The 71,884-nt window shown below is 47.5% G+C and overlaps 2 pseudogenes; one reads left to right on the top strand and one right to left on the bottom strand.

Annotated features, from left to right (window-relative positions):
* Positions 1-3,883: 3,883 nt before the first annotated feature.
* On the bottom strand, positions 3,884-5,707 carry LOC124974765 (CCR4-NOT transcription complex subunit 4-like; annotated as a pseudogene).
* A 14,356-nt stretch (positions 5,708-20,063) lies between these two features.
* On the top strand, positions 20,064-48,157 carry LOC124974764 (probable RNA-binding protein 19; annotated as a pseudogene).
* Positions 48,158-71,884: the final 23,727 nt, after the last annotated feature.

Genomic DNA, 71,884 nt, shown 5'->3' with positions numbered 1-71,884 from the left:
ATTTATCCTTTTTAAAAAAATATTTAAACTTTTTGAAAGGTTAGAAGAGAATCTTAGGCAAAGGAAACCATGGGAAGAATAGTGTAGACCTATCATGGATAAGGTTTCTTTGTATCAGGTATTGGACTCAGGGGCACTCAACCACTATGACACATCCCTGGTCTTTAATTCCTTTATTTTGAGACAGCAGAGTCTAGCTAAGTTGCTTAGGGCTTTGTTAAGATGCCTAAGCCAACTGTTAACTTGCCATCCTTTTCCCTCCCAAGCTCCTGGGTTTGCAGGCCACCCTACCCCACAGAGCTTTATTTTTTTATGTCTTTGCAATACTGGGTATTTAGAACAGGGATGCTCTCCTACATAACAAACCCTTTCTAGTTTTTCTTTTGAGATGGAGTCTCATGAGATGTTTGGATTGGCTTTGAACTTGTGATCCTCTTGCCTCAGCTATTGGAATTGCTGGTATCAAGGCATGTGCCACTGACTCATCTTTTTCTTATCATTTATGTATAAATAATTCTCTACAGTAGAAATTGCTCAAACATTATGTAAAGCATGCATAGGCTTAAATCACATTTGGCTTAATGATTGATGCTAACCAAATGCAAAGATAAATTTCAAGGATTTTGCTTTTCCTTCTAATTGTTGTTGCCATTTAATAGTCTTCTTTGAATATATCTGAATGGATGCTTACTTTCATGAAGATTTGCTAAGTTTTTTTTCCAGTGCTGAGCAGTGAATCTGGGGCCAGGTTTATGCTGAGCAAGTACTGAGCTATATCCCCACACCATCAGTTTTGTTTATTTTAAAGATTTTTTTAAAGCTTACAGTTTTATTGATGTAGCCTAGTTGTAGAGAGCATGCTTAGGATGTGTAAGGCCTTAGATTTCATTCCTAGCGCATATGCATGCTCTCTATCTCACACACACAAACAAGGCTTACAAATTTATTATGTCAGAGTTGCAACAAAAACTCTTATTTCTATTTATTTTTTGAGGTGCATGGGTGGTACATGGTAGTAATTTAAAATAACTTTTTTAAAAATGTTACAATATCTTAATGAATATTCTGTTTTGTCTGTTGGGAAATTTCTTTTGAGAAGGCTTTGGATTTAATTATTTTTAATGAATTGTTTGTTTATTTTCTGAAATTCTTGTTTCACTTTATTATGTATTTTAAAGTTATGTTTCTGTGGCATGTAAGTAATTTATCGTATTTTGCAACTCTTGCCACCATTCATTTTCAGAACTTTTTTACCCAAAACTCTGTATTCATTAAACTCTAATTTCCCATTCTTCACCCCCCACTAGTTCCTGGCAACCACTGTTCACATGTTCTATGAACTTTGCTACTGTAAGTACTTGAATATAAGTACAAACAATAGAGTATCTGTTTTGTGATTCGTTTATTTCATTTGGCTTAAAATCCTCAAGCTTCATCTATATTGTGACATGAATCAGAATTGCCTTCCTTTTAAAGACTGAATAGCAACCATTATATATTTGTACCACATTTTGTTGATTTATTCATCCATTGATTGATAGTTGAAACCATTTAGCCATTGGGAATAATGCTGATGTGAACATCAGTGTACATATATCTATTCGTGTTCCTGATTTTATGACTTTTGGGTATATATCCTGAAGTGAAATTGCTGAATCATATGGTTATTATGTATTTAAATTGTTTTAAAGTTGGCCATTTATTTTTAGCATCTCTGAAAAATAAGTTTTTAGTGTTCTATGCTTGAGTGTACAGTGAAAGGAAAAAAACACAGAGACAGAACTATTACTAATGCCACATTTTAACGTTAAAGTATCTAATTCAGATGAAGATTTCAAAAAACTAACATTGGCCAACTATACTCACTCATCAGTGGTTTCTCATTACCAGTGTGGCATTCCAAAATATCTTCTTACTTGAAATATTTGGATTAAATTTGATCTTAGATACTAATGGGCAATTTGATAACTAAGAAATTGGAAGACTATAATTTATTGAAGATGGACATGTAGAAAGTCAAATGAAAGTACATCACAAAAGCAGCTAAGACTAGGGTCCCCTGTCAAGTCCACACTATTGTGCCTTGCTGTCAGAGAGTCTCATCTTCTCAACCATTGTATTATATTACTATGGTTTAAGAAGCACTTCTGTTATAAAAGGCAATTCAAATGCTTCTTAATATAATGACACACTAATGCCTGCCTCTGTGCCTTTACTCTGGAGTTTTCCATCAACATGAAAGGTCTTTTCCCCTGCCACTAACCCAAGTTCAAGACAGTGCAGTACAGATCAATTCCTACATCTTCAATGAAGTCTCCTCAATGAGCATAGGCTACCTTGATGTCTCTCAGATTCCTGTACCATACATATGGTTTCCATTTTTATACATAACTTTATCTCTTCAAGTATACACTACACTACTTGGAAATAGTATTTGTATTTTTATACTTCTTTTGTATCCCCACTTGAAATAGTAATTGTAATTGGGCTAATACTTTATTTTAAAATATTTATGGGCACTTTAGTTTTTAAAGTTACAAACAATTACACTATTCACTAATAATTAAAATGCAGCCTTTCTAAATGATTAAAACAAAGCAAAAGAAAACATAATTTCATTTTAATAGGCTGTCTTGAATGGAAGAAAAGTACAGAAATTGAACACTTACTATTTCAAAAACAAATATCACATAAAAGAGGACTGAAAAATTTTGCTCTGGATTGCCTACTATCTACCATAATTAAATAAGCTAATATCAGAAATCTCATCAATGTGTAAATCATGACATCAGGTGCTCTTAACTTATGTAAATTAACTTCCTTTATCTATAGCCACAACCTATGACTTAGCTATTTGTCTAGATCATGAGATGTTATTGGTCTGAAGGGAATACAACCAAAGAATTAGAGGGAGCTCTGTAAATTTATCTATCAATCTTGCTAAAGTTAAGAGAATGAATGTCTTAATGTCAAAGTATTCTAATATGAAAACACTTGTGTTGTCCCACACCTTAAAAGGTCAAGAGATAAAAAATAATTATATAACTTATGTATCAGGTATGGAATTAATTTATTGTACTTGAGAGAATCAGGAGAGGAACAAACTCTCTTTTACACATCATCACAAAAGCCCAAATTAAATGAGAACACTAATAAAAAGAATGATTTCCTTTGAACATGCCACCTCTAATAAATGTTTCAAAGAATCTTAGACACAAAAGTTCTGAAACCTTCAAGAGTAGAAGAACAAAACCATAAATATTTTGGTATTAAACTTGTGTTCTTACATATACCTAACATTTTCCCCTGTAACTAAAACCAAGACTAAAAAGGTAAATGTCTCTCCTTGAATAATTTCTTTTCCACACAAAGTATGTCTTTAACATGTTACAAAACATTAATAATCAGATCTCACAAATATTCTCAGACTTTATTTAGAGCATCATGTTGGTGAACATATCAGTCAAAATAAGTAAATTCCCTACAAGTTAGAGTAACTTTAATCCCTCATGTTCTCATTATCACTTTAAACATTTTAACCACTTTACTTTTATAATGTAAAATAAAATTTTTTGACTATGGTGTTGGATTTTATGGAATCATAGATTCAGAGGTCCATATAGTTATTTTTCTTTATACACATATGTACCACATTAAAGCTTGGTAATTACCCTATTAAGCAAAATGCTTCCAAACAATGACTTGGTATAATACTCCACCATCCTTACAATGCACAATATTACAAGGCACCTAAGTAAAAATATTTTAATTATGATAAAGACTTTTTACATAAATTTCCATGAGTAATAAATGCCTTCTGTTATTCAACAGTCCTCTCCCTCAAAAAAGAGAAGCATAAGTTAGCCAAGAGTCTTCAAAGGCTTTAAGTGAACCTATATGCTATTGGGATCCCTCCCAGACATGTGTTGTGTTGTGGTGGGAGATTCAAGTCCAAGGAAGTACTATTTGACATGGGGTTTACGTGTGTTTCAAGTGCATGATGCTGTTGTATGGAAAGGCCATCCAAGAATAGTAGGCTGCCTGGCCTGGAAAACTGAAGGAATTGTAAATTGCCCAGTGCTGCTGCAATTGAGGAAACCTTTGTGGCATGACAGGAAAGGTACAATTAAGAGTTTGTCTATGCAGCAGATTTAGGAATCCAGAGCCTAGACCTTTGGCAATTGTTGTATGTGAAGAGGAGTTCTGAAGAGATGTGGGTGAAAGGGAAAGTTTGACTTGGATGAACAATTCCTGCTCACTCAGGTCTGCTAAGGCTTTTTGAGTAACATCAAAAGGATCAAACCCCAAGTCATCCTCTAGTTGTTTATTAGAACCAAAGCCAAATGCTGCTTGCCAGTCTGTAGAGGATGATACTGGGATTTTTTCTGACGTGAAGAGTCTCTGTGACTCTGGTGCCATAGGTCAATCACTATATGTCCATGGGGAACTGGGTAAAGGAGGAAGCCTACTTGGGATAGGGTTGGAATGGCAAAAATTGTCAAGAGAATAATGACTGACTCTGTTACTGCCTCTTCAAATGGGGACCTTGTACTGTGATTGCATGAAGTTGTGGGGATACCTGGATTGGGTTTTGTTAAACCAGGTGGTGTTGAAGGTGTATCACTGTTAGGTTCTGCTGTGAATTACCACAATTTCCTATACTGAGAGAATCTGAAGGTTTATCAATGGGGCTCTGCAGTGGTGTCACTTGGTCCTTATTTTTATCAACTGAACCCATAGATAATTGAATAAAATTGAGATTAACTTATACAATTCTTGAAATAATTTCTGCTCATATTATTGTTGTTTAACATGAGAATTTCCTCTTTTGTGAACTTTCCTGCCTCATATCCCAATTCATGTGGATACATGCAGTCAGGTTTTGGACACTGTATATTCTGTGAGAAGTAACTGCAGTAGTTTTTGTACCTAGAGATGTCTTAAGAGTTCTGCCATCTACCACCACATTGTTGACACACTGTAAAGCTCTTAGAGCATTTTATGACCAGATATAGGTCATATATAAGCATTGGCACTAGGACCCTGTGAGCCTGCATATGATGTGCTATTATTGATGACAAAATTTTGTGTGCTTTACCAAACTTCCCAAATTATTCTAGTTGTTTTAAAACCTCTAGGTCAGCTAGGCACTGGAACAGACTTACAAAAAAGTTGAGGTTTTCTTGCAGGGCACATAAAAAAAAAAACCCACAGTGGAAAGTAATTTTTCTGTATTCTTTCATTTTGTTCTCATTTTTTATCCTTTTCAGTTCTTCCTGTGAGAGTGGTTTATAAACTTCTGAATCTTCTGGATGTGGCTTTCTATGTGCAGGACAAAGACCATTTTCATCAGTGCAACTTCTAGGCCTACAAAATCGACAAATCTGGTAGCCACAGGTAGGTGCAAGGGAAAAAGTTCATATCCTATATCTCAGTGGCTCCATGCAAAGACAGCATTCCACGGGGTCTTCCTTAGCATCAGGATTTTGAGACTCTTCATGTTTATTAAATAAACAGTGACAAAAGTTTATACTAATTTAAGGGACTGAGAGCTAAACTTCAGAAGTTTGAAGACCCACCTGCCTTCCCTCACTTTTTCCTTAGTCAACTCCACTTGCTGCCACGTCCTCACAAGAGACCACTGAACTAGTGTTCAGGAAAACTCTTCAGAACCAGACCGGATTGCTTCAGCAAATCCAACATCCATGGCTGAGAAAGTTTCTGATTTTGGTCGATTCCATAGCCAGACAGATCACCATCTTTCATTAGGGTAAGACTTCCCGTTTTTAATTTTATGAGAAATCTTGTTATTTCCTTAGTGTCTGTATTATAGATTCTAGATTTTCACCACAATATTCAAGGGTTTTGTTTTCTTTATATCCTGACCAATATTTCAAAAAATTCTTTAAAAATTTTTTAAATAGTAGCAATGCTAATGGAGGTGAAATAGTATTCCATTGTGTTTGATTTGCATGACTCTAGTGACTAGTGATGTTGATCATCATTTGTGGTACATATTGGCCTTTGTTATAATGTCTGCTCAAGTGTATGCTAGTTTTTCCAGGCTACCATAACAAAATACTGCAGGCTGTGTGACTTAAGCAATCACTTAATTTTCTTATAGTTCTGGAGTTTGAAAAGTCCAAAATCAACATTGAGACGGTGTTCAGTTTTTGGTGAGGGCTCTCTTCTTGGAGAGTGAGCTTCTGGTGTCTCTGAAAAACTCAGTAATCCTGTTGAATCATGACAACCAAAGATCTTATTTAATCTTCATTGCAACTTTAAAGATCTTACTTCCAAATATATTGTCACATTAGGGAATAGGGCTTGAAGATTTGAAATTTGAGGGGACACAAAGTCCATAAAAAAGTACTCTACCCACATTTGAGTTCTATTTGTTGTTTTGTGGAGGTATAAAAATTTTAAAATATATTCTGGATATTAATCATTTATCAGGTATATGCTTTAATGCACATTTTCTCTTGTGGATTGCCTTCGTATTCTTTGATAGTGCTCTTTGAGACACTAAAGGTTTTCACTTTGATGTAGAATAGTGTATTTCTCTTTGTCCTTTAGTCACTTAACATCCATGTCAACCAGCAAATCAGTGTTGAAGTATCATAGTACTTATAATCTAAGTAACCCCTAACCGCCTAACATTACATCACAAAGGCTATCATTTACCTCTCTTCTTCTCATCACATACGAATTGTGTCGACTCATATCATGAGAGGAAAGATAAGTACAGTACAAGAAGATATTTTGAGATCACATTCACATACCTCTTGTTACAGAATTTTACTTTTATTACAATATTTTGTGTCTTTGGTTTTCATACTCAAGAAATAATTGCTAACTGTATTGTCATGAAGCATTCCCTTGTTTCCTTATAAGAATTTTATAATTTTAGCTCTTATGCTTTTATCCATTTTAAGAATTATATTTAGTATAAGGGAAGGGTCCAACTTTATTCTTTTATTTAGGCACATACAATTTTCCCAGACTATCATAAAGAATGTCCTTCCCCTACTGAATATACTTGGTATCTTTGTTTAAAATAGTATGATCATAGAGTAGTCACTTTTATTCATGAATAGGATGTTCCAAGACCCGTGGATGCCTGGAACTGTGGATAGTAATAAACATTGTAGATACACTGTTTTACCTATTTTTTGCAAAATTTCTATGATAATTTATAAAATAGCCACAGTAAGAGATTACTGATAAAAATAAAAAGTAACAATGATATGGTAAAATAGAACAGTTAGTAACAATATACTATATAAATGTTATGTGAATGTGATTTTCTCTTTCTTGAAATGTCCTCTTAAATCCTTCCTTTCATACAATACTTGTGATGAGATGAATTGAGGTTAGTGACAGTCTTTATTTTAGGCTATGAATAAGTGTGACTTGAACACAAGCACTGTGATGCTGCAATAGTTGATTGGATGGTTGATATGGCTACTAAGTAACTAGGGGACAGAAAATTTATATTATGAACAAAGGGATTCATATCCTTGCATAGATGATATTTTATTATAATACTCACAAGGGCATGCAGTTTAAACCTTGTAAATTGTTGCTGTAATTTTAATACTGATATTCAATATTTTTGTGCCATGTTTGACCTTCGGTAACTGAACCACAGAAAGTGAACCTGGGCAGGGAGGACTACTGTATAAGTGATTATTTCTCAACTTTATATTTAATTCCATTAATTTATATGTCTCCACTGCCCTCTGTGGCTTTTTTTCTTTGGTTTGGTTTTACTTTTTTGTGCTGCTGGGGAGGGAACCTAGAGTCCTTCCTCAAGCTATTCAGCTGGTCTACCAATGAAATTCAATATTGCTCCAATGACTATAACTTTGTATATTTTGAAATCAAGAAACATGAGTTCTCTAAAATTCTTCTTGATCTTCAAGGTTGTTCTCATCATAGGATCCTTTGAAAGTGTGAAATTTAGGAGGAAATGATCTATTTCTGCAAAAAAGAGAAGTGATTGAAATTTTGATAGTTATTATATTGAATCTGTAGATCAGTTTGGGTAGTATCAACATCTTCCATTAATATCTCTCGATTTATATATTTGTATATTCACTTTTGGTTAGCATTTCATCGTAAGAAATGTATTAGTCTTTTGCTGCTTCAGTTAACTTCATACTTAAATGTTTGTTCTTTTTTGATGCCATTGTACTTGAAATTGTTCTTCATACTTAAATGTTTGTTCTTTTTTGATGCCATTGTACTTGAAATTGTTTTCTTAATTTCCATTGTGTGTGCTGCTATATTCCCAGCTCTCCCTTTTATATTTTGGATCATGAAGAGAATTGCTAGTTTTTATGGATTTTAAATAACTTGTTTGTCCATACTGATGTTTATCATTAATTTGATTGTCTTAGTTAAAAGACTAAACATTTTTCCCTCTTCCTTTTTTTTTTTTTTTTTTTTTTGCCATGCTAGGAGTCAGGCCCAGAGTTTTCAGCCTGCTATACTGCAACTATATCCCTAGTCCCCCTTTAGTTTGTTGTTTTTGAAAGCTGATGTTACTTTGTGTCTCCTCTGTTTGGTCCATATATGGAGGTGGCAGGTGTTGTGATCCTTGATAATTGCAAATATACTTCAAAGTGATAAGTTAGATTTTTAAGAAAGGGAACAAAAGAGTAAGAATATAAAAATACTTTTTGTTTTTAATATAAGAAAGAATTTTTAGTATATTCAGATTTGTGCATTTATCACCACTAATTTTAGAACACTGCAAATACCCTATGCTTGTTACTTGAGTGTACCACTTCTCTATCTTCTAATTGAACTTTAGATTCTATAGAATTGTTTGTATGGATTTGTCTGTTTGAATAGTTCATGTGAATGGAATTATATGGTTTGTGACCTTTTATGTCTGTTTTTTCACTTAATATAATAGTGGTTTTTTAGATTATTTTCTTTTTATTCTTACAGACTTCATTTTGATTTATTGTTCACAAATGGAGTACAACTTTTTGTTTCTATGGTTGTAAATAATGTAGATTCATACCATTCTTGTAATCATATGTGTACAAAGCATAGTGACGTCTCTCATTCCACACTTTCATACCTCAACCCCCTCCCCCCCGCATTTCCCTCTACGTAATCCAAAGTTACTTCATTCTTCTCTTCCTCCCAACCCCCCACCAACATTATGTATCAGCATCCACTTAAGTGAAAACTTTTGACCTTTGGTTTTTTGGATTGGTTTATATCACTTAGCATGATAGTCTCCAGTTCCATCCATTTACCTGCAAATACCATAATTTTATTCTTCTTTACAACTGACCAGTATTCCATTATGTATATTTACCACAGTTTATTTATTCATTCACCTACTAAAGGGCATCTAGGTTTGTTCCACAATCTAGCTATTGTGAATTGAGCTGCTTTAAACATTGATATGACTGTGTTACTGTAGTATGCTGATTTTAATTCTTTTGGGTATTAAATGAGGAGTGCACTTATTCTTCCTTTTCACTCAGAAAATTATCTACAGAACATTGGTATTTTTCTTGTATATACTTTGCCTTTCACTTATTTCCAAGGCTCTTACCTTCTTTTTTCTGGATTTCGCTTAAAAGCATTATGCTTCTTCAGGCATACTTGCCCCCCTTGTCAGTTACATAATTTGATGGGTGGATTACTTTTCCATCCTCTCTTCCATGAGAAACACTGAAAAATTCCCTTCTGACCACTCTAGTAGCTACTTTATTATTTCAAATCATTATCTCATCCATATTTGTCACATTTCTGACAAATTTCATTTTTTAAACTATAGTTCATTCTTAAAAGCCCAGATTGTCATCCAGCTGGACTTCCAGGCTGGGAGGCATATTGAAGTTTTGCCAAGTTTGATTTTAAACATTTCATTAACATTTTTGTCAAAATGTCCTAATGCAAGTTGTCTATTGTTTTCTTGGTATAGTTAGAATTCATTCTTTTAACCAATCTTTATCTATACAACAGATCTACAGGGCTGGGGAGATAGCTCAGTTGGTACAGTGCTTGCCTTGCAAGCACAATGCCCTGGGTTCGATCCCCAGCACCACAAAAAAAAAAAAAAATACAGATCTACTAATAACATTTTTTTAAAATTTGTGAATATTCTCTTGAGTGAGGCTGGCTGTGAAATAGCTGTACAGTGATTTGGAAAACTTCATTCCAGGTAACTAAGATCTTTTATAAAATTGCATATGTTCATGGATCGAATCCCTAACACTGGAAAAAAAATCTACCCTCAATATCTATGTGACCAACTGTTTCATATTCCTCATGTGAATGAGATCATACAATAGGTATCTTCCTCTGCCTGGATTATTTCACTTCCCATAATGCTCTAAACAAAATTCCTCAAAGAGTCAAAGCACAGGAAAGAAGTTTAACAGACTGAAAGATAACAAATAATATAGCAAAAAAATTTATAAATTATACATTTAATTAGGAATTAATATATTAAAACATCAAAAAACCCAATAGCAAAAAACAAAAGAAGGGGGGGAAGGGAACCATATATCTAAGTAGACATTTCTTGAAAGAAGGCTTACATATAAGTGGGGCACAGAGTCACATACCTGTAATCCCAGTGGCTCAGGAGGGTGAGGCAGAAGGATTGCAAATTCAAAGCCAGCCTCAGCAACTTGTCAAGGCCTTAAGTAACTTAGGAGTCCCTGACTCTAAATAAAATATAAAAGGTGGGGGATGTGACCCAAGAGTTCAATCCCCAGACCCAGAAGCAAAAGAATAAAGATGTGCAAATAACCAAAAGATGAAATAATGTTCAACATCAGAATCATCATGGAACTGCAAATAAAAACCACAATTTAGAACCACCATCATGAAAACATGTAAATTCCTTAAAAAATTAAATATAGATCTATCACATGATCCAGAAATTCCACTACTGGATATATATCTAAATCAGTATGTCAGAGATATAGTCCATGGTGGAAGGAGTGACTATATAGAGGGAAAAGAGAGATGGGAGGGGTGAGAGGAAGGAAAAATTAACAGAATGAATCAAACACCATTATCCTATATAAGTGTATGATTACACAAATGGTACACCTCTTTCATGTACAGAGAAACAAGCTGTACCCCATTTGTTTACAATAAAAAAATAAAAGAGGTAGTCCATGTTCATCACAGCATATTCAAAATATCCAAGAAGTAGAAACGCCTGTCTATCACCCAATGAATGGATAAAAAAAGTGTGATATATGTAAACAATGGAATACTATTCAGGAATAAAAAGAATGAAGTTCTGTCATTTGTAACAACATGGATAATTTTACTGAGTATCCTTGAATGTTATCTTCAGGATCACTTTTATCTTGCTGCTTTCAAGGGTATCTCTTTGTCTTGTCTTTCAACAACTGGGTTATAATGTGTTTTGTTGTTCTTTGTGCTTTGCTACCCACAGTTTGTTGAGATTCTTGGATTTGTAGATTCAAACATCTCATCACTGGCCTGGGGCTATAGCTCAGTGGTAGAGTGCTTGCCTTGTATGTGTAAGGCACTGGGTTCATTCCTCAGCACCACCTAAAAATAAATAAATAAATTTATTATGTACATCTACAACTAAAATATTTTTTTAAATTTCATCACATTTGAGATGTTTTCAGTCATTTTTCTTCAAATAATAAAACTGACACTTTTTTATTCTTCTGGCACTTTGATCACGTGTGTATTTTCCTTCTTAACAGTGAGTTACAAGTTCATTCAATTTTCTTTATTCTTTTTATTCTTTAGATATGATATCTGCAAATGTTTTTTATTCAAGTTTTGTGGTTCTTTTGTTTTTCTATTCAAATCTTCTGTGAGTGACTTCTTCAGTTCAGTAATTAAGTTTTTTTCATTTTCAGAAATTCTATTTTTTTATAATTGTTACATTTTGTTTATTTTCTCATTTTATTTTTATGATTTCCTGATTAAATGTTATTCTGTCTATATTTGTTTTAACGTTTTCTTTTTAATATTTTCACTTATGAAAAGATAGTTAAGATAGTTGCTTTAACTTTTATGTTAAAAAATTATGATATTTGCTTTTCTCCAGGAACAGTTTCTAAGAATTTTCTTCCTTAGAATCACCCATATTTCCTATTTCATTTTTATCTTGTGATTTTGTGTGTGTGAGTTGTGTTACTGAAAATTAGGCTATTGAAAAAAACAGGAATTTCTCTCAGTCTTTGCAGACTTGATCTGTGCTGTAATAGGCTTTGACTCATTAACTCAGAATCAGCCTGTGTAATGGCATTCTGTTTTCTAAGCAAACATCATGGTACAGTTAGTGTGTGACTTTTTTCTCAATAAACAATGCTTTTTAATATTGTAATTTCATTACATCTTTCCTGTTATGATTTAAATATGAGGTGTACCCCCAAAGCTCACATGTGAGACCATGAAAGAAAGTTTAGAGTTGACGTGATTGAGTTATGAGAATCTTAACCTAATCGGTGTTTTAATCCAGTGATATGGATTAACTGGGCTGTAACTCTAGGGAGGTAGGATTTGGCTGGAAGACGTAGGTTTCTGAGGGATGTGCCTTTGGTTTATGTTTTGTTTCTGTTGAGCAGAGTGCTCTCTCTCTCTCTTTCTCTCCCTCCCCCTAGCCCCTTGGTGCATGTGTTCTGACCTGTGTTCCTCCATCATACTTTTCCACCATGATACTCTGCCTCACCTCAGGCCCAGAGCAATGGAGTTGGCAATCTATGGACTGAGACCTCTGAAACCATGAGCCAAATAAACTTTTGCTCCTGTAAAATTATTCTAATAGGGTCTTCTGGTCAGAGAAGCAAAAAAAAAAAAAAAAAAAAAAAACTGAGTAAAACATTACCCAAGTTTCTCTTCAGACTTCCATTGTACATTTTCAAGTATAAAAGTTTGCTTCAGGTAATTACAAGTCTTTACTCCTCCTGTAGTTTTCAATAGCAGTTACCTTTGCTTCTCTCATCTGAGACATGAGACAGCAACCTGTGCTTTGGGCAACTCCTAGACATGTTAAAATGTTGCAAACCAACTATGATACGCTGCCTCTCATTTGCACAAAGGAACTGGTCTCTGCACTGCTGTCTCCTATCCAAGACTATGCAATGCCTGGGAATGGATGAACAAAAATACACATAAAGACATGACATTTATTATTATATTTAATGTGGTATTTTTAAAATTTGATGTTTATTTGGTTGCTACTGACCTTTGAGTATATTTCACAGCTTCTGTGAGGTTATTGTAGCCAGTTTATGGTTGTTTAAAAAGAATGTTTTCATAGAGGAACAGACTTGGATCTTTCTACTGTGTTGTTTTGCTGAAACCACTGAAGATCTTTTCTTTTTAATTCTGTATAATATTCCCTTTTATAAATGTACCACAGTTTGTACATACACCTGTTAAGGGAAATCTTGATTGCTTCCAAGTTTTGACAATTATGAATAACACTGTTATAATTTTTAATCTTTGCCCAGGTTGTGTGAACATAAATTTTCAATTCATTTTGGTAACTATCCAGGAGCAAGATTGCTGGGTTATATGGTGATTGCATTCTAGTTTTATATGTGCTTACCAATCCTCCAGATTACATCATTTTGTAGTTTTACCAGTGATGAAGTAAATTCCTTTTGATCCACATCCTCACCAGGATTTGTTGTTGTCAATGTTTTGTATTCTTGTCATCCTAGTAGGTATGTACTGTATGGTCATTTTAAATTGTCATTCCATAATGGCATGTGATATTGAACATCTCTTGATATGCTTAGTTGCCATCTGTGCAGCTTTGGTGATGCATGTGTTCAGATCCTTAGAACATTTTTAAATTGTCTTAGTGTTGAATTTTAAGACTGATTTGTATGTTTTGGATATCAGACCTTCATATTATATATGTTCTCCACATAGATATTCAGCTGTTCCAGCACTATTTGTTGAAAGGTCTGCTTTTGCTCCTTTGCATTGCCATTGGTCTTTGACAAAACTCATTTGCTGTATGTATGTAAGATGGCAAAAGAGAGGAAGAATTCCCACAATTATGGAGGCTGGCAAGTACATTCATAGGTCCCTAGTGGATCTGTGTCACTAATATCCTGCCTGGATTGAGTCATTACAGGGTTTCATTGACTTTAAGCACGAGGCCTGGTAATAACAAAAGGTACCCTAAGAGGCTCTGTATTCCACACATATGTTTTTTCACCTCTATTGTGGAATAACACTCACTTTATCCTTAGTGTCATAATTAATCACCCCTACTAGCATAGTAACTTCCTTTTTTGTCTTGATTGAGAGCCATGAGAAACCTAAAGACACTAAATGGCACTTTTAACTTCCATTTCATTAGAATCACTGCTTTGTCTCCTGGTGCAAGCATTCCTTTTTTTACGAATAGGTCTTGTAGGCCAGTAAAGCACAAGAACATAGTGAGGGGAAGCAAATATTTTGCTAGTGGATAACCAGGAGTAATAGGAATTGGTACCTCTATCATTTGCTATTCTCAATTTCTGGAATCATGAATTTTGACTACAGAGTGCTGATTCATAGAAAATACAGCCTCATGTGGAATACTACACCCCAAAAATGCAAGGTGTAGCCATTTGGCTGCCAGTTTAACTGAGCCTTCTTAACACCATTACACATTTTGTTAAATCAGATGCACTAGGATGATTGGGAACATGATAAGAACAAAGAATATTAATGATCATGAGCCCAATGCTGCACTTTTAATTTGAATGACTTCCTGGATTGAAAGCAATGCATTGAGAAATAATCATCATAGAGGTTAAGTCAATTTCTAAGTTCATAAGTGGTAGTTTTGGAAACCAACTTGTTTTTCTTCAGAGATTTTTATTTATGCCCATATGTTACTCTATTTATACATCCCATATGGCTATTTTAAGAATACATTTGAAGATATTATTCTTTGGCTAAAAAATAGCACATAATTGCATTTCTAACAAAAAGTAATATTTTATTTAAGACAAATTATTTCAAAATACAATGAAACATAAAATTATTTTGTGCTGAAATGTACAAGTTTGTCAAAAAGGGGAAAAAGATCATTTAGTCATGAGGCCAGAATGTTAAATACCAAGGTGTTCAGTTCATTATACTGGGTGGTGATTTTATTGCATAATCACCATGTTTCTTCAAGTAGTTGTCAATTCTCAAGTAGCAATGTCTTTGGCCAGCTGGGCAGCTTCTGTGGCAATTTACTTAACATTTAAAAATACGTAGTGTCTTGTTTCTAATGCTTAGAACCTGAGTTATATTCAGAATCTCTTTTTACTTGGGAGATGTATATATCTATTCACTTAAACAGGTGCATGTGTCTGAACAGCTGCTGATTTCAAAGTTATTTCCTTCACTTATTTATAAAAATTCTGAACACATTCCCTGATGCTACCCTGGCATCATTATAAAAATAAAAATAAAAAAAGAAACATCTCCCAGATGCCGCTGACTCTGAAGAGATTCACCACAGAAAGTAGGCACATAATTCTGGTACTGTGCACATAATTCAGTGAACCTTGTACAGCATACTACCTATCTTAAAATTAATTGAAATTAAACAATTTTTAAAAATCTGCCATGAGGATTATCACAAATTAAAATGTGAGCTTTGATTTTTTTTAATAAACAAAAATCCGAGTTAGTATTCAATGATAAAATTAATTCAGATTTCTCCAGATTCCTTTTGTCTTTGTGCAGTGTCTCTATTTCACCTGCAACTACTCAAAGTATAGGAGCTGAACTGTGTAGGGTTTATGATTGTTGCTAGAAATAGCCTGATGGATCAGACACAGGGTTCACTTTAGTGTAATCTAAACTTTCTTATTCTAGCTAAATGATGACAATATAGCTGATAAAACATAGTTTTGATTTAAGTAAATAATGAAGATTTTGCAGCAAAGATTTAAGTAATGAACATTTATTTTTTTATATCAACATAAAGCTTATGGCAAAGGAAATTTTGCTGTTCTTTTATACATTAGAGATTGATGTATGATGTGTAGCTCCATTCAAAAATGTGAACTGCATTATAAAAAGCTAAAAAAATTAAATCAGAATGATCACAAAATAGTTCTATACTTATATACACAGATCTTTTAAATCCTATAAAATTTATATTCTTCATAATTGGAAGGAAGTTTATTTATGGTTTTTCTTCAATCAGAAGAAAAAAGGAAATTATTTAATCCTCCCTGTCTGTATAAAAAGTGGGCTGCTCAGGTAATCAGAAAAGGCAAACCCTGCCTTTGTGTAATTACTGGAAGAATAGAAGGCAGAATAAATCATTTTTAATGTTATCTGTGTAAAAGACACAGATGAGCTATTTATATGAACACTTCTACTACTGCCCCTAAATAAGAACTTAGATTATTATGTAAAGTTCAACCTATTGTTAGGCTAAAATGAACTATTACAACGTATCATACTGCAAGTAGTCATTACCTCTGGAAATTCTTTCCTTTTTGATAAAATTAATTATAGCATTATTACATTTATTTAAAAGGACTACATTTTATGTGTCTGACAAAATTCAGGTAACTCACGAGGAACCAGTTATTCTTTTCATTTAATAACAATATTGAAAAATAATTTCACTCTACTATTTTTATTTCTTAAATTTTATAAAAAAATCATTGAGCCATTTAATATATAACTCACCCTGAAGGTCCTGTATTTCATAAATTAGTAAATTTTGCATTTATAGGCTTCACTCACCCCTCTTATTTCTCTAAAATCTTCTTACCATTTTTACAATTATGGTTTTGAAATGGTCTTCAAGTGTTACACATAATGAGAGCTAACATATATTGAGCAATATTCCTACCAGAGACTGTGCTAACAATGTAAAGTGATATTTATAGTGGTTATTTGCATTTTCCTGAAAATTAGTGACACAGATCCCCTTTTCATGTATCCATTGGACATGTTTATGTCTTCTTTTGGCAAATGTCTGTTCAGCTCCTTATCCCATTTTTAAGTCAGGTATTTGTTTTTCTACTATTGAGTTGTTAAATCTAGAGGGTGCGATCTCATTGTTACCCCCAAATTTTATTTCTAGTGCCAATTTGAGGAGCATTGTCGCCCTGTTTCCTTCTATGGGTTTTACAGTCTGGGCTCTTATATTTAGGAGGACTTTTATCCTTTTCAAATTGATTTTTGTGTATAATATGACACATAGGTCCAATTTCTTTCTTTTGAATGTAGATATCCAGTTTTCCCCAAAATCTTTGATGGAATAGACAGTCCTTTTTCTGTTGTGTCCTGGCTGAATATTAGTTGGCATTATGTGTTTTGGTTTGATTCTGGGGTATTTATTCTGTTCTACTAGTCTATGTGTCTTATGTTGGTGACAGTACATATAATATTTTTTAGACTCTTATAATCCATAGTGTAATTTTTAAATCAGGAAGTATAGTGCATTCATCTTGTTTTTCTTTCTCAGAATGTTTTGGTCATTCAGGGTCTTAAGTGGTTTCATAGACATTTTAGGATCTTTTGTTCTATATCTGTGAAAAATTTCACTGATATTTTTATACATATTACATTGCGTCTGTATATTGCTTTGTGTGGGATGAATATTTCAACAATGAACTGTTTAGATCAGAAGAATAGAGGTTTATAATGTTTTAATACACAATGCATAAAATACAGGTTAGATATAAAATATGCCATAGAAACAAAACAATATGCACACCTATTTGGAGACACTCCTGCATGTTTTGCCATGTAGCACAGGTTTGGAATGCAGTTTTCAGTTGTATCTGTATTTCATGTTTTCCCTTACTCATATTTAAAGAGAAAGATTTTGCTTTAAAACCAAGGGGTTTTTCTGTTCCTTGGTAACCCATTTTTCCTAATATAAATTGTTAAACTCATTAATTAATTGTGCTGAGCCTTTGAGTCACAAATATTAGTTAACTTATTAATTTCTGTCAGATATACTGCTATATTAGCAGAACTGACAAGTATTTATAAAGAATTCCCTGAGAAGATAATCAGGTACTCTAAGCTACATTGGACACTAAGATTTTGGAATTACGTTCATGTAAGAAAGTTTTTTTTTTAACTTTGGAGTAGTTTAGACAGATTTTTTGCAAATATAGTGCAAAAAATTCCACATAACCCACACTATGTTCTCTATTTTAAACAATTTATGCTAGTATGACACTTTTGGCTCCACAAATAAATCAGTAGTGACAAAGTAGAAGCTTCATTAAAATTTTCTTAGTTCTTAATTAAATATTCTTTTGATGTTCCAGTATCCTATTCAGGATACCATTTGGTATGACTTAGTCTATTTCTTAATGCTATAACAGGACATCTGAGACTGAGTGATTTATAAAGAAAAGTGATTTATTCAGCTCACAGTCCTGGAGGCTGACAGTTTAAGAACAGGGGACAATATCTGCTCAGCTTCAAAGATATCATGGTGGAAGGGGAATCAAGAGAAAGTCAGGGAAGTCAAACTTACTTTAAAACAACTCACTCCATGGTAAAAAACTTTAATCCTAAAAGAGAAACAATCCTTTCTCTATCCCCATGATCAATACCTGGCTCCACCTCCCAATACCACCACATGCTGGAATTACATTTTGATGGTGATAAATCATCTCCCAACAATGTCAACATATTTTATTATTGTATCTCCTTAGGTATCTCTTTTCTTTGATAGTTCCTCGGATTTTTTTTTCTTGTTTTTGAAGACTGAATATTTTAGAAATACTGGTCAGGAATTCCATAGAATGGTCCTTTGTCTGGAGGTTTTCTGCAACTAGATTGGGATGATGACTTTTGAGAAAACCACACACTTAAAATGTTGTTTTCACTGTAGCATGTTGAGGGTACATGCTGTGACTGCTGAGTTTTAATTGCTGTCATAACCTTAGTTGTATGCCTGGAGTAGTGTTTATTAGAGTCCCACACTAGAAATTTAAATTGCATTCCTTTGTTCTCTGTGGTAACTCGTTAGAAGTGTGTAGCTATGATGAGGTCACAATTAAGTAAGAACAAAATATTTACTATTGTGAAGCAAATTAATATGTCCTCTCTTACATTATCACACATTTTGTGTTTGTGTGACAAGAGCAACTAAAATGTGTTAATTTAGCAGGAATTACAAACACAGTACAGTTTTATTGCCTACAGTTCTCACGTTGTATGTCTTTAGAGGACTGAGACCTCTGAAACTGCTATTGCCAAATATACATTTCTTTCTCTTCCTCCTTGATGTTTTTCTGTCAGGTCTTTTGATCACAGCGATGGAAATATGACTAAACACACACACACACACACACACACACACATATTTATGCAATAGGTTATATAGGATAATAACTCAAAAATAATGATCATAATAATGAAAAATTTTAAATGGCAATAACATGAACAATTTACAAAGAAATTATATGAATCACAGATACAAAAAATGTACTCAATATTATTATTCTGTGCAAAAATGCAAATCAAAACTACAATAAATGTCATCACTTGCCAAGTTCATGGAGACGGTAGAGCTCTCAAATACTAGTAGTGTGAATGAGAAGGGATACAACCATTTTGGAAATGTTGGCAGTTTTCTCACAGATTACAAAGAAATCTATATCATTTAGCTGAGATATTTTCCCTGTAAGGAAAAAAAAATCAAATCTTACGTGTATGCAAAGCTTTGTACAGGAATATTCACAGCAATTTTATTTGTAATTTTAATAAAAAGCTAGAATCTATCCAAATATTTCCAAAAGTGAATTATATATAACAGATTGTCAATCAATAAGAACAGAAAAGCAAAGCTCCATTTCTAGGAAAGGCGTGTATCCATGATTCTCAGAAGGGAATGATCCACTCCCGTGGGACACCTGGCGATGTCCAGAGGAACACTTGGTTGTCACCTCTGAAGGGGCTGCTGCTGGCGTCTAGTGGGCAGAGACCCTGCTTGTTGCCAGATGCCCTGCCACACACGGGACAGCCCCCACAACAAAGAATCATCAAGCTCAAAATGTCACCAGTGCCTGGGTTAACTCATAGGGCACATTAAAACGGGGAACATGAGGTTTCACATGAAGAACACAGTGACAGGGACCCCAGGGTGCTGTGGCAAGTGGAAAAAGCCAGGTGTGGAACAGCAGGTAGATGCATCCCCAGAGACACCTGACCACATGTGGTGCAGTTGCTGGCTGTCCCACCAGGCACCAGAAACGAGGCCTGGCTTCTAGAGAGAATATGATAATCAGGAAATTGGCAGCAGCAGTGTGAAAACCCTACTTTGCTGGACTTCTTCATTTGTTTGGAATGCTTTTTAGTTTCGTCTGGTGGCTGGCATCACAGGCTACTCAGGGTGTGGGCCTCTGAGCACCCAGGGCCCAGATTAAAACTGGTGTCACTGCTTTTATTTTGTAGAAGGAGCCAGGAAGGGAGAGCTGGCCCTTGGAATTAGGAGTTGGTTTTGTTTTCTGATTTGCACTTTTCAGCATTTCCATGATTTCACACCCTGCCTGTTCACGAATTTTTTGAAATATCTGTTTACGTTATACACACATCCAGAGAAGGGAATGGTTAAGAACATGGGAATCTCCTTACAACGTGAAGTGTCATGGACAGATATCTATGCTGTAAAGTGATGTGAGAAAAGCTAGATTTGGCCCCAAGTATAAAAGAAGAAAAAAGAAAAGAAACCTCAAAAAACGTCATCTCTGATCTCTATTTTCCAAGTCTTCTATTTTACAATGGAGGAAAGATGAGTATAACTGAAAGCAGAACCGTAATCGCCCTGTTTTGTTTTCTGATTCAGTATTTTGCCCCTCCTCTCTTTATTGGGTGGCATTTTTTTTTGATCAGGTGCCAAACTTCTGAAGAATGTCATGGAATTCCTGGTGCCCATGAAGCCAGTGGCCATTCGGATAGTGAGGAACTCGCATGGGAACAAGACGGGTGAGGTCTGGGAGCTGGGCCGAGTCAGGGAGGCCAGCACAGGGCAGGGCATGTCTCCTTTCCTGGTGGCAGTCCTCACTCTACCCTGGTCAGGACACAACTCTGATGGCCTCCTTCCTGCCACTGGCAGCCTGGTGGACAGTGTCAGAATCTTCACCTGTCTCTCCTTGCCCAGCCTCCACTCTTCTGGCAGGTTCCCCCATCTGTTTAGATAGAGGCCAGCAGTCCTGGGTTTGCTGGGCTGAGTTCATGCTGGCAGAAGATGGTGGGGTAGACAGGGTGCTGCTCTGAGGCTCCATGGGTAGAGGCCTCATGAGGCTGAGGCTGTGGAGGCCCCCCATGATTAGGAAAGACCCCCCACCTGCTGGAGCTGTGTGAGTCACCGCCTCTGTTGCTCCCCAGGAGTGGTGTTGGCGGGCAGCACTTTACTCTGAGCATGCGTGGTGCTGCCCCCGGGTGTCCTCTCTGGCAGTGAGCCTCCACCCCTGGCCTTGGAGCCCTGGATCTGGCTGCCCAGAGGCAGGGGGCATGGTTGGAGGGAAGTTGGCGCTGGGAGGGTGGTGGCAGAGTCCAGCCCCCCAGTGCTAGGTTGGGTCAAGGGGCCATCATGAGCATTTCTCCTTTGCAGAACCTGGTCAGGGAAGGGCTGAGGCTGAGAGGGAGGCAGAAAGGCCCTTGTTTCTGACTCCTGGCATCTGGCTCCTTTGCCCACCAAGACAGGCTGGTGCGGAGGGCTCCTCAAAAGGGAGTTTGGCCTGGTGGGGAGGGAGGCAGGTGTGCTTTGGAGGCTTCAAGCCTCTGCCCTGAGCCAGGTGCAGTGTCCCCAGTGACTCCCTGTGTCTGCAGGGCCTGCAGTTACCTCTGTCCTGGTCCCCCTCAGGGTACGTCTTTGTGAATTTCAGCAGTAAAGAGGAAGTGAAGAAATCCCTGAAGTGCGACAGGGCATACATGGGTAAGGGGGCACTGGCAGGGCCCCTCAGGCTCCTTGTTCCTTTGTGGGCTCCTTCATGTACGTCTGTGCCAAGGCTTCCCTCCCACCTGACACTGCGGGCACTGAGGGTACAGCAGCAAACAGAGGGGCTGTGGAGAGGCAGGCAGCGCCAGAGCCCATGAGTGGGCACATGGCCCTGGCAGTATGGGGTGGTCAGGGCAGTGGTGAGGGTTGGGGTTGGAGGAGGCAGGTCTCCGGCAAGGCGACTACTAGGTCTCTTGGAGCAGACTCTGGCCTCTGGGCGGGTTTGGTGGGAGTGCAGCAAGGGCACCTTCCCTGAGCTGGGACATGGTCCTCCACCCTCTCTGGCACGAATGGCAATTGGACCCAGCCACGGACTCCTGGAGATGCGTTGTGTCAGGGTAGACTGGGGTCCCTGGGAGTCCTGCTGGCAGGTCAAGGGAAGGTATCCATCAAGCTCTGGTGGTGTGGGCGGAAGCAGGCCATCCCTGCAGCCTCCTTACACATGCAGGGTGGTTTTTGCAACCTGCCTTTGTTCAGGGTCGGGCTGTCACATGAGATCTTTCCCAAGGCAGAGCCACCAGCAGTGCCAGAGTGGGCTCAGAGTTCAGAGGACCTGTCACTTGACCTGGGACAGTGGGAGCAGACTCCAAGGGCTGAGGCCATACTGGCAGGCTGGGTGAGGCCCCGGGGGCTCAGGCTGCTGCCCTGTTACAGAGCCTGCTACCGGGTCCATCACCTTTCCCAGCTGGAGCATCTGGCAGCCTGCAGCCAGGGCCTGGGTCCCCAGTCAGGTGTGTCAAGTCCCAGGCTCCCCAGAGCCCTGACCCTCTCCTCCTGTAGGTGGACGCTACATCGAGGTGTTCAGGGAGAAGCATGTGCCCACAGCCAAGGGGACCCTGCAGAACAGTGTGCAGCCCTGGCAAGGCCGGATGCTCCGGAAAGACGAGGAGGAGGAGGACCTGGCTGACTCTGGGAGGCTCTTTGTGTACAACCTGCTCTACACCAGCACCAAGGAGGACCTGGAGGGGCTCTTCTCCTCCTACGGTAGGGCTCCGCTCCTGGCCGCATGTGTAGGCCCCTGCTGTGCCTGGCTCCCACTTGGCTGGGTTGGCCCCGTCTGCCTCCCACTCGCTCTTGACCTTGGGCAGTGGCTCCAGCTGGTCTCCTCATCTGAAAACAGGGCTTGCTGTCCCCACTGCAGATCCAGTGGCATCTTTTGCTTTCTGAAATTGAACTTGGATTTCTTTTTTTTTTTTTTTTTTTTTTTAATGGTGCTGGGGATTGAACCCAGGGTCACTCTGCCACCAAGCTACATCCCCAGTTTTTTTTTATTTTTTAATTCGAGACTGTCTTGGTAAGTCCACGAGGCTGGCCTTGATCATCCTACCTCAGCCTCCCAAGTTGCTGGGACCACAGGCACACCCAGTATGCCCCACAGAACTTGATTCCTTAGATCTCACCATCCAAATGCAGAGCAGGAGCGATGGAGGCATTTTCCTGAGATTCTTTGGCTTCTGGTGTTGGAATTCAGTAGCTGCCCAACCCTCCCCTCCTACCATGCTCCTGCCTGGGAATGCTTTTCTTTCTCAAGTCTTCCCAAGCAAACCGAGCTTCCGAGAAGAGGCAACAGTCAGGGTTGTTTTTGGTTTTGCCGCTGTTTCTTCTTGGACTGGGAACTTGCAGGCCTGTAGTTGAGCTTGGTCACAGAGGCTGTTTGTCAAGGGGAGGAAGGTGGGCTCACAGCGCAGGTGAATCTGTGCTCTGGAGATGCTACTGGTGCCTTTATCTCCCGGGAGGCTGGCCTGGGTGTGGAGGATCAGCGAGGCTGTGTGTGTGTGGCTTGGGCCAAGGACAGCTCAGAGGTCCCAAGTGGAACCTGCTTGCAGGCCAGGTGATGGGACCTGAAGGTCTGTCCATGCTGTCCTATTCCCCAGGTCCTCACATGGGCTGGTGCCTTGGCCACATGGCAGTACTGGGTGGATGGGAGGGGGCTTGACCATGGACTGCAGGTATCCATTTGGGATGTGGCTGCTCCTGGTGTTCAGAGTGGAACCACTACAGACAGTGTCCTTTGAGAGGGACAGTATTATGAACACTTACGTGGCACTAACTGCAGCAGGCCCTGGGTCGTGACGACACACTAACTCTTGGACCCTCGAGGCCACTGTGTGTGGGGCAACTGTTGTGCCATTCACAGGCGAGAGGAGGAGGCCTGTGTGGGCGAGGCCATTGCCCAGGACAGGCTGTGCGCAGCAGGCCGTGGAGCCAGGTGCAGCCCAGCACCTTCCTCCTCTCTTCCCTCAGGGTGGGCGCAATGGGACTGGGAAATGACACCCTTTACCTGGAGGTGGGCCTCGTGGCTGGCAGATGCAGTCCTTCCCTCGTACTGAGTGGATGTGGCTAGTGCACAGCAGCTGTTCTGTGTTAGTGTGGTCGACGCTTAGTGCCTGGCACTTCCCCCCGAGTTTGGGCCCAACTCCAACACAGGCAACTGATGCTCTCCTGTCCTCAGGTCCCCTGTCAGAGCTCCACTACCCCAACAACAGCCTGAACAAGAAACTCAAAGGCTTTGTCTTCATCACCTTCATGTTCCCCGAGCATGCGGTGAAGGCCCATGCGGCAGTGAACAGGCAGGTGTTCCAGGTGAGGTTGCTCATGAGCCTGCCAGGTTGCCGAGTCTGGTGTCAGAGGAGGGATGGCCCTGTGGAATGCAGGGAACTCTTCTCTTCAGGGTCACCTTGGAATGTGCCCAGGCCACCTTCCCTCCAGTGCACCTTCATTCACAGCATATGGACCTTGTGGGCTCCAGGCCAAAACTGCCCTACCCACAGCTGCTCACGTTCTCCCTGTGCAGGGCCTGGGGGTGCAGTGTGAGGGACTGTGGGGTGTCACAGAGGGGCACCTTTCCCTTAGCATGGCCGTGTCGGGGACCCCAGCACCAGCTGACCGAGAGTAACCATGTGTCTGCTCTGTCTGCCGTCCCTGTCCTCCTCTAGGTCTGGCCCTGGGTCCAACTTGTTTAGGACAGGAGGCCCCACTAGACAGGAGGCCCCACTGGAGTGCAGGGCTGGAGGGTGGGAGGGCAGCTTGCCCGCTTCTCCCCCTGTTCCCACAGGGCAGGATGCTGCACATGCTGCCGTCCAACATCAGGTAGGAAGCCAGTGAGGATGCCAACACCCCCTGCTCTTCCTCAAGAAGAAGAAGGTGTCCAAGGACAAAGCCAGCAGCTCCAGGTCCTTGCCAGCCCCGCCCAGGTTCTGCCACTCTCTCCACTTTTCCAGGCTGCCTGGTCCCTTTTGCTCTATAGCTTGAGGTTCATCCTCACCTTTGAGCCCACTTCCTCACTGTAGAGGGAAGAGCTGTGCTGAGCTCACTTATGCTCTGTGGTATCGTGTCTGCTGAGTGGACAGTTGCCACCTGCTGGGCCCTGCACAGGCTGGCTGCTGACACTGCCAGAGTTTGGATCTGGCAGCCCTTCTGCCTGTGGGTGGGGAACCCACCCAGGACAGGCGAGCTGGTGGGAGGGCTAGGAAGGCGGGGAGGCTTATGACAGGCTATGTGTCTGCAAGAGAGTGTCCATGGGTCCCAGTGTGGCCTGTCCTTCTCTGCCCCTGCCCTCAGCTCCCACAACTGGAACACACTGTTTGTTGCTCCCTGTTGAGCAACAAGGTCCGATGTATCTCCTTAGGGCCCACCCAAAGGAGAATATGGGGCCGAGCAGGATGATGAGTGTCAGCGGCTAAAGAATCACACCAGAGCTGGGAGGTCTGTCAGCGCACGTGGAAAAGCAGGAACTCATTTATTGAGGAAGTTATACAGCTTTTATGTAGGGTGGGGGCTAGGTGGGAGCCAATTAGCTTAAAAGTTAGCAAGGCATGAGGGATTCACAGAGGGGAAAGTTCCATAGGACTATATGGCAAGCATGAGCTGATCATGTTTGTGGAACTACTGCTAACCAATCCCTGACAGTAGGGGGTGGAGATAAGCAGGCCAACCAGGGAGTTACACATAACTGGTTGCTGGGTAAGAACATACTTTCCAGGTTCCAGGGGAGGGCGGCAGTACAAGCAAATCCGAGTAAACTGTTGGTGAGTCAGGCAGTGCCACGTATGAGGAAGGGGTCGCCATGAGGGTGCAGTCGCCATTATAGGGTGTGTCCCCTATAATTCCCCCTTTTTGTTTTGTTAACCCCCCCCTGGAGCCAGTTGGAAGGTGGAGTTTCTGTCTTAGGTTGTCTCCTCTTTTAGAGATCTTACCCATCTTTGAGTACTCCACAGCACTTCAACAGCTCTGGGGGAGGGCTCATCTCCAGCCTGTCTTAAGTTGTCCCAGCAAATCTGGGATCTTACCCGTCATTGGCTCAAGGGTTCTCCGGGGTCAACCTTGCATCATCATCATATGCCTCCTCATAATTGTGGCGGGCGAGACCCGGGGTCCAGGGTTACGCCACATGCATCCAAAGATGGCGACTGGCAGAGAGCCAAAGGGCTTGCTGAATGCACCTTGAGAAAAACAGGAAACATTTACCATTGGCTGTATGATAATTAGTTCAGCCACCTAGCGCAAGGACAGATATATCTTACATGTATGCTTGAGCTCGTGATTGCTTGACCTTTAATAGGATTGGATGGACATATCTGGTTACAATTGCTTATGTATGAGACTACTTATATATTGAGGGTGTTATCTGAATAAAGTGGAAACTGCTTCATGAACCTGTGTAGTGTACATGTCATTTGTCGCGCAAGTCGGCGGCAAGTGGCAAGCAGCGGCAAATGTCAAGTGGCGGCCCGTACTGGGAATGGTGAGCGCTCAGGTAAGTAAAAGACAGTTTTGCTAGCGTAATTAATGTGAAGGTTTCCCTATTTGAGGAAACGATGGCCTTAAGGTTTTAACGGAAGATTCCCCTAGAGAGGGAATGTAATGAAAGGCTGTCCCAAGAGACAGCAAAGAAGTCTTGTAAGTAAATGAATATGTGTAAGGTGTTATTTGTGTTACCTTTTCTTGTTTCATTTCTGTTCGTTGTTGTGGTGGTGATATGGACATTAGTTCATTTCTGTCTGACTTCCAAAAAACCAAAATTTCAAGAACGGTTAAGAGAAGGGGAAAAGATATTAGAAACTGTAAAAGAAGAACAATCAAGTCAAGCTTCTGAAAGAGAAAGTAGATGTTCAAATCTCTGTGCCTCAGGCCAGAGCAATATTAACTCCAGAGATGGGAGTACAACCAATACCAACTTCGGTTGTCGGTACATTTAGGAACAGTAGGACTAGTTCTGGGGAGGATTTCTTCTGCTTTAAATGGGTTAAATATTGTCCCTGGAGTTATAGACCCTGATTTTACAGGAGAAATAAAAATCCTTGCTTCTTCACCAAGAGGTGTAGCAATAATAGCTCAGGGTGATCGCATAGCACAAATGTTGGTCTTACCCAGCTGCCATGATCAATATCCATCAAAGAATATTATTAGGGGAAATAAAGGATTAGGTTCTACTGGCCAAAATATGGTCATATTAACATTGGATTTAAAAGATAGACCTATGACAAAGTTAGTGATAGAAGGCAAAAGTTTTGAGGGCTAATTAGATACTGGGAGTGACAAAAGTATTATCAAAATTACAGAATGGCCCAAAGCCTGGCCACTTCAACAGGCAGTCCTTAGGGTGTTAAAAGTATCCCTTTCCACCTTTGGTATTCAACATGTCACAGGAATTCCCTGTAATCCTACTGGACAAAGCATTGTTGAGCATGTCCATTTAACGCTTAAAAACATGCTTTTTAAACAAAAAAGGGGAATAGGGGCATCATACAGATCCCCAAAAGACAAATTATCTGTTGCTTTGTTCACCTTAAATTTTTTAAATCTCGATTCTGAGGGCTGATCGTCATTCAGAGCCTAATAAAAAACATCTACCTCAAGTGCTCTGGATGGACATTCTATCGGGACAATGGAAAGGCCCGGATCCAGTATTAATCTGGACCCGAGGGTCTGATTGTGTTTTCCCACAGGACCTACAATCGCCAATTTGGGTGCCAGAGAGATTGGTCAAGTCCTCAACAGAGACCCCAAAACAGGAAGAAGATGAGGAGGCTTCTTCCGCTGCTGGTGCTGGTGATTTCTCACTAAGTTAATGGAGGAGACTCACGTGAACTATGGGGGAGAGTAAAGACATGGCCCTATCCTGTACCCCTTACCAACTCTTCTATTATTTACAACAATTGGCCACATTTCTTTAGTTCACTGTTCAATGGGGAAAAGAATGGTTTGGGTTTTTGTCCGTGGGAGGTCTATTGTGTGTTGTATTTGTTCTGTGCATATAGTGTTTATGCAAAACACGTATACATCGGCGCAAGAGAAACAGCCATTATTTGCCAAGCTCTCATCGCAATTGATGCTGGCTCTTCCCCCCAAGTCTGATTAAATGTGCTAGACCGGTAGTCAAAGATGGGTAAGATTCATGGGGAGCTCATACCAACCTAAGACAGGAAATGAGGGCTAGAGCCTCATTGTCCAATGACGGGTAAGGATGTTGCTCTGCCGTGGACAACCTAAGACAGGCACGGTCTCTTTTATAAACAGAAAGGGGGAAATGTGGCAGGCGAGACCCGGGGTCCAGGGTTACGCCACATGCATCCAAAGATGGCGACTGGTAGAGAGCCAAACGGTGTGCTGAATGTACCTTGAGAAAAATAGGAAGCATTTACCATTGGCTGTATGATAATTAGTTCAGCCACCTAGCACGTGGACAGATATATCTTACATGTATGCTTGAGCTCGTGATTGCTTAACCTTTAATAAGATTGGATAGACATATCTGATTACAATTGCTTATGCATGAGACTACTTATATATTGAGGGTGTTATCTGAATAAAGCGGAAGCTGCTTCATGAACCTCTGCAGTGTATGTGTCATTTGTCCCGCTGGTCGGCGGCAAGCGGCAAGCGGCATCAAGCGGCAATAACCAGTTGGTATTGTACTTGGACATTCATTAATTGCACTGCCTCCAAACGTTTCTGTATGAGCTGTATGACCTTATTGAAAATGCAGGGGCCAAATATAAGTGCCATAAGGAAAAGGAAAAGGGGACCAAGCAGGGGAAGTAAGTAAGGAAGCCAGCCATGTAAGCCCGTCCAGAAGAAGCTAGATTGAAGCTCGGTATGCCATTTTTCCAGATTTTCTTGCAGTTGTTTGACCTTGTCATGGACAATTGTGGACGAATTGGCATAAAAGCAGCATTCCTTCTGAAGAAACAAGCAAAGCCCTTCTTCCCTGGCAGTTAGTAAATCTAATCCTCTTCCATGTTGTAGGACCACTGCTGCAAGGGAATCTTAATTGTGCCTGTAGGTCTAAGATTGTACTAGCCACTGATTGCATGTCATCTATTAATTGTTGTGAAAGTTTATTATATAGGGTAAGAGAGGTGCTTAGGCTGGAAACTCCGGCTCCAATTCCAGTGGCTACTCCTATCCCAAGGAGCAAGGGGAGGGATTGAATAGCTCTTTTGGGTCAAGGATTGAAGTGTTCCATCAGTGGTATGGGTAAAGATTGATTGTTGGGGAGGGTATTGATGTCTGTAAATAAGAGTGCAAGTGCACATAGCCCCATCCAGTTACTGGGGAGAACATTAGAGGCAAGGCCTCCACAGAAAAAGACTGTTCCATTTGGGGTGCATATAGGCTTTTCTGAGTGCACAATAGTGATGTTCTGTGCACACACCAAGGGGTTAAGGGTTCCCATATTTTCAGATGTATTAGAGTGACATGTGGGAAGGTAACAGTTCACCTGAGCGTTATTAAGGAAAGGAAGAAATACCTGTGGGTTGGGGGGGAAGATGTAAAGTCTGAGGATCCATTTACCAAGAGAGCAGTGGCCCGAAGGGGCCCATTACGAAGCCACAACCAGCAGTCATCAGCAAGGGGAGGATTGGTGAGGTTCAAGAGCAAAAAAGTGGCTTGCAGGAGGTTTTAAGTTCCCACCCGGGTCAAGACCAAGTTCTCCTTTCAATGCGGGCAGGGCTAAGGGGTGATAGACAGGGAAAGGACTGGGACCCACTAACTTTTGTATGAACTTTTGAATGTGCCCATTCTTGCACTCCTCCCCCGTCACTCATTCCTGCTTGAGGGAGGTGGGTCCAGCACATGGTTTGGAATTTTTCACTGGGGCATTGTTGGCCAATACCTCCATTTGACCCAGAGGATACACTAGTCCAAAGCACTATGCCTGATGAGTGCAAACATTGTTGAGCCTCTTCATAGCAAAAGGCTGGCATAAAGGTGTAGTAAGAGTTAATGCTTCAGGACAAGATGGGGTCCTGAAGGTTGAGGGGGAATGGGAGCCAGCTTAGCCCAGCAGGCATTGTCACCTACTTTAACATGCTGACACCCTGATCAAAGAACTGTGGCAGCCCATTTACCGTGAGGGAATGAATGAGAAGGTTGGTAGGACTTTTTTGATATATAGCAACGAGTAGGTAGAGAGGAAACAATCAGGCAATCCTGACATGGGTTTTTAAAATGATAATAAAGACTAGCTTGAATCAGGGGCTCATATATGATCACGAGGATCATAAGGGGAAGTAAAGGTCCCATGGTAAGCTGAGGGATTTAGGGTTTAGTATGTTTTTGATACTTATGGTATAGCTCCAGGTGCTCCAAGAAAGCTTGGATGATGGTTGCACTAATGAACACCAACAGAGAGATGATGAATAGTCTGGTGATGATGAGGCAAAGAGTCTACCAAGGTTTTTGCATACCTGTCAAAGACAAGAGAATACCATACCTCAAGAGGTGGAACTCCTTGGGTCAGTATTACCATTTTGTGAGGGGAGGACGTCATTTGGGGGGGGTGATATTTGATGTTCTTTGCAGGGACCCAAATGGGCTTGTCCTCATCAACAGGAAATACACATCCAAACCCCCTTCCAACAGTCAGGAGAGGGTCAGGACCTCTCCAGGCCCCTGTGAGAGGGTCCTTCCATCGAAATTTAATTGTGTGATATTTTATTGTGGCTGTCCAATGCTTTTGGAATAGATAGAGATGATCATTTTTGGAAAAATTTAAAATATTTAAACTACATAGTGCCATCCATAATTGATTTTTGTTTTGTTAGTTGGGTTTTTAAGGTTCTGTTCTGTCGTTCAACAATTGCTTGACCAGTGGGATTATGGGGTATACCTGTATTATACTGGATGCTCCAGCGCTCTACAAATGTGGAGAATGATTTACTGGCAAAGCAAGGGCCGTTATCAGTCTTGAGTTGTTTAGGGAGGCCAAGAATGGCAAAACATTGTAGCAAATTGCTTATAGCATGTTTTGTCTTTTCCCCAGCCTGGGCTGTGGCCCAGCAGGCATGTGAGAAGGTATCAATATTTACAAAGATGTATTTGAGCTTTCCAAAAGGAGTATAATGAGTGACATCTGTTTGCCACAGATGGTTAGGTGCTAATACACGGGGATTGACTCCAGCTTCTTGCAAGGGAGGTACTTGTAGAAAAGGTGAACAAGATTTACATGTTCAGATAATCTTTTTGAGTTCCTTAATGGGTACCTGAGGGTATCTGTGGTGTAAGCCTCGCCAGTTAACATGAGTAAGTTCATGAAAGGCGGTAGCTTCCTCCTGGACAGAATAAGTCTGAAGGGTGGATGCTAAGGAATCAGCAAGGGCATTAACTTTAGATAGGATGCCGGGGAGACGTTGGTGTCCCCAAAGGTTTTGCAGGAACATAGGTTTGGTTCTTAGTTTTAATAGGTTCCTTGCTTGAATCATTAAAGGGGTAATGGGATTATCATCAAGTTTAATATAAGACCAGGGAAGGTTGGGGAGTAGGTTAGCAACATAGAGGCTATCAGTAAATAAGTTGAATGCCTCCTGTATTCCACTTAGGGCTAGGACGATAGCATAGAACTCCTTGAATTGCTCTGAACCTTGTATCTCATGGATGATTGTTTTGGGATTCTCGTTACCCTGCATGAAAGGTGGAAAAATGACTATTTCTGCTCCTCCTTTTTCTCCATCTGAGAAAACGGTGGGATAGGAGGGGTTAGCTTCCAGTAAAAACTGTCTGGGTGGTGCCCAATCCAATGGTGAAAAAGAGCTCATCCATTTATAGGGGCCATAGTGGCAATCAACCTGTCCAAAGAATCCTTCCATGGAGATTGCAATGCAGTTGTTGTTTCTTTGTATCCAGGTAAAATCAGCTAGCCAAAAAGGGACAATAAGTGCATGGGGCTGATGACCAAAAAGGCGGAGAGATAGGTCCCTTCCTTTCATAATGCAATCTGCAAGTTGATCCAAACTGGCATAGACTCGGGATATTCCCCCAACCGACAGGTGAATCCAATGGATGGGTTCCCCTTCTTGCACCAGGAGGCCTGTGAGAAGAGATTTTCCCTTGAAGATGTAGAGGGTTAGAGGTAAGGAAGGGTTATATCTCCTCAAACAGGAAAGGTCAATGGCCTGTTTAACTTTAAGGAGAACATTCATATGAAAGGGCTCCAAAATGATTGTTGTGGATAGGTTTGGTCCTCTGAGTAGATCGAACAGGGGGGTGAGCTCCTCTGTGCTAATGGAGATCCAGGGCCTCATCCAGTTAATCTCCCCAAGAAGCTTCTGTAGCTGGGGTAAGGAATAACTTTCCTGAATTTGGAACTGGGGCCTAACAGGAGAAACCACATCCAATTCCAGGATGGATCCTAAGATCCTAAATGGGGGGAGCCGTTGAACATTCTCGGGTGCAATTTGGAATCCATGCTCAGTAAGAAATTGCAGACAAGACTCAAAAAATTGATCTAACCGGTCACTTTGTGTTGCCCCAAGGATAATATCATCCATATAGACATAAAGTAGATGATTCCTTTGCTTAAGGGGGGCAAGGATCCTGCACATGAAATATTGGTACATGGGAGGACTATTGGTCATCCCTTGGGGTAAGACTGTCCACTCAAACCTTTGATCAGGGCCTTGAAAATGAAGGGATGGAATAGAGAAGGCGAACTTCTCAGAGTCTTTGGGGCTTAAGGGAATAGAAAAGAAACAGTCCTTGATGTCAATAACTATGAGGTGATAATGTTTAGGTATGGCTGGAATCCAAGGAAGACCCCTTTGAGGGGTTCCAAAGGGTAACATCCTTTCATTTATTCTCCTCAGGTCATGTAGGAGTTGCCACTTTCCATTAGCTTTTTGGATAACAAAAACTGGGGAGTTCCATGGACTGATTGATGGTTTATAAAAGATGACCTGCCTTTAACTGCTGTTGCACAAGCAGGTGGTTACTGTAGTTTATGTTAAGGGAGTGGCCACTGCTCTACCCAAACAGGGGGGTCTGGGAGCCATTTGATTTTCAGAGGCTCCAGGTGAGCAGTGGCCTTTAGGATTGGGGGTGCGACTGGACAGAAAATCTGGGTTCCCCTCTCCTTATTGCTTCCAAGGAAGGGTCATCTCTGTAGTTAGGATGACGGGCTCATCCCTCCTTAAACTGTTGTTGATATTCTTCCTCTTCTAGTAGATCCTCATAAAAGGCTTTATGGTTGGTAGTAATATAGGCCTCTGCTTCCCTTAGTATATCTTGCCCAAGGAGGATGGTGGTTAATTCTGAGGCCACCAGGGGGCAGACTTCACCTCCCATTACCATCCAGGTCCTTCCAGGGGAGCGAGTCAGCTGTCTAAAAAGACTCTGTTAGCCCACCAACTCCTAATAGAGGAGGGCCGGGCAAAAGTCTCCACTGGGTAGGGATCTCTTCCTTAGAACTGTCCTATCTGCCCCAGTATCAATTAGACATTTAAAGTCCTTTCCCCCAACAGTAATAGTCATTTTTGGCTGGACCCCTGGTACTAAGGGGACTGTCCAGTGGGTTCTAATTAAGGGTCCCTCTTTATTTAACAGGGCTGGGGGTCGCCCTGTTGAGAGTTTAAAGGCCTCCCCATAATATCTGTTTTGGATCTGCAGTCCTTGGCCCAGTGGAACCCCTTTTTACATTTAGGGCAGGAGTTCTGTGGGGGCTGAGAGGGGGAGTCTTTATGGAGAGGAGAATTTCCTTTATCTTTTTGAGGGCATTCCTTCCTAAAGTGACCCTCTTGACCACACTTAAATCAGGTTTTCTTATTCCCAGGGAATGCCTGCTGGAGCTCACAGAAAATAGTGGCCATGCTATTCTCCTGGGAGGCTCTTAACATTGAGGTCATGGTTTGGGCCTGATGAGACATGGTGCTGACGTCCTTGGTGGCAAAAATCCACTGCCCCATAGATCTGTGCTTTAAACCAGTACAGGCCAGGATATGATCAGTGGTCATGCCCTCCCATACTAACATCTTTACAAATTGATCTCTCAGTGGGCCTGGGGGGAACTTTCTTTGTGAGCTTTTTCCTACTCTGTCTATGAATGTAGCTAAATCTTCTGAAGCCTTCTGGGTGATCCCGAGACCTGGGGCTCTGAGGGACCTTCTTCAAATTTCCTCCAAGCTGCTAAACCCAAGGTGTGGACTTGCTCCTGATAGGGAGCAGGTATAGCTGCCTGCAGTACGTCCGTAGAGAATTGGTCACTAGATCCTGAGAGCATCCCAAAGTTGATAGGAATAGGTGGGTTAGCGGCTTGATTTCTTTCTGCCTGCGCATGGCACTAAAAAAGTGCACCACTTAATATACATTGAACCTGGGAGGACGGCCTTAGTTAGGTTCCTCCAATCTTGGGTGGTACAGTGCTGGTGGGCTAGGCCTTGAAGGATTGTTTCTGCCCAGGGGGAGTTGGGACCATCCTCTGTAACTGCCTTCTTTACTTCCTTTAGATCTTGTGCTTCCCATGGGTACCAAACTGCAGGCCTATTACCTCCTGGGTTAATGTTTACTGGAAAAAGGTGACATGCTTCAGAGGCAGGGGCAGAGGGTGACCCTGTGCTCATATTAGGTTTGTTTCTGGATAGGGTGGGAGAGGGGCAGAAGGAGCCCAAAAAGGATTAGAAGAGGAAGTGGATTCGGAAGATGGCCGCTCCAAGGGCAGGGGTGTTTCCTCCCTAGGTGGCCATGGGTCTGCGTCAAAGGGGTCAAGAGGGGGCCTGTTTCAGTCTCTTGGGATAGTTCCTTTTGTCCCTTATGAGGAGGGGTCTCCAAATGATTCTCTGGGAGGTGGGTATCTCTGAGGAGACCCCCATGTTTACTTGAGTTGCAGGAGGGACGTGGTGGGAAACAGCTTTTAAGAGCTGCGATAGATATCTCCAGAGAGGGGAGATACCTCCTTTATTGACCTGAGCCTTACAGAGTAGTTCAATTCTGTCCCAGGTTTCCCAAACAGGTTGGCCTCTGGCAGCCAGGGGGCTGTTTTAATAAGGGCTTTCCAAGTTTGGAATGCCTGGCTATCCGAGAGCTCTAATCCTCTGCTTCTGAGGAGAACCCGAAGGGAGTCAAAGGAGGGATCTTGCTTGGAATTGGATTGTCCCATATTTTATGGGAATATACTCACCCGCAGTCCGATTGGCCTGTTGGCGGCTTCGTTTCCTCACATGGGGCACCAGTTGTTGCTCCCTGTTGAGCAACAAGATCCAATGTATCTCTTTAGGGCCCGCCCAAAGGAGAATACGGAGCCGAGCAGGATGATGAGTGTCAGTGGCTAAAGAATCACACCAGAGCCGGGAGGTCTGTCAGCGCACGTGGAAAAGCAGGAACTCATTTATTGAGGAAGTTACACAGCTTTTATGTAGGGTGGGGGCTAGGTGGGAGCCAATTAGCTTAAAAGTTAGCAAGGCATGAGGGATTCGCACAGGGGAGAGTCCCATAGGACTATATGGCAAGCACGAGCTGATCACGTTCGTGGAACTGCTACTAACCAATCCCTGACAGTAGGGGGTGGAGATAAGCAGGCCTACCAGGGAGTTACACATAACTGGTTGCTGGGTAAGAACATACTTTCCAGGTTCCAGGGGAGGGCGGCAGTACAAGCAAGTCCGAGTAAACTGTTGGTGAGTCAGGCAGTGCCACGTATGAGGAAGGGGTCGCCATGAGGGTGCAGTCGCCATTATAGGGTGTGTCCCCTATAGCTGTTAATGGGGCCCAATGCCATGGCCAATGCCATCACACAGAAGTACAGTGCCACCAAGAGCCAAGTGTTGACCACATGAGTGGCCCGTGACTTGTGAGCTTCGTGTCCGCAGACCCTCTTGGCGATTCTATCCAGGGCTGGACCCCTTTGGAGTTCTTTCTGAGCAAAACCAGGAGCACGTTTCAGCCATGTGGCAAGGGATGTCCCTTAAATCTGCCCATTGGCTGCTTTCTCCATGGTCTCTACCCTTTCTCAGGACACTCGAGGCCAGCCTGTCTGCGGAGGTGGACAGCAAGCTTGTGTATAACTGAATGGCCTGGTGGCCATGTTTTTAAAACAAACAGGAAAATTAACACTAATAGACGCCATCTTCGGCTAACACATCTGAGGGATTGTCACTTCACTGTGCCCAGTGTAGTCACACAGTGTTTCTCCTCCCTCATTCCCACCCAGGCCACTGAGTTCCATGTGTAGCAGGACGTAAGTTTGAACGAACCATGCCTCAGGTGCCCAATGGCTCATGGCTGCCATGCTGGGCAGTGCAACTTGGCCTGAATTGGAGGGAGGGACGGGACAGCTGCAGTGGTTCTAGTGTCATGAGTGCCCCAAGCACCAGGGCTTCGCAGTGCTGGGACAGGGTCCTGCTTTCTAGAGCCTTCTGGTGCCTTCTTGAACCTCCTAGTGGAGACAGGTGGAGAGAGAAGAGCCTGGGTTAGTTGGGGAGGTGCTTGGAGTGCTTGGAGTGAGGGGTCAGGGTCAGGGTTAGCCCTGCACAAGCCCCCAGGGGTTGCAAGATGACCCACAGACTTGCCCACTGTGGAGAAGGGAAGAGCCTGAGTGGGTGTGGGGACACGTGGCTGGAGAGGGCGCCAGAGGGGGTCAGGTGGGTGTGGCTGGGTGAGGGGCACCACTGAACCCACTTCCACTGGGTCTGCTTAGCTGCTGCCTGAAGAGAGCAGATCGGGTTCACCTGATGGCTCTGGACCTCCTTTTCCCCTCCCTCAGGAGACTAAGGGCAGTGTGGCTGTCTGTGTGGCCCTTGCGGAGACCCAGCTGTTGCAAGAGGTACGGCACTTCCTTCTCCACAACTGGGTCAGCCTGGACTCCTTCAGCCAGTTGGGTCCCCACTGCCCTCCCCATGGGCTCTGATGACCCCAACTGATGGCTGCTGTAGAGCTGGGGATGGGGCTCCAGGAAGGCTGGGGGTGTGTCGACAGGCCCTGTGGTGACTGGAACCAAAACCTGAGGGCTCTCTCCTCCACTGCCCCTCGCAGGGACAGGCTGTACCTGGCGCTTCTTCCTCCATGCCTGCAGTGGCAGGTGGCCTGCAGTTCCACACTGAGATGCCAGGCTGGTCAGTGGAACAGCGGCTGGGGCACCTGGGAGGTCCAGCAGGCTGGTCATTCACTGTCAGGGTCTGTACGACTCTGTGGGGGCCTGGGGCTGACCCCTCAGCAGAGCTGCCCATCTGTGGAGCCAGCAGGTGGCCTGCTGGAGAGGGTGGCGCCTCCTGGGTCTGCTTCCCAGGCGCCTGGCCCCTGGGGCCCCAGACAGTGCTGATGTCAGACTGGACCCCTGCTTCCATCCCTCACGAGTCCTCTCCGCTCCACAGGCTGCAGCAGAGTGAAGCAAGACCATGATTATGGCCAAGAACCTCCCCGCAGGCACCCTGGCAGCTGAGTAGTGGGAGACCTTTGGGTTCTTCGGGAGCCTGGGCCGAGTGCTGCTGCCCAAGGTGGCATCACTGCCATCTTGGAGTTCCTGGAACCCCTGGAGGTGCACAGGGCCTTCTGACACCTGGCCTACTCCAAGGTAGGGCTGCCCCAGGGGAGAGGGAGCTGGCATGTGGGAGGGCCCTCAACCTGAGCTCTGCCCTTATGCAGCACAGTTGCAGAAAGTGCCCCCCCCCCACTTTCCCTGGCTTCCTTTCCTGCCTTTACTTGAGCCTTCACTGTCTGCTTCTCTGCTGTCCTGTACCTGTGATAAACTGAAAGTCAGTTCTCTATGCAGGGCTGTTTAAGAATATCTATAGCCATGGTACATTGGCTTAAACCAACAGAAAGTCATCTGTGGCAGAGCTGGAAGGCAGGTGTCCAAGTCCAGGGTGTGGCCAGTACATCCGAGGGCTCTGGGGAGGACCTGTCCTTGTCTCTGCCACCACTAGGCTCCTGGTGTCCCTCAGCTCCTTAAACCACTACCATCCCACTCCCATCTCTGTCCCAACTTTGGGCCTTTTTGGTCCCAAATCTCCTCTGGGTTTACAGCCTGCAAACTGGAAGTAGACACTGAGGTGCCACTGGCAGGGTGTTGTTCAATGGCAGGTGATAGTAACCAGGCCTGTGGATGAGTAGTGGATGCTTGTTTTTCTTAACAGCTCAACACAGGGCAGGAGAGTATATCTATGTCTATGTGTGTCCATGTGGTTTTACTCTGGGCTGCAGGAGGGATGTGGAGGCAGGGTGTCTCTGTCACTGTCCCAGGCTGCATAGGTGGTACACAGCAGAGCCCACTGGTACAGGCCCACAGCCTTGTGTTCCTGTGTGCCTGTCCCATGGCTCTGCCCCTCCTGACCGCTGTCTCTAGGCCCCTCCTCTCCAGGCCCCCGTGGTCATCAGATCTCTAAAGACTGCCATGCCCTCTTGTAGCATTTCAGCATCTGGGCACTCCAGGGACAGGAATGTTGTCACGGGCATGAAGGGTTAGGGTGTGGACATCTCTGGAACTAGATGGCCTGTGCAGTTGGGGAAAGATTGAACACAAGGAACATGGCTTTCATCTACAGGCAGTTGCTTTTCCCAGTGCAGCTTCCTGGGTGGGGCTGAAAGTGGCTGACCTGCCCAGGGAGGGACCGTTCCTGAGCACAGTTCCCTGAGGTGCCCACTGACCCAGCCTGCTCAGCTCAGCTCAGCTCTCACTAAACCCAAATGCCACACCCCAGGTGGTGCCTGCGACCATCTGACCAGGCCCCTGGGGCAGGGTTGGGTGGAGTTGACTCCACCTTGCTGAGGGCCCTGGGCTTCCCAGGGTGTCCCTGGGAGACTCTCACTCCTGGAACCCTGGCATGCCCCTGGGACAGAGCGGGGAAGGTGATCAGTCTTTGCCAGAGGTCTCTGAGCAAGAAGGAGGTGTGTGTGCTTGCTGGCTGGTTAACCAGTTCCTGCCTGGCAAAAAGTCTAGTGCTGTTGAGTTAGGTTGCCAAGATTGAAAAACTGGGTTTTCCTGTGAAAAGTTGGGTTTTCTGCTTCTTTTCAAAACTCTGAACTTCTGGCCATACCGAGTTGGCCTCCCCAGGGGGCAGAAGCTGGCTATTGCTGAGGAGAGGCTATCCCTTGCACTGGCCATGAACTTTCTGGGGCACCATCGTCTCCACGCCTCTCTCCTCTATAAATTTCGGTCAGTCTTCTGGTAACCTGTCTTGCCTTCCTGAAACCACTTGGCATCTAGTGTTGGGATGCCAGAATGTTCCCAAGACCACCCGTTTGTGTTTGTGATGTGATCTCTGTGGTTGTGCATAAGACCAGGTAGCCAAGGCACCCAGCTGAGGTCCTGGAACATGGCAGGAGATCATCTGCCCATTCTTTCGTTGGCCTTCAAATTCTGAGATGCAGGATGATCAGAAGACCCAGAGGGTCTTCCCGTTGATGGTCTTGACTTTACTTTGATTAAAGTTCTCCCCCAGGACCTGGAGTTTGAGCTACTGTGTACTTAGCAGGCTGTTTCCTCCTCTCTCCTTAGAAAGTGGTCTTCTGAGTATCAATGACAACACCTGGAGTCCCTTGCTGTGTCTGTTGGTTGCTTCTTGGGTGGGGAGGGGCCTGCAAGGAGGTTTCCTCCTTGCAGCCTGGGGCCCAGGAAGCTGGGGACTGGAGGTGTCCTTTGGGCCCTGGCAGAGATCCAGCTCGGACACTAGCTGTTTCTGTGAGACTTGAATGTCTTGTTCAGCGGCTGAGTGGTTGACAACTAATCAGGACTGGAAAGCTTCAGGCCACAAGCAAGAGGCAGGGAACAGGGCCCTGGAGCTCAGCATGACAGTGCAGGACAGGTCTGAGGACCCAGAAGCCCCCTTAGGCCCTGAACAGGTGGGAGCTGTTGGAGGGAAGTGTGCTGGGGAGACGTCCATGGGCTCTTCTTCGACTTCGGGACCTCAGGAGCTTCTGCCAGCCTGGGGTTCTGGGCTGGAGTCTGGGTCAGGGTTGCCACCTGCTCAGCACCAAGGTGGGTTGGGGTGAGGAATCCCCTCCTTGGGGCTGTCCCCCTGGGGCTGTGGGATAGCTGTTGAGCCTTTCCTGGAGAAAGGGCTTGTCCCCTGGCCCGGCTCTTGGGACTTGGTAAAACTGGGGAGATTGAGCCAAACTGAGTGTGTTTCCCTAAAGTAGGGTTTCTCCAACTGTCCTGAGACTGAGGTGTCTGCCAACTTCACTGGGGCAGACACCCACACTAGGCCCTGGCCAACGGCCGGTGGCCTGTCCCTTCTGCCCAGTGTGCCCGTGGGCACCACCACTAATTGGCAAGGCCACATTCACCCTCCCTCTCCCTGGAACCTGTTCCTTCAGAGGGGGCGAGGTGCAGGGGCGGTGGTGACAGGTACTGGTGCAGCCACCTGGGTCTGCTGCTGCAGAAGCAGCCAAGGTCCCTGCTCACTGTTCTCATGGCTGTGTGTGCATGTGTGATTTCCCGACCAAACAAACCTATGGAACTGCACACCACCCTCCTCGTCTTCACCTTCAGCTCCCCAGGTCTGTCAGTGCCCTTCAGCGTTCCTCAGCACAGCATTTCAGTGGTCACCTACCATCCAAGCCTTCGGTGGCCTTGCTTCTCTGTCTGTAACTCTGTGGTGGTTTATCCCAGTTTCCACTATTACAAAATACTATGACTTCCTCGTGTATAGACAAAACCACTTTGACACACGTGCATGTTCAAGGGGTATTTGAAATTCATATTCAAGGGGTTTTAGAATGCTCTAAGTTTTCCCATTCTGTAATTTTTACAAAACTCTAAGATGCATTTCAGTTTGAAAGTTTACTAAGTGATGTTTTTTAAGTAAAAATAATTTGCTTAGGTTCATGGTTCAAGAACACAGTTTCCATAATTTATTTTGAAGTTAAAATGAGTGTGGCCTAGTCCTATCTGGGGCTTGTAGGTTTGGATTTCTGTCATATTCTCTTTAAAACAGAGGAGGATCTGGGTGCGGTGGCAAATGTCTGGAATCCCAGCAGCTCAGGAGGCTGAGGCAGGATGATCTTGAGTTCAAAGCCAGCCTCAGAAAAAGGGAGATGCTAAGCAACTCAGCAAGACGTGGTATCTAAATAAAAAATAAAATAGGGCTGGGGATGTGGCTTAGTGGGTAAGTGCCCCTGGGTTCAATCCCCAGTACAAAAAAAAAAATACAACAGGGACAGACGGTGGGACTTTGTCTCTCTCCCTGGCTCTCTCGCTGCTGACACCTGCAGTCCCTCCTGACCGTATCACGGAGGCAGAGCCCCTTGGTACAGCGTTCCGTGCTTTAGGCCCTGGCTTTGGTGGGTAGATGTTACTTAATAGGGTGGTTTGTTTTTGATGGGTTCGTAGCTGATGGTGAGACCCCAGGTGGTGGGAAGCCAGCAGGGGGGGGAGCAGAGGCATCCACAGCCAAGGGCAGAAGAGGAGGAGGAGGAGGAGGAGGAGGAAGATGAGAGCCTTCCAGGATGCACTCTGTTTATTAAAAATCTCAACTTCAGCACCACAGAGGAGACACTGAGGGAAGTGAGTATCCACCAGGAATGGGGGATGCTCCAGGCTGTGGTGCGGGCAGTGCATCTGCTCTGGGTCCAGCCCGGCTCAGGTGGTGGACAGCCTGCCCTGCTGCACACCTCCCCTGCTGTCGGGTGGGGGTGGTCCATGTTCCAAGCACACTTGAAAACAGTTCCCCAACTGCTTCTGTGGTGAGCAGCTCAGAAGTCAATGCTGTGCGTGGCCTGATGGAGCCTGCAGGAGACTCATGAGTGAGGGTGTCCCCACCTGGCACATATGGATGGGGTGAGTCTGCACCTGTGGGAGGAGAGCAGGAGGGGCAGGGTAGGGAGCTCCAGGCAGGGGATAGGCAGATGCCCAGTGAGCACGGCAGTCCATGGGGTGCAGGGTCAGGATGGATGAGGGGCCCCTCCTGCTCAGAGGATGGTGTCTGTGAGCTCTCTGCTTCCCCAAATGGGACTCCCCAGCAGAGGTACTGCTTTTGCTGAATCAAGCGCAGCACAGAACAGACACTCACCAGATTTCCTCCTTAATGGATGAGTGACACAGCTCACAGCCCTGAACTTGTCCTGGAAGGGAGATTGTTACAGGATGGAAATCTCTGATTCCCCTTCCTTTCAAAAGGTCCCCTGAGCTCTAAAATTCTATGCAGGGTTCAAGAGAAGAGGCAGTGTCCATTGAACCCACCTCTGTGCGGTGACTGTCCCTAGGTAGGAGGACAGCCACAGCAGTGGAGGGGCCCAGACCCAAGCAGGCAGCATGGCCAGGGGCCCCAGAGCACCTGGTGAAGCACTGATACCCACGTGACTCAGTTTTATAGGCGCACCCTAGCAGTGTCTCAAAGGCAGGTGGCTCTGAACCTGTCAGGCCAGCTCTGGTCCTGTGTTGTCCTTGTCACTCCTGGCGTGCTGTGGGACATCACTATTGGATCAGCATTTCCTGGAGTTGCACAAACGACAGCTCAAGGGTGTCCTCAGAATTGAAGGCCCTGGAGCTGGAAGGTTCAGCCAGGACCATCTAGTTCAGCTGGGAGATGGAGCTTCAGAGAGGTTGCCTCACTGTACTGAGCTCACACAGCCCATTAGAGCACTGTGGGGAAGCACACCCAGATCACAGGACCCCGTCCCAGCACCTGAATGAGCCATGATCAGGGGACAGTCCTCCCAGGCCTGGATCCTGGCCTCAGTCCTTGCTAATGGGCAAGCCCTGCAGCATTTCTGTGCCTCAGTTTCTCTGGCTGTCATAGAGGCACGAGTGGAACTTTTCCATTGGGTTGTTTTGAAGGTTTGACTAGGACGAGGGAGTTCCTCCAGGTAGAGGGTTCCACATCTGAAGCAAGAGTCTGCCGCTCGTGTGTGTGAGGGTCTCCGCTCCTCCTGCTGCCCATCGCTCACTTGGTGGACAGTACTGAGTACCTGCCTGTCTTTGTACTGAAGACAGGGCCAGAGCCAGAGCCACATGGAATGTGCCTTAGCTGGGCTCTAAAGGGAGACAGGAGAAGGCAGGGGAAACCTAGAGTGTGACTTACAGATTTTTAGAATTATTTTGACTTTAAGCACAGAGGGCAGTGAAGTGGTCAGGCCTGGGTTCAGTAGATTCCATGCCCCTGAACTGACACCAGCTTCTGGGGTCTGCAGCAGACCTCTCAGCTGTTCCAAGGCTTAGTTCTTCCCTCTGTAAGTGGAGGAAGAAAGCAGCCCAGCTGCTGTTTCGAGAGGCCTGGAAGACTGACCAGGTTATTTGGAACAGGCCATCGCTCACCACCTCCGAATGACCCAGGATCTCCATAGGCAGACTTGGGAGGACAGCTTGGCAGGCTGCACAGTGGCTCAGCAGCCCAGGCCCAGGTCCAGCATGTCCAGCTTTGTGACCCCAACTGCCAGCTCCCTGGCCCTTGGCTGCCCATCTGGGGGTGTGTCTGGGTCACTAGGTGGGTGGATGGTATGGGGCCTGGTACAGGCCCATGCACAGTGAGCAGTCTCCTGCGGTCAGCTCTGCATGCCTCTTGCTTTGTGCCTGCGCGTGGACCCATCTTGACTGGAGAGGCTCCCACGCAGGTGGTAGATGCTCCCAGAAGTCGGGGGCTGCATGATCCTCTCTTCTCCAGGTGTTTTCCAAAGTGGGTGTTGTGAGGCGCTGCTCCATCTCCAAGAAGAGCAAAGCAGGTAACCCATGGAAATCTTGGCTGTAAGGAAGTGGTTCCAGAAGAAATGGTACCTGCAGGCTGGTACCTGTGGCCAGACTTGTCTGAAACAGCCCCTTCTCTCTCCTGGAGACTCCTTCTGTGCAGTCAAAGAGGCCCACACGTCCTGGGCTATCCAGAGCCTTGCAGGCTGTCATGTGGTCCTGGAGCTGTGTACCTAGTGGGCGGGCAGGGTACCATCAGCACCCAGGGGCTCCCTCCTCCCCACTCCTTCCAGACACAGCAAGAAGGACTGATTGTAAGCTTTCCCACTTCAGTTCCAAGGGAAATGACCCATACATAGAACTTCTAGATCATTCCATCATGTCATTAATCTTTACCTCCCTGACCATTAGGTAGTGGGCAGGCAGAGATAACCTGGCCTCTCCCTTCAGCCCTAGGTCTTGTTCTGATGCACCTGGCCTCCACTCATTCATGCCTTGATTCCCTGCAGAACATGAGCAAGGACATGTCCTTTGTCCTTTATCAGAGCCATGTAACCCGTGCAGCAGCCCTTTGATTAGCGAACATGGTGGAGTGCAGCACAAGTCAAGAGTGACCACTGCTTATTCACTCCCTAACTGGTCTGGACCACCAGGCAGTGAGCGCCAGAGATGTGGTCCCTGTTCCCAGGCACCTGCGATAGCTGGGGGACATGTTAGCTGGTGGCTTCAGCACAGGACCAGGAGGGCTGTGGCAGGTTCTCAAGTCAGAATGGGAGTAGAGGCAGGGAGGCTGAGCAGCCTGGTGTCAGAGGCCAAGGCAGGAGGTGCCCTGGAAAGGGAGGCAATTTCCAGCTTAGGAAGTGACTTTTATGCCCTACAGGGGTTTGTACTGCAGCCTGGTGGGGAACCACCAAGGGTTTTAAGCAGACACTTCTGTGCATGAAGTTAGAGTTCCCTTGCCTCTGTCTGCTCAGGCTGCCATGGCAGCAGATAAACCAGACCACAGGGACACTGCCCCTGTGGGAACCTGCCCTCACCCCTGCGAGCACTCAGTAGCACCTTGCCACCCGTCGTTGGTGTTGGAAGCAGCTCTTGGGGTATCCACTGTCTTTTTGGGAGCCTGTCATCCAGCCAGGTGTTGGGGAGAGCTAGGTAGTATCTGGTCAGCTAGGTGCAGCAGGATAAGGCCACACTAAGCTGGGGCTGGCATGAAGGACAGTTTGGCGCAGGCAGCTGTGCAGCAGAAGGTAATACTGCTAACCCTTGAGGGGCATAAGGAGAGATGGTGGGCAGAGCTTATGCAGAACTAGCACATGGGGGGCCAGCAGAGCTGGGTTCTTGGCACCAGCATGTGCCCCTCTCCCTCAGTCCCAGGTCAGCATTTCCTGTGGGCTGATCCCACCGGCACGGAGGCCAGTAGCAGGTTCTGCTCTTGGCAGAGACCGGCCTCCCAGGCAGTGTGGCCCTGCCATATTGGAGGCTGGGTGAGCTCCTCTTTCTCAGGAGTATGTTTGACACTCAGGTGCAAATGCTACCAGCTCACCACCCTCAGCCTTCTGCCCCCAAATGAAAGCTCTCTTCTCAGAGAGCAAACTGAAAGTCACCATGGGAGAGGACTGCCTGCCCCCTGCAGTTCTGCGCCATGCTTGGGCTGTTCACAAGGTTCCCTAGCATGCCTAGCCCTGGAACCCTCAGCCTCTGTATAGAAACACAGGTGCAGGGCTCTGCAGGGGAGGCAGAGGTGCAGTTAGAGACCTTGTGCTTTTGGGTGCCCCGTTGGACTCCCCATTGTTACCCCTCTATGCCTGACACACACTGTCAGGAAGAAGCGCCCCTGGAGAGGCTGCTGTTGCTCTTGCCCTCTGGCCTCCTGTTGCCTTGGAGTGGGGAACCAGGCAGATTCAGGGCACCTTCAACACCCTGTCAGAACTTTAGACCCAAAATCCAGGAGCCAGATCTGAGGGTTAAAAATGCCCCCAGGAGGCAGCCCTGGGTATTCAAGACACCACATGGAGGCAGGACCATCCAGGTAGAGGCTCCTGCTAGAGGACAGTGGTCAGCCCTGAGTTACTTGCCCCTCCCTCACGAAGGTGGGATCCCATTAGGAAGTGAATTATCACATCAGTCATCTGTTAATTAATAGTCAGTGAACCTTGGCAGCGGATTCACTGGGTCAACTAGTCATAAATGGCAAGCCCGTTGCTGAGGCCATGTGGGGGCTGGAAAGGGAACTGGAAAGGATCCAAAGCTGAGCCCTGGCTCACTCCGTGCTCTCTCTTGCGGTGGGCCCCCTGTTCCAGGAGCGTTGATTTCCACGGGGTTTGGATTCGTCGAGTACCGGAAGCTAGAGCAAGCCCAGAAAGCCCTCAAAGAGCTGCAGGTAAGTGGACTGTGAGCCAGGGTCCATGCTGTGGGTCCATCACCTCTGAAACTGGGGGCAACCCTGATCTTCCATCCTGCTGGCCCTGTCCTTTCACCAGTTTTCCAGGGGACAATGCCCAAGCAATGAAGAGCCCTCTCAGTCCTCCATGGATACTTTCATTCATTTATTCCACCCACACACTTGTGTCGTGGGCCTAGTTTGTGACAGCACTGTGGTCGGACTGGGGAGACCCATCCTCTTTCTGGTGGGGAGATGGGAAGTGGAGCCATGAATTCATAGAAGACAAGATCATGCCAAATGCTCAGTCACATGACTTCAGAAGTGGGGCTGTCTTAGGTCGACTGGGCAAAGGGGAGCCCCTTAGGTGCAGAAGGCTGAGCTGACACCTGCCCACAAGAAGTGACCTGCACAGAGACCTGGAGGGAAAGCCATCCAGGAGGAGGGGACGGCATGTGCACAGGACCTGTGTCAGGGACTCAAGGGAGTTGGAGGTATAAGCCCCTGAGGGCAGCTGACAGAGCAGTGTGTGGTGGATATCAGAGGAGGTGGAGGTGTTTAGGACCAGATTTGCAGGTCACTTAAGAGACTGGATATCAGTCTGAAGGCTGGGTGAGACTGTCGGAGAGCTAGGAGCACATGGTGAAGTGTCTCATTTGTGCTTCAGGACAGTTTCTAGTCCCTGTGTGGAGATGAGATGGGAGGAAGGTAGGCAAGAAACCCTCAGGGGCCAGAGAACAGCAGCTTGTACCAGGGATGAGCAGCACATGTGGTGGGAAGGGCTGGAGAGTATTTGAATGTAGATTGAACCTCCTGTGCAGATGGAGGACATAGCCTTCTGGCTGAGCCCTAAGTCCAGGTATAAATGGGACCCTTAGCAAAAGAAGGGAGCCATAGCTGCAGGGAGCACATGGCCAGGGGTTCTGTACCACCCCCGGGGAGCCGACCTCACTGGCAGTGACCACATCTTCCTCACTGAGGCCCATGTGCCAGGCCCTGCCAGGGCATGGAAGAGGGAAGAGCACTTCCTGGTCTTTGGTTAGACACTGGAACTCCCACTGTGTCACTGGCACTATGCGCTGTCAGGTCAGATGTAGCTCCTCTGACCCTGTGGGCATCTTCCTCTTCCACTTAGGTCAAGGTTCAGTTCAACTCCTTTGCACAGACCTCACACTGCTCAGACCCAGCTGTGTACACGTGTGTGCCTGTGGCCACTGAGGATTGCTTATGCACAGTCACCTGGCTGTGCTTTCTGGGAGGTTGGAGAGACTTTTGGGGTATTTCACTCAGACACCAGCCTCACGCCCAGGGACAACTGCTTTAGGTAAAGGCCTCTGTGAGAATGGCCTCTGTGAGTTTGAACTGTGTGAGCATGGCTTATGTGAGCTCAGCCTCTGTGAGAATAGCCTCTGTGAGCAAGGCCTCTGTGAGCTATGCCTCTGTGAGCTCAGCCACTGTGAGGTTGGCCTCTGTGAGCTTGTCCTCTGTGAGAATGGCCTTTGTGAGCTCGGCCTCTGTGAGCTCAGCCTCTGTGAGAATGGCCCCTGTGAGCTCGGACTGTGTGAGCATGGCTTATGTGAGCTAAGCCTCTGTGAGAATGGCCTCTGTGAGCAAGGCCTCTGTGAGCTCGTCCCCTGTGAGCATGGCCTTTGTGAGCAAGGCTTATGTGAGCTCAGCCTCTGTGAGAACACCCTCTGTGAGCAAGGCCTCTGTGAGCTCGGCTTCTGTTAGCTTGTACTCTGTGAGCTTGGAATCTGTGATAACGGCCTCTGTGAGCAAGGCCTCTATAAGCTACACCTCTGTGAGCTCAGCCACTGTGAAGTTGGCCTCTGTGAGCTTGTCCTCTGTGAGAATGGCCTTTGTGATCAAGGCCTCTGTGAGCTCGGCCTCTATGAGAATGGCCTCTATGAGCAAGGTCTCTGTCACCACGGCTTCTGTTAGTATGGCCTCTGTGCGCACAGCCACTGTGAGGACGGACTTTGTGAGCTAGGCCTCTGTGAGCTCACTCTGAGAACGGCCTCTATGAGCACCGCCTTTGTGAGCAAGACCTCTGTGAGAATGACCTCTGTGAGCAGGGCCCTGTGAGCAAGGCATTTGTGAGCTCTGCCACTGTGAGCAAGGACTCTATGAGAAATGACTCGGGGAGCACAACCTCTATGAGCAAGGCTTCTGTGAGCAAGACCTCTGTGAGCATGGCCTCTGTTAGCACGGCCTCTGTGAGCTCAGCCACTGTAAGGACGGCCTTTGAGAGCTCGGCCTCTGTGAGTGAGCTCACAGAGTGCTCATAGAGGCCGTTCTCAGAGTGAGCTCACAGAGGCCTAGCTCACAAAGTCCGTCCTCACAGTGGCTGTGCACACAGAGGCCATACTAACAGCCTCAGAGAATGGCCTGTATGAGCACAGCCTCTGTCAGTTCGTACTCTGTGAGCACGGCCTGTGTGAGAAAGCCCTCTGTGAGCTCAGCCACTGGGAACACAGCCTCTGTGAGGTCAGACTCTGTGAGCTGGTCCTCTGTGAGTACAGTCTCTTTGAGCTCAGCCTCTGTGAGAACAACCTATGTGAGCAAGCACTCTGTGAGCTAGGCTTCTGTGAGAATGGCCTCTATGAGCACGGACTCTGTGAGCAGGGCCTGTGTGAGCAAGGCTTCTGTGAGCTCTGAATCAGTGACCAAGGCCTGTGTGTGCCCAGACTCTGTAAGTTCAGCCTCTGTGAAAATGATCTCTTTGAGCTCAGCCTCTGTGAGCACTGCCTACGTGAGCAAGTCCTCTGTGAGCTAGGACTCTTTGAACACAGCTACTGTGAGAAAGGCCTCTGTGAACAAGGCCTCTGTGAGCAGGTTGTCCGTGACAAAGGCCTCTGTGAGCACAGTCTCTGCGAGATTGACCTTTATGAGCAAGGCCTTTGTTAGCTCAGCTTCTATGAGAACAGCCTCTATGCGTATGGCCTCTGTGAGCAAGGACTGTTAGTGCAAGCCCTCTGTGAGTGTGGCCTCTTTGAGCAAGGTGTCTGTGAAAAATTTCTCTGCAAGCACAGCCTCTGTGAGCAAGGCCTCTGTGTGCATGGTCTCTGTCAGAATGGCATCTATGAGCACAGCATCTGTGAGCAAGGCATGTATGAGCCTATGAGCCTGGTCTCTGTGAGCTAGGACTCTGTGAGAATGGTCACTGTGAGCATGGACTCTGTGACCAAGTTCTGTGTGAGAAAGGCCTCTGTGATTACTGCCTCTGTGACAATGGCCTCTGTGAGCAAGGTCTCTGAGCAAGGACTCTGTTTACAGAGCATCTATCAGCAAGGCCTCTATGAGCATGGACTCTGTAACCAAGCCCTCTTTGAGGAAGCCATCTGTGAGAACGGTCTTTGTTAGCACAGCCTCTGTGAGAACTGCTTCTCTAAGCATGGTCTGTGTGAGAAGGGTCTCTGTGAGTTCATCATTTGTGAGCACAGCCCCTGTGAGCTCGGCCTCTGTGAGCCCTGCCTATGTGAGCAAGCTGCCTGTGTGCTAGGTCTCTGTGAGCTAGGCCACTGTGAGAATGGCCTCTGTGAGCTCGGGCTCTGTGAGCAAGACTTCTGTGACCATCTCAAGGTCTCGGTGAGTTCAGCCTCTGTGTAATTGACCTTTGTGTGCAAGGTCTCTGTGAGGCCGGCCTGTTTGAGAAAGCCCTCTGTGACCTCGGCCTCTGTGATCATGGCCTCTGTGAGCTTGGCCTCTGAGAGAAAAGCTTCTATGTGCATGGGCACTGTGAGCACATTCTCGGTGACCAACGTCTCTGTAAGCAAGCCCTCTGTGAGCACAGTCTCTTTGATCAAGGCTTCTGTGGGCTCGGCCTCTGTGAGCAAGCTGTTTGTGTGAAAGGCCTCTGCAAGCACAACCTCGGTGAACAAGGCCTCTGTGAGCACAGCTTTGGTGAGCTTAGACTCTATGAGCAGGGACTCTGTGAGCAAGGTATTTGTGAGTAAGGCCTCTGTGAACAAGTTCTCTGTGATAAAGGCCTCTGAGAGCAAGGTCTCTGTGAGCAAGAGCTCTGTGAGAACAGCCTCTATGTGCACAGTCACTGTGAGCATGGCCTCTGTTACCAAGCCTCTGCAAGGAAGGCCTCTGTGAGCACAGCCTCTGTGAGAACAGCCTCTGAGAACAGCCTTAGTGAGAACTGCCTCTGTGAGCATGGCTCCTGTGAGCTTGGCCTCTGTGACCCCTGCCTATGTGCGCAAGTTGTCTGTGTGATAAGACTCTGTGATCATGACCTCTGTGAGCTCGAACTGTGTGAGAAAAGTCTCTGTGAAAATGGCCTCTGTGAGTAAGCCGTCTGTGAGCACAGCCTCTGTGAGAACAGCCTCTATGAGAAAGGCCTTTGTGAGAACTGCCTCTGTGTGCATGGCCCCTGTCAGCTTGGTCTCTGTGAGCCCTGCTATGCACGCAAGTCGTCTGTGTGCTAAGACTCTGTGATCATGGCCTCTGTGAGCTTGAACTGTGTGAGCAAGGTCTCTGTGGGTACAACCTCTGTGAGTAAGCCCTCTGTGAGGAAGGCCTCTGTGAGCACAGCATCTGAGAACAAGGCCTCTAGAGCTTGGCCTCTGTGAGCAAGGTGTCTGTGAAAAAGCCTCTGCAAACATAGCCTCTGCGAGCATGTCCTGTGAGAAAAGGACCTCTGTTATTTCGTCCTCTGTGAGCATGGCCTCTGTGAGCTCAGACTCTGTGAGTGAGGTCTCTGAAGCACAGCCTCTGTGAGCAAGGCCTCTTTCAGCAGGGCCTCTGTAACCAAGCCCTGTCCAAGGAAGGCCTTTGTCAGCACAGCCTTTGTGAGAACAGGCTCTATGAAACGGCCTCTGTGAGCTCAGACTCTGTGACCAAGGCCTCTGTCATCAAGGCTTCTGTGAGTTCGGCTTCTATGAGAACAGCCTTTGTGAGCAAGGCCTCTGTGATCACGGCCTGTGTGAGAAAGTACTCTGTGACCTTGGCTGCTGTGAGCACGGCCTCTGTGATCTTGGTCACTGTGAGCAAGGCCTCTGTGAAATTGGCCTCCGTGAGAATGGCCTCTATGCCCTCGGCCATTGTTAGCACAGACTCTGTGAGCACAGCCTATGTTAGCAAGCCCTATGTGAGGAAGACCTCTGTGAGCATGGTCTCTGTGATCTTGGTCTCTGCAAGCACAGTCTCTGTGAACAAGGCCTCTGTGAGCAAGGCTTCTGTGAGCTTGGCTTCTGTGAGAACAGCCTCTATATGCACAGCATCTGTGAGCACAGCCTCTATTAGCAAGCACTTTGTGAGGAAGACCTCTGTGAGCACAGCCTCTCTGAGCAAGGCCTCTGTAGTGAACTGTGCCATACTGTGTGGCTCAGGCGGGGCAGAGCAGGGGACCGCCCTGCCTTGCTGTAGGGACCTACAGCCTCCCTGCCTCCTGGGTGCTCAGGAATCCTATTGAATCCTATTACATTTATTGTGTAGGTAATCCTATTACATCTATGGTGCAGGATGGTCCCTCTGCTTGAATCACAGCATCAGATGCCCCTGGTGAAGCAGCTTCCTACTGTCAAACTGCGGACCTGGGTGGTTCACAAGGACGTGGGGAACTGTGAACGAGTGTCACAGCTGTCCCTCTGTCCTGGCTGCAGACACCATGGCACGCCCAGCCCAGAATGCTCACCAGAGCCCCACTGACCCAGGTCAGCAGGTCCCAGGGGGTTGGTGTGCCCACACTTTCCTGCCTGACCTGCACGTCTGTCCCTAGCAGGTGCATGCACCAGGCAGCAGGCACTTGGAGCCACTGACTGGAAAATGGGCTGCTCACCTGTGACAAAGGAGGCAGTTCTTCTCTGGGGCCTTGGACACAGCAGGATTCCAGGGCAGCTAATTACCTGACAGGTAGCAGCATTATAAACTACTGACCTTTTAGCTCCACTAATAAAGCATTTTCCCGGCCCTTTGTCCTTCTATTGTTGTGATTTCTTGGCTGACACAGATTTCCCACAAGAAAAAAGTTTCTCAAAGTTTGCATAAGACAGGGTTCGGCCTTCGGAGTGCCCCAGCTCCTCACCTGGCCGGGACGAGGCCTTCAGAGAACCGGGCACCTGGGAGAAGGTGAGGCCCCTGCTGTTGGTCCTGAAGGTCCAGCAGGCTGTGTAAAGAATGGCACACAGCTTGCAGGTCCCCCTAAGAGCTAACTGAAGTACTCTCACGTGTGCCAGAGGAATTATTCAAACATACGTTTCATTTAAATGATAGAGATTAATTTCTTAGGCCATGGGGGTATTTTTATTTTAAAATAGGTGCATTCTAACCACTCCATTAGCTGATCAATGGTGCCAACTTGCTGGGATTGACGTCTTTCCCAGGATATAGAACCTTCAATGTCAAATCCAGGAAAGTTCTGGGAAAGCCAGGACAGTGAGTCACTCTGTGAATGATTCAGTCCTGTTCCAGACCCTGAGAACAAAGCCATGAGCAACACCCACAGCCCTGTCCTCACAGAGCGGACTGTCTAACGGGGAGGAAAGAAGAAACAATAAGCCAACAAAATAGTTACTAGTGGTAAGTATTATAGGGACAAGAAAGATAAACAGCAGAAAGATCATCCAGGAAGCTTTCTCTGGCAGATGGCAAGTGTTTGGTCCCTGGAAGAGATGCATGTGTGGTGTCTGAGAGAAAAGGTCGTGCAAGAAAATGTGATGGCATGTGCAAAGACCCTGGGACAGTGTGGCCTTTTGTGCAAGAAGTCAGAGGCTGGATCTTGTGGTTGAAGCTTGCATATGCACTTGTGTGAATGGGAATACATCTGCTGGGGGGCAATGAGAGGAGATGAGGTTGAGGCAGGAGAGGCAAGCAAAGATCAGACCATGCAGAACTTCCAGACCTACTAAGGGTTTGGTATTTACTCTCAGTGCAATAGACAGGTGGGCCCTGAAGCTCTGCTTCCTGACTCCTCCAATCAAATTCTTGGCTCATAGTGTCCCAGTCTCCCTTCTTTGGAGAAAGTGTCTTCCTGGGCTATCTATGTGCCACTAAATACAGCAATAGCTGCCCTCTCCACAGCTTCTGTGGTGAAACGTTTGTGAGGCTCTCCGGCCCACTGCAGTTGTCCTGGGTGGACTAATATGTGAGCATCTCACTGGTGGTCCTCCTGCTACAGAGGAGGGGGATGCTTTCATCCCACATCCACAGAGGGTAAGATGAGATTTCGAGTTCTTTCCCTCATGTCCCTCTGCTGCCCCTGCCTAAATCCCAGGTTGCCACGTTCCCAATTGCTGCCCTGGGCTGGGAGAAGGAGTTGTTTGGGTTTGTGCTGAATTTCAGCAGCACCACCTCAAAGCTCCTCTGGTCCCCCGGAGGATTGGGGCCCCCAGCCCCAGCCTCCAGGGCCACATCTGCTTGGGCCAAGACCTGGATAGACTGCTTCCCACTGCCCTCTCCTCCAGCCAGCTGTGAGCCCTGCCTTTCCTCTGAGTGCTGGAAATCTCTCTTCTCTTCTCCTCCTGGGAAAAGCAGTTGATCTTACTGCTTAGCTGCCACACTGTACTGAGAATTCTATGTGTATCGGGAGGCGGGCAGGTCCACAGCAGCTCAGCCCATGATGCCTCTGAAGTCCTCCATGATCTGCTCATTCTTTAGGAAAATACTTCCATGACAAAGATTTTTAAGTATTGGAATTAATCAATTTAAACACGGCACAGCCACAAGAGGTGACACACGTCCTGACGGGCAGCTCAGAGAACCTACACGTTTTCAGAAATTGGACCCAGTTGTCCTCCATTGGTTCTAGGACCCCCGCATCCACACACACCACAGACAATGAAGCCCTTCTGTAAATCAGTAGAGAACCTGCCTGCACTTCTGGTAACTTTAAATCCTCTGGAGATGACTTATAACCCCTGAGGCAATGTAAGTGCTGGGGAAGAGTTGTTACTCTGCATTGTTCAGGGAATGGTGGTTTCTTCGCAGCAGGCACTGGGTTTACCCCACTGATTTTCATCTCTGACTGGTTGAATTGGGGGATGGGGACCCACAGAGAGCTGGCTGGACTATTGGTAACCTGTAAGCCCCTCTTTGCAAGCCATGCCACTCAGTGCCCCTAAAGATAATGGCTGTCCTAGCTGTAGACCCACACACTAGTTTTGCCTGTTCTTCCTTTTGATGAAATGGAAGCCCACTAGTGATGGTCTTCCAGCCACCCATGTTATCAGCTTCCTGTCCACATTCGCTTCTATCTTCCCAGTGCCTTGTGTGTAATAGGTGCTCAATACATGCTGGTTGAATAAACAAAGGCATGAATGGAGGAGCATAGATGGAACACTGAGCCAAGATGGCAGACCGAGGCCTGACTCCTCATGTCCCCACCTGTTCCCCCACACAGCAGAGGGGGATCGGAGGCAGGGTGTTAACCAGCCCACCTATGAGCCAGAGGGTCTGGGCGCAACTGACTGTCTCCAGCCTGGGCACATCACCAGGTCAGTGGCCTCCACCTGTCCACGGGGCCTCCTGTGTCTGGAAATCACCAAAATATGTGACCTTCAGCCTCGGGAGTCTGGGCCTCCAGGAAACCCCGCTGGACACGTTCCTTTGCCTAACGGGAGGTCAGGAGGCCTGGAGAGGCATGGCCTTCCCCAGGCTCCTACCAGTTTCAGAAATGTGGCAACATGGACAGGTTCTGGGAGAGGAGCGTCCCCGCAGCAGCCAAGGCTGGGTCTCCAGGCACCTCCCGGGATGTGGGCTTTTGGCCACAGAGAAGGCCCTGCCCAGCGCCTGCCCATCCTGTCTTCCTGGCTTCAGGGTTAGTTTTGGTTTTTATTCTGTTTTTCTCTGACTGTCAGGTTGCTAAGGACACCATGCCTTCAATATGGAGCAAAGACCCCAAGTGTCTGATCCCTCATCTGCTGCTGCATCCTCAAGGAAGCGTGTGCAAGAAAGAGAGAGAGAGAGAGAGAGAGAGAGAGAGAGAGAGAGAGAGAGAGAGAGAGAGAGAGGCTGAGGAGGTAGGAAAAGCAGGCAAAGCCAAGAGCAAGACTCATGGAAAGAGGGATGAGAACAGAGAGCAAAGGAGAAAAAATGAGACAGAGGAGCAAAAGAGCCTGTGTGGGGGAGGGGGAGCCTGAGAGATAAGAAAGAAGGAAAGACACTGAACAGGACAGAAGAGAGGGGGAAACGTAAGTTTTGGGGAAGAGGAAACCAGAGAGGTAAGAGAAGACCAAGGAAAAGAAAGGAGGCAGGTACGATGGCCAGACTCAGAGGCCTGGCAGCTGGGGAAGCTGAAGCAGGAGGATTGCAAGTTGGAGGCCAGCCTCACTGACTTCGTAAGGCCCTAAGTGACTCAGCAAGACCCTGTCTCTAAATAAAATATAAAAAGGACTGGGATGTGGATCACTGGTTGGGGCCCCTGAGTTCAATCCCAGTACCCAAACCCCCAAAAGCATATGGCTTAAATGTGAGAGCATGTAAGCATGTTTACATGCATGTGTGCGTGTAAACACTTATGTGTCCACACGGGCATGCACTGTGTTCCTGAGCGTTACAACCCTCTCTGCATTTTGAAGAACTCAATTTTGAAACAAAAAGAAAAACATAATGAAGAAAGTTGCTTCTACCGTTACCAGGGTGCTGGTGAGGGCCTTGGGCTGGGTGGCCACAGCAGGGCCCACTCTCCTGGTGCTGGCCAGGCTGATGTGAGGCCCAGAAGCCCACCAAAGCCTAGGCAGGCATCTCACCTTGGATAACTGCACCCAGCTTCTGCAGGAATCTGTCCAAGCCTGTTTCAAACTATGTATACAGTCAGCATCTACCTCAACAGGGGAAGAGAAGGAGAGGCTGGGAAGGAGATTTCAGTGGCATGAGGCTGACCATTGTCCTAAGATGACTTGAAGGGAAACAGGGCAGTTTGGAGGCACATGGTCTGTGTTGAAAGCAAACTGTGACCCAGGGACCACGCAGGAGGCTTCCTAACTGGTGACTCATTTAATCCTTCCTAACCCCCCGCAGGGCAGGGATCTGCAGGACAGGGATCAGCAGAACATGTCTGACTGCAGGAATCAGGCTCAGAGAGGTCAGGGCAGTTGCCCAAGGTCACACAGCCTATGCAGAGAGGGTGTGAAACCTGGTTTTCCCAGCCAAGCCCTGGGCCCTTCACAAGTGGCCAGCTCTTCCCTGATTGCCAAGGGCCACTTCTAGCCACCACCTCCTGGTAACCACCTGGTGGGAGCCCACATGCCAGGTGCAGAGCACCAGCTCAGGTGGCTCTCCCATCCTCGGGGTGGCCATGGCCGCCCTGCTAGCTCTTCCTCTCCCCCACACTCCCACAGGTGCTGCCCTGGAGTTGCAAAGTCGGTGAAGGAAGGTGGACATGTACGGGGTCTCTGGGGCTGAGAGTCCATGAAATAGCCCAGAAGTCATGGAACTTTCATAAAAAGCAATTTCTGAGCTTGCAGGGGGCATGGGAGACCCGACGTTTTCCATTCCTTTTCTTTGCTCTTGATGAAAACACGCCACCATCCACAGTCTGGACGCCAACAATGATCGCTCCGCAGCAGGGGTCACGTGCCTGCACACAGCATGCGCCAGGTGGGATAGGCACAGACTGGGGCCTCTGCAGGGGTGACCTTCCCCTTCGGCCTCCCTGTCCCCATCGTGGACCCTCTCAGACATCCCAAGCTCCGCTGGGCATGAGGAGGAGGCTGGGCTGCGGTGCCCCCCTCGGGGTGATCGCCTGCACTTGCTTCACCTTGTCTCAGGCTCTGGCTTCTGCAAAAGATGGTTCCTCAAAAGAAGTTAGTGTGACAGACGCCAGGGAGAAGGAACAGGACTGAAATGCCCCACTGTGTGACCTTCAGTTAATGACTTAGCATCTCTGTTTCTTCTACCAAATGGGAATAGGAACTGTTCTACCGCATGTGGCTGTTACAGCGACAGGGACTGAGGGCAGAGCAGCCCAGGACGCTGTGACTGGCCCAGTATGCCACCAGATGGGTTAGGCCGACTGCTATTTGTGAAGGTGATGGGAAGCTCAGCTGGGCTGCTTTTACTGAGATTTAAAGGGAGCTGGAGGAGTGACGGAGACGGGAGGGGTGGGGACAACTCAGGAGGAAAGGGGCACCCAGGTTTGTACTGCCCTTGAGCCCCTGTGGGCCCAGAGAGTAGGGCCAGCTCCCCGGGCATGTGACCTCTGCCCTTTCCCACACCAAAAGCGGGGCCCTGTGTGGTCTGAGGTTGTGAAATTCTCACCACTGGGGACAAGGGCCACACTGCCATTTGGCACTGACTTGTGACTGTAGCCACCTGGTGGCTCTTCAGGATCCACCCTGCAGAGCTGGGTCCTCAGGTGGTGACCCCGGGGGGCTGGTGGTGCTGCCCAGACCCTTCCACAGAGGTGCCCAGCACTTTGCTGAGCCTCACAGGGGTCTTGGCGCTAAATAAATGCACGGCTGATGTGCGAGGGGGTTGGGGACTCAGTGCTCAAGGTGGAAGAGGGAGGGGTGGGTCCCGGGGACCAGGAGCCTGGCGACCTGGGTTCAGATCCTAATCCGCCACTCTCCAGTCCTGGGTCCTCGCAGGACTCCCCGCATCCTCCGTGACAAGCTGGTGCTGACTCCAGAGTGGGCACAGTTGATGACAGCACCGCTCTCTCCGGGCTCTGGAGGTTCAGGTGGATTGTGTGTGAAGCACCGTGCCAGACGCTTCAGCTGTGAGTGTTGAAATTCACGGACAACCGACCATGTGGATCCCAGGGTTCCCTGTCTGCGGAGTCAGCCAACCTCAGACCAAAAATACTCAAAAGAAAAAAGTTCCAGAAAGTCCCAAAGAGCAAACCTTGAAGCACACCAATGCAGTGCTGCGTGGGAGCACCCTGCCCGCCTGGGCTCTCAGGCCTCAGCCTCCTGTGCTGGCCCGACCTCTGGGTGCCAGGTCATCTGACCCGGGACAGCTGTGTCCATCCTGGACACATGCAGACGTCCTTTCTTGCCCTTGTTCCCTGAACGACACAGCACAGCAACCATGTACCCAGCTTTAGACTGTGTGAGGGGTTTTCCGCCCTCTGGAGAAGCCGTCAAGTCCAAGTAGGCTCCTGTGGCTACAGGCTCCACGTTACGTGAGCAGCTTGCTCGCTCTGTCTTGCTCTGGTGAGGGGTGGTGGCTGGGACCGTGTCCCTGGGAGACACCGTGGGAACTGTCTCTATTCATTGAGCATCTCTGGTGTACCAGGCGCTGGGCTAGACCCTGAGCACCCCACGATGAGCCAGACGGACAGGCGACCACCAGGGCTCACAGCCCAGACTCTCAGGCAGAGGATGAGCAAGCAGTGGGCAGAGGCCAGGTCCCTTCAGGGGTGACCTTCCCTCTGAGAAGCCTGGGGGACCGAGGGCCGGGAGTGGGGACTGGGATGTCCATCGTGAGAAGGTTCCTTCCCTCCCCGAACCCCAAACTCTTTGTGAATTGAAGGCTGCAAATTTCAGTCCTGCCCCTCACCAACCCATCACTGTCAGGGAATGGAGTTGTTTTTCAGAAATTTCCAGATGATTCCCCCAACTTCATGCCTGGACCCGACCCTGGGCCTCTCCCACTGCCGGGAGGGGACACCTCCCTGAGAACACCAGTCGGGGGCCCTGACCACGAGCTCATGAGCCCAAAGAACAAATTTGAAAGGAAAACAAACAAATTATTCTGATAATTAGTTTAAGAAAGTGGGGGGAAGTCACCCAAGGAAAATGATAGTGAAGAAGACAGCGGGCTCCTGATGAATGTGCGGGTAATGAATAAACCCGTTTAGGCCTTGCTTGGCCCTGATCCTCCCAGGCCTAGATTAAACAATGGAACATCTGTGATGATTTAATTTACATCTTAATAACAAACAGGCCTGGAGAAACCCACGGATAAATGCCTTGTATTGCGGCGTAGCTTTTGCAGCTTGAATGAAAACGCTGGTCATTAATTGTTGTAAGTGATTCTATTAAAGTGTCTGCAAGTGTTGTGTGCCGAATGTTTATGCAGCCGGGCTGATGACAGGAACACAGACGAGCCCAGAGAGCAGGCCAGAGTGAGCACCCCTGGATTTCCTCATCCCCACCCTCTGCTGGAGAGACGCCCCATCCTTTTATCTATTTATTTTTTCAGAAGAGATCAGTGGGAGGGCTGCTCACCTCTCTTCCATCTTCCCCCCAAATCTCTACTGTCAACCTCGGATGGATGGAAGGATGGGTGGTGACCTCCCGACTGTGGGGTTTACTGGCTATGCTCCTCCATGTCCAGCTGGAGAGGGTGCCTAAGCTGCTTCCCGTCCCTAACCTTCTTGCTTCCTTGTCTGGAAAATGGGAGTAATACTCCGACCCATCAGTTGCGGGTTCCAGCCACTGGGAACCTCTGGATTGTCCTCAGATGCAGATTGTTGGAGGCTGAGTTGGGTCAACTGGTTCCCTGGATTTGTCATCTCTGATATGCCCGGCCTGGAGGGGGACCATGGCTTCCGCCCTGTGTGGACCCTCCGTGGGTGACTGTGAAGTCGGTACTGTGGCGCTGGGCTACCTCCGGTCTCAGCCAGGATGTGCATTAGTCCCCTGGGGGCTCTCCCAGCCTGCCAGGAGGGGCAGATTTCATTAGCAGGGGGCAGGGCCCAGCCAACAGTGTTTCCAAGCTCCCCACAGCAGCCTGGGTGGAGAATCAACGGCAGGCAGAAGAGCCAAGCCACTTGGTGGTACAGAGGGAAGAAATAGGGTCTCTGGAGGGAGAACCTGAGGAGCAACCAGGGATGGCTTCCTGGAGGCGGAGATGTTCCTCTGTGCCCATGTGGGAAAAGCATTTCAAGCAGAGGGAACAGCATGTGCAGAGTGTTCCAGGCGAGGGAGGTGGTGGAGAGACAGGCCAGCTGGAGAAGCAAGTGCGCCTGCCCAGGAGAGGGGGCAGGGCCAAGACACAGTGCACGTGGCCGTGACGTGGGATGGACTCAGGTTAGATGGCAGAGGTGCCCCTGGGGAAGCTCCCCTGGCATCCCACAGAGCCATGGTGTGGCCAGACTGCCTCCCCAGAGGGGCCCCAACCCGGCCCGGCTCCCGGAACAAGGCCAGCCCAGCCCAGAGCACGGGGGCCCAGACCTGGGGAGGGGAGGGGTCTGGGTCCTGGATGGTGGTCTCGTCCCTTGATGGTCCCGGCCTCTCACCCCAACTCTGGTGTCTGTGTGAGGACCCCCACTCATGTCTGAGTCTTAGACCCGGCACCCACCTGAGCGCTTCCAGACCTGCTGTTTCTGAAGAACAGGGAGGATCAGCTGATGTGCTCAGGGTCCATTGCCTGGCCTCTGGTTCCATCTGAATTTCTTGCTTCTGAATATCTTTCGATTCTATTTCAAGACTAGACCTGCTGAGCGCGGGGGCACATGCCTGTCATCCTAGCAGCTCTGGAGGCTGAGGCAGGAGGATCGTGAGTTCAAGTCCAGCCTCAGCAAAAGCGAGGCCCTAAGCAACTCAGTGATGCTCCTGCAGCACTGAACAGGAACCCCTGGGGGTGGCGACCTCAATGTCCACCCAAGGGAGAAGAGAAAGGCATGGTGACTGACCTGAGAGAGACCGTTAGGCATCCATCGCAGTGTTTGCAGAAAACATCTAAAAACAGAAGAACACGTGGAAACGTGGTTGTAACGTAAGTGACCACAGAGGAGAAAAGATGCATGATCACAGCCCACGTGGTGTCAAGCGCTGAAGAAAAACAGGCGCTGGAGAGACTGAAAATGGCAAGGCGCCCTCTGGTGATGTCAATGGCCACGGAAACGCAGCCTCCTCTCAGCGTCCCTTGGGGCTCCCCTCCCCACCCCCTCCAATTTTCTTTTATTAAAATCTTTTTCACTTTTATTCTTTGCATGGAATTGTGATTCCCCTGAGTGATGGGCCCTGCAGCACAGAGGTCGGCCTGGGCTGGGTCCTTGGTCTTCCTGTCCACCAGCCTGTGCTTTGGGCAAAACACCTCCTTCTCTGAACCTCTGTTTCCTCATCTGTAAAATGGGCCTAATTTCCTCATAGGCCACCATGTGGAAATCAGAGCTGAATCAAGGTGTCAGGTCCCCAGGTCAGCCTGAGTGTTGGTCAGCAGGTAACACCTGATCCGCAGACTTACCATTTTCTAAAATTAGACGTTTCTCGTGTGCCCTCTGGCTTTCTGTTACTATAACGAAACCCAAGTTAATCAACTTATAAAGATGGGAGGTTCATTTGGCTTCAAGGTGTGGAGGCTGCAGTGCAAGTTCAGTTGACCCTGTTGCACATCAGGGTGGGGAGCCTGTGGAGGAACAAGTTGTGGCCAGGGTGTGAAAGAGGGCAGTAGGCAGAGTGTGGTCCACACACCTGCCATCCAGGCAGCTCGGGAGACTGAGGCAGGAGGATTGCAAGTTGGAGGCCAGTCTCAGCAACTTAGCGAGAACTTGTCTCAGAATAAAAAATTTAAAAAGGGCTGGGGAACAGAGCTCAATGGTAGGAAGTCTTCAGGTTCAATCCCCAGAATCACAAAAATAGAAATAAATAAGGACCAGGGTCTCCAAAGGGCACAACCCTGATGACCTGAGACCTCCCAATAGACTCCACCTCTTAAAGGGCCCTCCATGCCCCCCAGAGCTCCAGGGGTGGGACCAAGCCTGTCATCAGGGGCCTTTGGGGTCCTTAGCCCAACCATAGCACTCATTCAATTTTGTGCATTAAAAAATTAATAATAATAGCAAATCTTTCTTAAATATCCACAGACTAGTGAAGGGAGGCCCTGGAGCCTGAGGTCTGCGCCCAGCTCCTCCAGGACTTCCCGCATGCCCAGGAGGGTCCCTCTCCTCCTGCAGCCCTGGGCACCAGCCTGGTGACTTGAAGAAGCCCTCTGAGCTGGGGCCTGGGGCAGGAGGCCGGGTGGGCATGCAGGGCCAGGTGGGAGCACTCCAGGGGTCAGAGGTCAGACCAGCAAACTGAGACCAGGACCCTCGGTTTCCTGATCTGAGAAATGGGCACACGGATCTAGGCTGACCTTCCTCAGCCTTGAAGCCCTGAATTCAAGTCTTGTGCCCCAGCCTGAAACCAGCCCTTCCTAAAGAAGTGGGTCATTACTAACCGACTCTGATGGATGGGGGGGATCCACCACTCGAGAGTCACCTCCGTTTTGTGCTAATGTTCATGACCAATGGCCTGTGAGAAGGTAAGAGTGAGGACGTCAAGGTGACCCCACCCACGTCTGTGGACCAGGGCGTGGACCAGGCTGCGTTCTCCATGTTGAGTCGAGTCAGGAACAGCGCACATGAAGGCCTGTGCTTTTGAGGAGGAAGATAAGAAACAACAGTGATCTCCTCAAAGGGGATATTTTTACTTTTTACTGGAGTTTGACAGGAAATGAAGGAGGCTGTGGGGGCAGAATGGAAAAGAGCTGGTGGAAGATGGAGGGGTAGTGGTTTTCAACAGGGTCCTCTGGAGGAGAAGGGGACACTTGGGCAGCACCTTCAATGAGGAGAAGGGGTGGTCATGCGACTGTGGTTCTGGCAGAGGGCCAGAGCCTGTGCAAAGACCCTGAGGCAGGCATGTGCCTGACTCCTGAGAGGCCAGAGGCTGGAGCTGGGGAGGGAGAGCGGGAGAGTGGAAAGGATGGGGACAGAGCGGTCCTAGGGTCTCCTTAAGCATGTTGGCCAATGTCCTGGGGGATCTAACTCGAGGTCTATTAATAATGTCCCCTAGCCATCTTTGACCCCAACATGTATCAGTGAAGTGCAGCTGCGCCAAAGTCCAGGTGGGTGGAGAAGCTTCCCCTCCTCCGAACATTCACAGGGTCCCTCAGTAGAGCCCCCGTGTCCTGCAGGACCTGGGTCCTTGGTCCCCATTAACAGAGCAAATTGAGGCTCAGTCCGCTGAGGTCTCCTGTGCACAACCTCACGCCCAGCACCAGGGAGACGGTGCACTCAGGTCCGTGGCTACAATACCCGCCGGCCATGCGCACTGGGCACCTCCCTCTCCCCAGGGAGGCCGAGGCTCCAATGGGGGGCAGGTGAGGAGACAGGTGAGGGAGAAGCTGAAGAAACTTCCCTCCTCTCCCTGACGTCTCCTGGGGACACTCAAAGGCATCTGGTAAAATCAAAGTGCTCCAGTACTTTACTCAGTGGGAAGAAGACATGTCATAGTCATTATCCCAAGATGTGGCATGGGCTCAGGGTCGTCCTGGTTCTCCAGTGTTTCCCTGAGTAGCAGGGATGGTGATTCAGACAGCATCGTGGAGGAAAGCACCGTAAGGTCTGGAGGAAGACAGGGTCGCCAAGGGTGGCAGGGCCACCTCCAGACCCCGGCTCTAAGAGAACCCTCCAGAGGCAGCCCAGGGAGACCTTGCAGGACTCCAGCCCCACAAGTAAGGATGGGACCCCAGCTGATGTGGACGTGCCCTGGGCAAGGATCCACACCTCTCTGACCTCAGGCTCTTCTTCTGTGAAGTGGGCTGAGTAGTAAACTTGTTTCCTGGAACCAACAGAGCAATCAGATGAGACCAGGCCTGTAACCAACCAGCACAGGGCGACTGAGAGCATGTGACTTGTCAGCCTCTGTCTCCTAAGGACAGAGCCAGGGTCTCTACCCACAGCCCAGCACACGTAGGAGATGCCTGGCGTATTTTTAGACCTCCATATCAACTTCCTGCTTGTGGAGGGTCTCTCACTTGGAGCCCGACTCCCAGCCCGCAGTGACAAGAGGCGGACTTTGCTCCGGCAGGGATCCTACCAGGTCAACTCTCTGAACGTGAACTTCTGGCGAGAAGCAAAAGAAAGAAACTCAAGACGCACCTCAAAATCTAAAATTCCAGATCAATATCACTTCATTGCCTGGTCCCTGATGAATACCCAGGTATAGAGTGGTCACCGGGATGGGGGGCCTTGAAACTGACATTACTGGCAAGAATTCATTCATCTTCCCAATTTAACCGTGGTCCATTTCAGTGGAGTGGAATGTTCTCTCTTTTCTACAGCAAGAGAACAAACCAGAGGACAAAAACAACCACAAACCAAGTGGCTGAGGTTGACCAGATACTTCCTTGTTGATCCGGATGGATATCCTCACATTCAAGAGCCATCCGGTCCAGGAAGAAAGAGTGCAAGTCATGTAAGATCACTTTTTACATTTCTAGAAGCTGCAGTTTTTTAAACTAAAAAGAAACCATAAAATTATGTTTTCAGGGGTCTGGGTGGGTACCAGGGTTTGAACTTGGGAGCACTTGACCCCTGAGCCACATCCCCAGCCCTATTACTGAGTTGCTGAGGGCCTCACTTTTGCAGAGGCTGGTTTTGAATTGCAATCCCCCTGCCTCCGCCTCCTGCGCCTCTGGGATGACAGGCGTGTGCCACCTCGCCAGACCCATGAAATGATTTAATGAGATCATTTAATAAGACATATGCGCACACCCACATCTGCACGCAAGTCATCCGGGGCTCAGTGTGTAGAAAGCAGGTCCTTGTGCAGAAGCTCCAGGGCCCTTAGCTCTGGGGGCTGCAGGGTGTGCCCGCCCCTGTGTCCTCCCCAGACAGCCGGGCTGCCTGGCCTCCCTGCTCCCTGCTTCCTCCCGTCTCCATGCTGGCCAGCTGCCCCCTCCCCTGGAGATGCCAGTTCAGAGTTTTCCTGGTCCAGGGGGAGGTGGTCGCCTGGAGTGGAAGGAGCAGGGAGCCAACGGGAGCTCTGGGGGTGAGAGAAAGGGGTCAGACAGACGGACGGGCCCAGAAACAGAGAAGCCAAGGCCGGGGAGTGTGGCCCTGGGAACTCGGGCTGCGTCTCTCTGGCCCAGGGAAACTAAAAGAGCCACCCCCACCGCCCACTGAGCTTGACCTTCCTTTCTCTGCAGCCAGGTGAGGAGGGTACACCACCTTGCCCACCTCCCCCTCTTCATCAGCGTCTCCCTCTCACTCTTCCCATGGAATCTTGAGCACCCCAGCCCTAGTGTGAGGATCCCCAGTCCCCAAACAGAATCTGAAGGGGCAGTGGATGAAGACATCATCTCCCTGCAGGAAGCTGTGTGATCTTGGGGAGGCAACTTGACCTCTCTGAGCTTTAGTTTCCCGTGACACTGGGAAGCTCACAGCATCATATGCCTGCCATCATTTTATCCATCCCTCTCAATGGCTCCAAGAGGGGAGTACCATGATTACCACATCTGTGGTGGAGTCTAGAGAAATGAGGCACAGAGACGTCAGGGTGTGTGCCTCAGTCACACAGCTCAAACTTGGCAGAGCCAGAATTTGAAACCACATCAACTTGGGTCTTGAGCCCCAGCTTCCATTGAGCTCCCTAGAGGGCTGCTCAGGAACAATCCCATTTCCAACTGCTATGTTCTCTCCAAATTCCACCACACATGTGACCCAAGAAGCCCTGGGGCAGGACTGTGACCTCCTTCCAGCCTCCACCAGCCTCGAGCCACCTCACTGAGCACTTACGCGCATGCGGCCCCCTCCCTCATGAAGTCACTGCCCTGTACCCAGGCCTGCCGCACACCATGTCCCCAGCTCAGCCTGTGAGCATCGTCCACTGGCTGAGTGGTCGCCAGATCCCCCACTTGACATATCCTCAGTTCCGGGCACCTGGTGATTTTTCCCCCTTTACCTGAAAATGTTCCCTGTGAGTGGATTTATAGTGAATGGAAATCACCTTTCCATTTTCTGGGGTAACTGTGAAAGTTTTCCAGGTCTGTAATTGTCTCTCAAGTTGAAGTTAAGATCTGCTGGAGAGAAAAGTTTCTTCCCACATCACACAGAGAATGCAGAGAAGCCAGGCGGGGGGTGCACGCCTGTCATCCCAATGGCTCTGGAGGCTAAGGCAGGAGGATCATGAGTTCAAAGCCAGCCTCCATGAAAGTGAGGCCCTGAGCAACTCAGTGAGAACCTATCTCTAAATAAAATACAAAACAGGGCTGGGGACATGGTTCAGGGGTCGACTGTCCCTGAGTTCAATCACCAGGAACCCCCAAAATAATGCAGAGAAGAAACCAAGAAGCAGAGAAAGAGAAAAAAATTTGTGGGGTCTGGAGTGGTGGTCCATGCCCTCTGCAGCTATCCAGCATCTCGCACGGCTGAATTTCCAAGAGTTGGCACAACGGAAATCACAAGAAGCCGGGTGTAAGTCACAGTTCCTTTAAATTTCACCAGGAAGATGTGCGGCCAATCCACTCCACAGGCCCATGAAAGATACGTGGTCGCCTTTGGCAGGAGAGGCAGAAGTAGGCAATTTAGGCTCTTAAATGATAAAAGATAATAAAAGTAATTAAGATAGTCAACCACCCTGAAGAAAGAAGAATTTACTGCTGTAAATTTGTATTTTGTTTCCATTTGCAATGTCACAGCTGCTGTGCTGCTTAACACACAGCACACCTGCGTCTGAGTCTCTGTGTCAAAACGAGAATCGGAAGAATGTGCTGCAGGGTGCCCGGAGTCCCCGCTGGGATCGGCCCTCGCCGTCTCCTTCCTGGGCTGATAGTGGGTCCACTCTGACCATCTCCGAAGGTCAGGAAGAGATTGCTGCAGGTCCCATAGGACAGGGTCCTCCTGCATGTGGCCTCTCGGGCTCCCCAGGGTCCCTGGGGCGAATCTTAATTCCTCGTCTGCCATGCGAGGCTCTGTGGTCTTGGGCGTGGGTACCCCTCTCCCCACTGGTCCTTCACTCTTCTGGCTGCCTGGACAACAGGCACCGTTAATTCTGCCTTCATGGATGGCACGTTTCTTGTGCCGGAACCTCCCCACATGAGCCAGCTGTCAGGCTCCTATTCGTGCTCAAGAGCCAGGACCTCTTAGAACATGCCCCAGGCAGAGCCCCTACCCCCCAGGACCCTCACGGGCAATGCCATCCTGCTGTGTCACACTGACCCCACCTGCCTGGTAAGGCTCTTCCTGTTGCAGGACTCGGTGGGGCCCTCTTGTCTCCACATTTAGTTGAGCAACTATTTAGTCCTAGCTATGTGCCAGCTCCCGCACTGTGGATTTAAAAACGCATTCATGGGTCATCACCAAAATCTATTTATTGAGCACCTGTTATATTCTGGTTACTGTCCCAGGCTGTCACAGCTGTCCTGGCCACAGAGGGAGTATTCTGCCTGTGACATTGGCTGCCCTGAGCATCTCCCCTTTTGGTGCATGGGAGACTTTTGGTATGGGTGTGTGCAAGAGCATGCACACACACACACACACACACTGTCTACACCTGTGCAGGGCCAGGGCTTATGACATTGAGACGTGGAGTTCTTGCAACAAACATATACTGTGCACCAACTGTTTGTCAAGCACCACATTTGTGAAGAGAAACTCATCTCCTGAACCTCTCTGCCAAATCCTGACCCAGCACGGGTTTCCTGGTCTGTTTGTTGAATGGATGGGTGGATGGATGGATGAAGGAACAAATGGGTCTAGGAGGGGAAACTTGTGAGCAAATGGATAAACATACAGTCCTGAAGTTCAAGGGTCCAACTTAGACCTTTTTCCTTTATGATGGTGTGAGAGCCACGAGTGTTGGGTAGAAACTGTACTCAGGACTTTGAATTGTGGTCTTTTCCCTGGGTGGGGACAGGTGGTACCACCCCATGCAGCTTCCAGAAGACCAGGGATCACGAGGGGAGGTGAGCGAGTCCCCACGGTGCCTGTGCTGCTGGAGCTGCGTTTTCCAAATGTGTGACTTTTGACTTAGAGTGAGATGACGGGGACATGGGGACGTGACCCTATCATATGCTAAGGAGCATCTATAACGAGACAATCCTCAGCCAGAAGAGCAAGATGGAAGCAGATTCTCAGAAAGTGCTGCAGGATCCGCCAAAGAACTAAGAAGTGACCCACCAGGCGCGGTGGCACATGCCTGTGACCCCAGTGCCTCAGGAGGCTGAGGTAGAATAATTGCAAGTGCGAGGCCAGCCTCAGAAATTTAGGGAGGTCCTATGGAACTTAGCAAGACTCCGTCTCTAAATAAAAAAAATAAAGGGCTGGGGATGTGGCTCAGGGGTTAAGCCTCCCTGGGTTCAATCCAAAGTCCAAAAAGGAAGAAGAAAAGTGGTGCCCATGAAGGAGGCAGTGCTGGCCTCCCCAGCCTCCCCCAGCACATCCCCTGCTCTCTGACCCTCTGGCCTTTACCTCCAAGTCCCCTCAGAGACCCAGCGGCCTCCCTCCAGTCTGGCCCACATGGGAAACGCTGACCCAAGGAGCCTTTGCAGTGCCATGTAAATCTGGGTCCCAGGGAGGCAGGCACCTCAGCTCTCTCAATAATTAGGCTTCAATTGGCCCCTGTGGCTCTGTCAACTCGGCCCTCTGAGGCAACCAGCCCATTTCCCTGGCAGCCTGGCCCATAAAAATTCCTGAAAGCACATTCACTTACTGTATTTATTTATTGGGATTTGGAGAAATAAACCTGGTACCAGGAGGCCTTGGAATGCCAGAACATAATTTTGAAACACAGATCGTTAAAATGAAAGAGAATTACAAGAAAGAGTTGGCAGGCTGCAGCTCTCCTGGATAGCAGACGAGATGTCACTGTCATTAATTACTGGACTCAATGCCATGGAGAGAAGCCGAGTGAGGATGTCTCCAGCAGCAGCTGACAAGGTCCCTGACCCCAGTTCCATGTCCCCAGCAGCCTGATTCCATCACCAGGTCTTGGAACTTGCTGTTCCCTCTGCCTGGCACTCTGTTCCCTGCAGGCTTGGCAGGGAGACTTGACGATGAAGGGTTAGTTGTGAGATGAGGCAGTAGGACCTCCTGGATGCCACCCAGCTTCCATCCTAATGGTCCCTGTCCAGGCACACCACCCTACCCTGCCACAGAGTCCTCCACAGAAGGTTCTCACCACCCATCTCTGAAGACAGGTTCATCAGTTTGTGGACATGGCTACTGGGTTTCCTCCCCAGAGGGTGGAAGCCTGGTCCCTCTCCATCACCCCTGTGTCCCAAGCTGAGCTCCAGCAGGTGCAAGCAGAAGCTCGGGGACAACTGTGCTGCTGACTGAGTGAATGGTCAGGAGTGGGAGAGGCGGTGGTGGCCCTGGTTTTGGTTCTCCTCTCTTCTGCCTGCAACCTAGAAATCACGGGGTCCACTCTTTCTCAGGACATATGTGGAGGCTAAGGTTCAGGGTGACTGGGGCCACATGGTGCACTTGAGGCAGGGCAGACACTAGAATCCAAGGGGCAGAGTGGAGAAAAGTGGGATGTGCTGTCCACCACTCTGGTTTGGGGCCTGGGCTCTGTCCCTTCACTTGACCTTCCAGACTGGGCAGATGGCTGGGGTACAGCATGGTGGGTGGGTGGAAGGGAGGAGAGAAAGGGGTGAGTGGATGGTCAAAAGGATGGTGGATGGATGGGTGGATGGGTGGAAGAATGGAAGGATGGATAGATGGAAGAATGGATGATGGATGGATGGATGATGGATGGATGGATGGAAGGTTGGAAGGATGAATGGAAGGATTGATGGTGGATTGATGGATGGATGGATGCATGAATGGAAGGATGGGTGGATGGGTGGATGGATGGATGAATAGAAGGAATGGTGGATGGATGAACAGATGGGCTGATGGATGGATGGACAGGCAGATGAACTGATGAATGGACAGATGGACACATGGGCTGATGGATTGATGGATGAGGTATGGAGAGCTGAGGGTCTGAATTGGTGAGTGAGGTGGTGTAGGAAGCAGGCGGCTGAGCTCACTCTGAAGCCCTGCATTTCCCTCCAAAGATCCTTTCTACCTCTGACTGGTGGTGGTCCCTCCTGTCCTTTGCTCCTCTCTGGGCATTTCCTGGGCAGACAAGTTCTCAGGACTCCTGCTGGTCTTGCCTAGTGTGTGGCCCTCTACAGAGAAGAAGAGAGAGAAAAGCACAGAAGTGGGTCTTCTGGAGCCATGAGACCCAGAGGTGGTGGCTGAGCTTCTCTAGAAACACATCCAGGCAGGCCCAGGCCAGGGGACTCGCTAACCATGTGTTCTAGAATGTGCTTTCCCCAGGGAAATGCGAGAAGAGGGAATTGTGCTTGACTTTCTCTGCTCTGTGTCACACACTCCCTCCTGAGTCCTTTCCCTGCCTGATAAAGCTCTTCCCCATGGCAGCAGAGCCCCAGGAACACCCTGGCCTGGGGTCTGGACTGTGCTGGTCCGAGGGGTTCCCTGGCCTCTTCTCTGGAATTGGACAGACCTGAGACCAGCTGGGTGACTGTGGACTCCACTCTCCCCCTGCCTCAGTGTCTGCCCTGGACCCTGGACATCTGGAGTCTGGAATGTTCTGCCAATAGATATTTCCTGAGAATCTACTGTGTGCTGGGCACAAAGGAGGGACACAGCAGGAATCCAGCTGCAAGGAAGAATGAGGCGAACAGTGAAGGTCACGTGCTCCGCACAGGCCGACATCAAGGGGCCGTGAGAGTCCCTACAGACCACCCTGCAGCAGGGTGACAATTGCCCAGTCTGAGCCAGGCTGCTGAGGGTCCAGCTCAGCTCTCATGGGCACATCTTCCTGAAAACTCTGGTTTTTATGGATAAAACATGATCTTGTAGAATTGGTGCCAGGGCCAGCCTGGGTCTTAGACCACCTTTCCCCTTCTTACTCTGTGACCGCGGATGAGTCACTCAACCTCTCTGTGCCATAATGCCCAACCTGCCAATGCCTATGTTGGCTTAGGCCAATAGTTCTCCACCTTTATAGATAAGGTTTACTCTTTCTTTTATTTCTCTTATTTTATAAAGACAATTGGCAAGCATTTATATATGGCACTGCAGAGAAGCAATGCCAACCCTGAGAGCTAGCGTTCTATGTCCCCATTTCATAGGTCAAAAAACTGAGGAGGCTGAAGAACTGAAGGTCAATGGTTCACGGGCAGAGTCCTCACTAAGGTCCTGTCCCCCAACACCAGAGCTGCACCACTAAGTGTTTCACGTGCTGCGTGAGTCCTTGCAGGTTAAACTGCGGCCATCAGTCCATTACCGCAAGAAGTGGCTTGAACCCCATGTCCACAATCCCTAATGCCTGGTGCCACCCCTCTGTGACTTTCCCCAATAGTCAGCAGCAGCACGGGCTCCAGCCTGAGGTACCCCACACCCATCCCCTCTGCTTGGTCAAGGAGGTTTCATCTGAATGAGAATCGTTTTAAGGGCAAAGTCTTGTTCAGTGCTTCCCGGGGCTGGGGTGGGTCAGGGGCAGGGGCCTTGTTAGGGTTGTTCTTCCGGGATTGTTACTTATGACACAGCAACAGTGGGTGAGTACCCTGCATGTTCCTCCTCAGAACAACAGCAGCACAGTGGGTCTGTTAGGACTGGAACTGGGAGACACCTGGACTTCCTGATCTTCCTCTTCTCCTATCCACCCTCCTATCTGGAAACTAGCGCCCAGCACAGGACCCCAACTCCCTAGGACATTAGCCTCTCTGCTCCAGTTCCCGGTGGGTTGAGGACCAGCCAACCAGCAGAGGCAGCTCCTTCCAAGTGCTTTGGAATCTTTACCCTGAAGTCTCATGAAAGAGGAGCTTAAAAGTGGGATTCGTCCCCTAAAAGGGGGATCCTCTTACCCACGATGGCCTTTCATTCACTGCACAACTTTGGGCAAGTCACTTGATCTCTGGCACCTCAGTCTCCTCATCTGGAATATGGAAGTCCTAAGAATGATTTCCCTGTGATCCTGGGGCCAGCTGCCCACCTCAGCTACTCAAAGCCTCAGTTTATTTGCCTACAAAATGGGTTCCTGATGATAACATAACTCATGGAGTTACTTTGAGCTTTCAATACAGTCTAGAAAGGTGAGGTCAGCAAACA

The sequence above is a fragment of the Sciurus carolinensis genome, unplaced genomic scaffold, assembly GCF_902686445.1.
Source record: "Sciurus carolinensis unplaced genomic scaffold, mSciCar1.2, whole genome shotgun sequence".
Taxonomy (NCBI): Eukaryota; Metazoa; Chordata; class Mammalia; order Rodentia; family Sciuridae; genus Sciurus; species Sciurus carolinensis.
This window is presented reverse-complemented; position numbering and strand designations above follow the sequence as displayed.